This window comes from Myxine glutinosa, chromosome 3 (genome assembly GCF_964187855.1).
Source record: "Myxine glutinosa chromosome 3, kmMyxGlut1.1, whole genome shotgun sequence".
Classification (NCBI taxonomy): domain Eukaryota; kingdom Metazoa; phylum Chordata; class Myxini; order Myxiniformes; family Myxinidae; genus Myxine; species Myxine glutinosa.
This window is the reverse complement of record NC_136263.1, coordinates 118,083,887-118,155,975: the sequence shown is the minus strand read 5'-3', so window position 1 is coordinate 118,155,975 and position 72,089 is coordinate 118,083,887. Positions and strand designations below refer to the sequence as shown.

The 72,089-nt window shown below is 42.5% G+C and overlaps 1 protein-coding gene across 1 annotated transcript; it reads left to right on the top strand.

Moving 5' to 3' along the window:
* Positions 1-22,785: 22,785 nt before the first annotated feature.
* LOC137424176 (sulfotransferase 4A1-like) lies at positions 22,786-70,606 on the top strand. The gene is made up of 7 exons (XM_068111641.2): positions 22,786-22,961; positions 32,844-32,974; positions 34,495-34,575; positions 44,748-44,874; positions 46,226-46,320; positions 57,322-57,460; positions 69,625-70,606. Exons 1-7 carry the CDS (start codon positions 22,805-22,807, stop codon positions 69,738-69,740), a joined length of 846 nt encoding a protein of 281 aa, XP_067967742.1. The 5' UTR covers positions 22,786-22,804; the 3' UTR covers positions 69,741-70,606.
* Positions 70,607-72,089: the final 1,483 nt, after the last annotated feature.

Here is a 72,089-nt window from a genome sequence, read left to right as displayed (position 1 = left end):
TGTGTGACAAGGAAGAATCACTTCTATTTTAATAAAGATCCGGATCCGGCTCCGGAATCGATTAGAATCGTTTAGAATCGATTATAATCGATTAGAATCGATTAGAATTAGATTAGAATCGATTAGAATTAGAATCGATTAGATTTTGGTGAAGATCTGAATATGGATTCGGATATAAAATTATTTAATTTTTTAAGTGATTCTTCACTATTGAGTGATATGGCTAAAACCAACATATAGCAGGATATCTAAAAAACTTATGGATGGATTTGGCCGAAATTTGATGGACAGGTTGTGTGTGTGACAAGGAAGAATCACTTCTATTTTAATAAAGATCCGGATCCAGATCCGGAATCGATTAGAATCGTTTATAATCGATTAGAATCGATTAGAATCGATTAGAATTAGATTAGAATCGATTAGAATTAGAATCGCTTAGATTTTGGTGAAGATCTGAATATGGATTCGGATATAATAATTATTTAATTTTTTAAGTGTTTTAAGTTTAAGTTTCAGAGTCCTTGCAGTGTTCATATGTTTTTTCCCTCTCCCACCTCCCCTCAAGTCCTTCCGATCTCCATGCTCTCAAATGTTGTGTTTGTGTCCTTCCCCCTCTCTCCCCATCTTGTCTGCCGCTCCCCTTGTTTTTTGTGTTTTGTGTGTCGGTTTGACTTTTTGTGTGATTAATGTTAGCTCTTTCACGAGCCTCGATGTTGTATACAAAAAAAAAAAAAAAAAAAGTAAAAAAAAAAAAAGTGATTCTTCACTATTGAGTGATATGGCTAAAACCAACATATAGCAGGATATCTTTAAACATTATGGACGGATTTGGCCGAAATTTGATGGACAGGTTGTGTGTGTGACAAGGAAGAATTACTTCTATTTTAATAAAGATCCGGAATCGATTAGAATCGTTTAGAATCGATTAGAATCGATTAGAATTAGAATCGATTAGATTTTGGTGAAGATCTGAATATGGATTCGGATATAATAATTATTTAATTTTTTAAGTGATTCTTCACTATTGAGTGATATGGCTAAAACCAACATATAGCAGGATATCTAAAAAAGTTATGGACGGATTTGGCCGAAACTTGGTGGACAGGTTGTGTGTGTGACAAGGAAGAATCACTTCTATTTTAATAAAGATCCGGAATCGATTAGAATCGTTTAGAATCGATTAGAATCGATTAGAATTAGAATCGATTAGATTTTGGTGAAGATCTGAATATGGATTCGGATATAATAATTATTTAATTTTTTAAGTGATTCTTCACTATTGAGTGATATGGCTAAAACCAACATATAGCAGGATATCTAAAAAAGTTATGGACGGATTTGGCCGAAACTTGGTGGACAGGTTGTGTGTGTGACAAGGAAGAATCAATTCTATTTTAATAAAGATCCGGATCCGGCTCCGGAATCGATTAGAATCGTTTAGAATCGATTAGAATCGATTAGAATCGATTAGAATTAGATTAGAATCGATTAGAATTAGAATCGATTAGATTTTGGTGAAGATCTGAATATGGATTCGGATATAATAATTATTTAATTTTTTAAGTGATTCTTCACTATTGAGTGATATGGCTAAAACCAACATATAGCAGGATATCTAAAAAAATTATGGACGGATTTGGCCGAAACTTGGTGGACAGGTTGTGTGTGTGACAAGGAAGAATCACTTCTGTTTTAATAAAGATCCGGATCCGGATCCGGAATCGATTAGAATCGTTTAGAATCGATTAGAATCGATTAGAATTAGATTAGAATCGATTAGAATTAGAATCGATTAGATTTTGGTGAAGATCTGAATATGGATTCGGATATAATAATTATTTAATTTTTTAAGTGATTCTTCACTATTGAGTGATATGGCTAAAACCAACATATAGCAGGATATCTAAAAAACTTATGGACGGATTTGGCCGAAACCTGGTGGACAGGTTGTGTGTGTGACAAGGAAGAATCACTTCTGTTTTAATAAAGATCCGGATCCGGATCCGGCTCGTAGAATTTTTAAAAGTGATTCTTCACCATTGGGAGATAGGGGCAAAAACGATACAAAGCGGGATATCTCAAAAAATTGCAGATGGATGATTTTGATTAAATGTGATTCTGTATTGTGATTTTATAATCTACTCTGGGTTACAAAACGTAAACTGTTTACCTGGCGGAGGTATGCTCTCGACTGAGTGCCGTTCTTGTTTTGTTTTGTTTTGCCGGCTGGGAGAGATCAATTAATGAATCAATCAATCAATGTATTTGCAGATTTCACGGTGGCAATGTCGAGTCGGAATGCATCAGTTCAACCCGCTGAACGACAATCAAGAAGTCCAAGTAATGCGACAAGTCGCTTTCCAACAAGTGTTAAATTATGGAAAACAGCTCCACCCTTTCCTTTTGCATCAAGGGGACTTTCTTCAGCTCCAGCAGCACATCGGCAATCAATGAAGTCAAAGTTTAAAATTTTCAATGTTAAACAAAACAATATTAGACCTTTCGTCAATCGTCTGAAGCCTAAAACAACTCTTCCTCGTGGACAAAGTTCTTTGAATTCATTAAATAAACTGACACTTGCAAATGCTCCCAAATCTTCTGTGGGGATGTTACCAGAAATGAACAAAAGATTTCCACTTTCAATGGCTCCAAAAGTTCCTCTAATAACGCAGCCGAAATTCAACGAAAAGCCCTCCATTTCGATCTATAAACCTCTGAAACTGAGGCCCAACCTCAGCCGAAAGCCTTTAATTTCTCCACCTTCCTTTGTGAAAAACTTCAACACCAGGCCACTAATTTTACCTGCTCTGAAAGCTTCCCCTCCCCGACTGAGGCCAAAGTTCAACATGAAACCTCTGATTTCACCTGCTCTGAAAGCTTCCCCTCCCCGACTGAGGCCAAAGTTCAACATGAAACCTCTGATTTCACCTGCTCTGAAAGCTTCCCCTCCCCGACTGAGGCCAAAGTTCAACATGAAACCTCTCATTTCACCTGCTCTAGAATCTTCACTTTCAAAAATGAGGCCAAAGTTCAACATGAAACCCCTGATTTCACCTGCTCTAGAACCTTCACTTTCAAAAATGAGGCCAAAGTTCAACATGAAACCCCTGATTTCACCTGCTCTAGAACCTTCACTTTCAAAAATGAGGCCAAAGTTCAACATGAAACCCCTGATTTCACCTGCTCTAGAACCTTCACTTTCAAAAATGAGGCCAAAGTTCAACATGAAACCCCTGATTTCACCTGCTCTGAAAGTTTCCCCTCCTCAAATGAGGCCAAAGTTCAACATGAAACCCCTGATTTCACCTGCTCTGAAAGTTTCCCCTCCTCAAATGAGGCCAAAGTTCAACATGAAACCCCTGATTTCACCTGCTCTGAAAGTTTCCCCTCCTCAAATGAGGCCAAAGTTCAACATGAAACCTCTGATTTCACCTGCTCTGAAAGTTTCCCCTCCTCAAATGAGGCCAAAGTTCAACATGAAACCGCTGATTTCACCTGCTCTGAAAGTTTCCCCTCCTCAAATGAGGCCAAAGTTCAACATGAAACCCCTGATTTCACCTGCTCTGAAAGTTTCCCCTCCTCAAATGAGGCCAAAGTTCAACATGAAACCGCTGATTTCACCTGCTCTGAAAGTTTCCCCTCCTCAAATGAGGCCAAAGTTCAACATGAAACCGCTGATTTCACCTGCTCTGAAAGTTTCCCCTCCTCAAATGAGGCCAAAGTTCAACATGAAACCTCTGATTTCACCCGGTCTAGAAGTCCCTCTCTTGACTTTGCCAAAAATGAAGACCAGCATCCCAACAAACATATCACAAAGCCAGAAAATAATCCTAGATCATCCTCTAAATCGCAGACCAACCCTAAAGCCAAGCAGACCTGGGGCAAACGTGCAGGATAAACCAGGAAATATTTATGCACCTATTGGCCCCTCATTATCAACAACTGATACTACAAATCTCGTAAATGAGCAGCCACAAATGAATTCTTCAGAAACAGCAGGAGTGTTGCTGACACCAGGAAGTCCAGGGGAGTATACTGGTGAAAATTCCCTGTTGGGACTCTCAAATAATGTACAAGCAGAATCATCAACTAAATATCTCCTGTCCCAGCTGGCTGAGAAAAATATCCCCAAGCAGGAAGGAACTAAAAACAGTCGTAATTTTTCTGTCGGCAACTTACACATCATTGAACAACATGACATCAAGGGCAATGCCCTCATCCAAGTCATCAAAGATCATTGTGGGGCTTACGTCTCCAAGACTTTGCATGAATTTTTGACATGCCTGGAGGACTCTGATGTTAAGGAAGTTCAAATGATGAAAAATTATGGATCTCACCTGCATAGGGCATTGCAGAATATGTTACCTACTGGCCGAACAGTCCCATCTGAAATGGTGCGCCCAGTAAAATTTCAACCACCTTCCAATGGGCAACAAGTACATCGGAATCGGAGATACATATCCACTCAGTATGAAGGTAAGAAATTATTTTATTATACTATCCTCTGTACCAGGAATTGGGGATAGCAGGATAGCTTAAGGATAACCAGGATAGCTCTATACCTGGTAGGATAGCTTAAGGATAACCAGGATAGCTCTATACCTGGCAGGATAGCTTAAGGATAACCAGGATAGCTCTATACCTGGCAGGATAGCTTAAGGATAACCAGGATAGCTCTATACCTGGTAGGATAGCTTAAGGATAACCAGGATAGCTCTATACCTGGCAGGATAGCTTAAGGATAACCAGGATAGCTCTATACCTGGTAGGATAGCTTAAGGATAACCAGGATAGCTCTATACCTGGCAGGATAGCTTAAGGATAACCAGGATAGCTCTATACCTGGTAGGATAGCTTAAGGATAACCAGGATAGCTCTATACCTGGCAGGATAGCTTAAGGATAACCAGGATAGCTCTATACCTGGTAGGATAGCTTAAGGATTACCAGGATAGCTCAAGACCTGGAAGGATAGCTTAAGGATAACCAGGATAGCTCTATACCTGGTAGGATAGCTTAAGGATACCCAGGATAGCTCTATACCTGGTAGGATAGATTAAGGATAACCAGGATAGCTCTATACCTGGTAGGATAGCTTAAGGATAACCAGGATAGCTCTATACCTGGCAGGATAGCTTAAGGATAACCAGGATAGCTCTATACCTGGTAGGATAGCTTAAGGATACCCAGGATAGATCTATACCTGGTAGGATAGATTAAGGATAACCAGGAAAGCTCTATACCTGGCAGGATAGCTTGAGGATAACCAGGATAGCTCCATACCTGGTAGGATAGCTTAAGGATAACCAGGATAGCTCTATACCTGGTAGGATAGCTTAAGGATAACCAGGATAGCTCTATACCTGGCAGGATAGCTTAAGGATAACCAGGATAGCTCTATACCTGGTAGGATAGCTTAAGGATTACCAGGATAGCTCAAGACCTGGAAGTATAGCTTAAGGATAACCAGGATAGCTCTATACCTGGTAGGATAGCTTAAGGATACCCAGGATAGCTCTATACCTGGTAGGATAGATTAAGGATAACCAGGATAGCTCTATACCTGGTAGGATAGCTCAAGGATAACCAGGATAGCTCTATACCTGGCAGGATAGCTTCAGGATAACCAGGATAGCTCTATACCTGGTAGGATAGCTTAAGGATTACCAGGATAGCTCAAGACCTGGAAGGATAGCTTAAGGATAACCAGGATAGCTCTATACCTGGTAGGATAGCTTAAGGATACCCAGGATAGCTCTATACCTGGTAGGATAGCTTAAGGATAACCAGGATAGCTCTATACCTGGTAGGATAGCTTAAGGATAACCAAGATAGCTCTATACCTGATAGGATAGCTTAAGGATTACCAGGATAGCTCAAGACCTGGAAGGATAGCTTAAGGATAACCAGGATAGCTCTATACCTGGTAGGATAGGTTAAGGATACCCAGGATAGCTCTATACCTGGCAGGATAGCTCAAGGATAACCAGGATAGCTCTATACCTGGTAGGATAGCTTAAGGATAACCAGGATAGCTCTATACCTGGTAGGATAGCTTAAGGATAATCAGGATAGCTCTATACTTGGTAGGATAGATTAAGGATAACCAGGATAGCTCTATACCTGGTAGGATAGCTTAAGGATAACCAAGATAGCTCTATACCTGATAGGATAGCTTAGAGATGTGTGCACTCACCTTTGGGCTGACTAGTCTTGGACACTTCTAAATATTATATTAAGGGAACTGGTTGGATCAATGTGTTCAGAAGGTAGTGAGATGTTTTAAGAGATTCAGCATGAATATAAAGAATAAGTGAGACTAAAACTGATATAATGTTCATTTTTTATATTTTTTACCCAGGGATTAGTTAAGATGTGAAATACCTTGCAAGGAAGGACAGTTGGTCAGTTTATAAATATATTGGTAAATACCTTGAGGTCATTAAATTATTGATTGTGTGTGTGTGTGTGTGTGTGTGTGTGTGTGTGTGTGTGTGTGTGTGTGTGTGTGTGTGTGTGTGTGTGTGTGTGTGTGTATATGTGTGTGTCGTTGGTTGTTATCTACATTATTACCTTCGCAAAAGCGGAAGGTTATGTTTTGATCGCTGTGTATTTATTTGTATGTCTGTGTGTGTGTGTGTATGTTATTCGCATAACTCAAAAAGTATTCAACCGAATTGCATGAAATTTGGTGGGATGATTGGTTATTATACGGGACACATTTGATTAGATTTTGGGAGCAATCGGGTCAAAGGTCAAGGTCAAGGTCACGAAAAGGTCAAAATCGTATTTTTGTTGTTCTGTTCCCTACACTCCCATGCCAAGTACAGAACAGTAGCTGCGGCGAAGGTATGCGCTCTACCGAGTGCCCGTTCTAGTTTGGGTTTTAGAAGGTGGAACAGATTCCCCCCAGGACTCGAACCACCCTTGCTTCTGTGAAGGATTGCGATACATGGGCTAAGTTGTGAATTTGTTTTCTTACCTCCGCCACCAAAGATGGATTGAGGTTATGTTTTCGCCCCTGTCTGTCTGTCTGTCTGTTTGTGAACAAGATATCACAAAAAGTTGTGGACGGATTCGGACGAAATCTGGCAGTGATGTATGTGACAAGGACGAAATTATTCGATTTTGGTGAAGATCCGGATTCGGATCGGGCTGGTATAATTTTTAACGTGATTCTTCACCATCGGGAGATGGGGCCAAAAACGATAAATAGCAGGATATCTCAAAAAGTTGTGGACGGATTTGGACGAAACCTGGTGGACTGGTTGTGTGTGTGACAAGGACGATTTGATTAGATTTTGGTGAATATCTGAATACCAATTCGGATAGGATAATTATTTAATTCTTAAGTGATTTTTCACCATTGGAAGAAAGGGATAAAACCGATACATAGCAGGATATCTCAAAAAAATGTTGACGGATTTGGACGAAACTTGTTGGACAGGTTGGGTGTCTGACAAGGACGATTCCAAATGATTTTGGTGAAGATCTGAATATCGATTCGGATATGAGAATTATTTAATTTTCAAGTGATTCTTCACCTTTGGGAGAGAGGGCAAAAACGATACATAGCGGGATATCTCAAAAAGTTATGGATGGATTTGGACGAAACTTGTTGGACAGGTTGTGTGTGTGACGAGGAAGAATCGATTCAATTTTGGTGAAGATCCGGATCCGGATCCAGCTAGTAGAATTTTTTCAGTGATTCTTCACCATTGTGTGATATGGCCAACCAGGCGGAGGTGTGCTCTCCACTGGGTTCCGTTCTAGTTCTGGGTGTGTTTAACATTGGAGCTAGCATGCTGCTCTTCTGTATTGTTGCAATGTCTATGAATCTCAAAAAAGGTATGCTCTTTTCAATTTGAGCTCTTTAGGAGTTACATCGATGATAAAATGATGTTGTTGACTGACCAGATGTGAAGTGAACAGCAAACCATTAGATGCCTATAGAAAGCCTACACCACCTTTCAAAATTTTCACCTTTTGTTGCCTAAAAGCCCGGAATTAAATGGCTTTAAATCCGACTTTTTCCACCTTTGGTTTTTCCACCTTTTTCCACCTTTTTCTACCTTTACCACTTTTCCACCTTTCTCCAATATGTTGAAGTTGTTTACAATGAGCCATGGCTCAATTTTTTCTATTCAGCGCTTTCGGAGATATAGAGGTTCAAAGTTTTTCGTTTTTTTCCACGATGGCGCCCATACCACGTGACATATGACGTCATAATTATCATTTAAAAAATTGTAGCACGACATGAAGATTGATGTCCATCAACACTCCCCACGCAACTTGACTGAACTTGAACAGTTTGTAAATAAGAGTGGGCAAATATTGCCCAATGAAGGTGTGCAAAGTTGGTGGAGATCTATCCCAACAGACTCACAGCTGTAATTGCTGTCAAAGGTGTTTCCACCATATTTTAAATAAATTTTCTGAAATTTGTAGAATTTGTTTTTCACTTGGAAGTTGTGAGTTACGATGTGTAAATAAAAGTGGACAAAGTCTGCTTTAATGCATTTTAATTCCAGGGTATAAGGCAACAAAAGGTGAAAAATTTGAAAGGGGGTGTAGACTTTCTATAGGCACTGTATCTTATGAGTGTACCCTTTGTGGTATACTGTATGTGACTTTGTATCATACGTATGTGGTGCTAATTGCATACCTTATTTCCACAGACTCGTGAAAAGAATGAAAAATGCAAGCAGCAGATCCACACAAGGTTTTCTTGTTTAACAATCTGCCAACCTTGCAGCACACAAGTGTTTTCGTCGAAGTTTCCTTTACACGAAGCACGTACACACAATGTCTTTCCACGAGGCATGGATTGCAGCTTTGGGGCTTGCGGGGCTTGCGGGGCTTGCAGGGCTGTTTTTTTTTGTAAAAGCACTTCAGATTTTTGTAAAACCGATAAGATATGCCCCAATTTTCACGAAATTGCTACATTACTCCACCTCCCCATTACATTTGTGTCATCGCGAGAATCAAAAGTGTGCATGTGGGGGTGGGGAGTGTTTTGGGTTTGGGGGGAGTGGTGGGGATATATAGAAAATTTTATGTTCAGCAAATGCAAATAAAACTTATAACCAGAACATTTTGTGTGAGAGCAGCTTTCTTTCCCAATTGCACATGGTCTTTAATATGCAGCTTAGGTTTCCACATCCTGATAGCCGGCGAAGTCGGTGTTGTGAATGAACGCGTACGTATTATGTTGAAAAGCCAGATTTTGCTGGATCCCTTGAGAATTTCGAAGCTTTGACGCACTAAATCGCTCAATGGAGGCCGCCATCTTGCGGATGCGGAAGTATGCATAACAAATTGAATGAAGTTCAATAGGAGTTTGTTTCACCCGTCTTTGTTTGATTCACAATCTTATGCACCTCTAATTTGTAATTAAAATACTTTAAGACCAACCTCGGCCCGCACGGGCCTGGTTATCTTCAACGAAAATCGTCACCAAACACCGGAACCAATGAGATTCGAGCATTTGAAAAATTATTTCAAAAAAGCTTATTATGCGTTTCGGAGGCTGAAAACGGCGTCAAATATTCTAAAATAGACGAATAATTATTTTTTAGAAATCTCGCGGCCGTAGGGGATAGTTTTTCACGGCCGGAAATATCCGAAATTGAGGCGGAATTCACCGAATTAATCAAGAAGAAAATTTAATACATTTTAATTTCATCCAGAATGCAAATGGTGTCATTTTGAACTCGGTACGGTACCTACTACACCTACCTACTACCAACTACCTAACCTACTGATGCCATAGTGATGGGTAAAATAGTGGCAAGAGGCTTTGGCTTCGCCGGCTCATTGTGGCTTTGCAGTCGGGTACTAGTAGATATAGAAAATACAAGTAAAACTAGAAAGAGCAATCAGAGATTCCAGACCTTCACCAGGACGTGTTTTCAGTGGTTTTTAAGGCTTTTGTGTGAAAACAAATATGGCGACCAAACCACGTAATCGATGACGTCATCATATTTTTTTTCTCCACCAATTTATCCCGAGATGATGCTCAAGAAATTTCATCTTCATCGGATGAAGTTTTGTACTTGTCGAATTATGACGTCATAATTGAGGCACCTATGACATCATCATTACCCTGCGCTCGCGAAGCTAAAGGCAGGGTTAAGCATTCGGGTACGTACGTATTTTAAAAATGATTTTTTAAAATGCAGACACGCACGGACGTACGTACGATAAATAGTCGTACGTACGTACGTCCGTGCGAGTCTGCATTTTAAAAATTCATTTTCTCGGCAACCGTTGGTCCGATTGACATGAAATTTTCACCATATGAAGGACTCCTCCTGTAGAATATTTCTGTGAATATCATGACGTCACGGGTCACGTGGTACGGGCGCAATCTTGGAAAAAAACGAAAAACTTTGCACCTCTATATCTCAAAAGCCGCTGCACATAAATAATTGAGACAGGTCTCATTGCAAAGAACTCTCCATGCCGAATAACATATGTGTATGATGACGTCATAGGTGCCGCCGTTATGACGTCATAATTCGACAAGTAAAAAACTATCCGATCAGGATGAAATTTCTTAAGCATCTTCTCGGTATATATTGATGCAGAAATAAAATTATAATGACGTCGTAGGTCACGTGGTTCGGCCGCCACATTGTTTTGAGTTAAAAGCCTGAAAAACCACTAAAATCCAATTTTCTCCAAAATGACGGAACAGATCGAGGCCAAATTTTGCAGGCAGAGTCGCATACCCATGACGAACAAAAAAGTCAGCGAGCATGACGTCATGCGTCACATGGTTTCAGAGTTATGACGTTTTTAAGCATAAATTTTTAAAATCTAGCTCCTTCCTCATTTTTGATCCTATCGAGGGGAAACTTCACAGATGTGTTCGTTCAGCATATCTGTCTACTAAAATTACCTTTTGGAATTTGCGATAGGTGACGTGGTTTGGCAGATATGAATAATTCAACGAAAATATTTAAAAATTTATAACCCTTCAACCGCTTCATTGATCGACGTGAAACTTTATACTATAGTAGAGGTAATGAAGTGTACCAAGAGTGCAAAAATTCAAGATGATTGGATGTATGGTCTGGAAGCTAGAAGTTGTTATTGTGTGAAGAAGAAGAGTTTTCTAGAATAGTGCATGGAATTAATTATCACACTGCACGTGACGAGCCGGCAAAGTACGGAGCGACCTCACGGGGTCATTTTGACCTCAAATAAAATTCTGATTTCAGATTTGTCAATCGTTGAGGTATGTTAACACACAACCAAACCAGATTTGGCGAAATTACGACGTTTTTGACGAAAATATAACATTTGTAACACAATCACACACACACATGCACACACACACACACACACACACGGACACATGCACACACACACACACACACGGACATATGCACACACACACACACACACACACACAACGCACGCATGCACACACACACACACACACACAGACACACACACGCACACACACAGACAAATGCACACACACACACACACACACAACGCACGCATACACACACACACACACACACACACACACACACACACACACACACACACACAAACGCAGACACACACACACAAACACACACACACACGGTTCTCTTATAGTATAGATCAATACTAAGCGGATTCGTTTATAAACCATTTCATCCAAATGGGTGTTCATTCACGTAATTACGTCATCACCGCGATTATGATTATGTAAACAGTAGTTTATTTCACGAGGGGGGGTGCTACTCCCCATGGCAATGGTACGTCATGGATTCGTCCCGAGGGGCTTGGAGGAAAATACAAAATAAAGCTTCCCCGGTGTTCAATCGTGACAAACAATCTTTATATGAAACAGGAAATTGAAGGAATAATTACGGCCCTGATTAGGTCCGGCCCGGGGGTGGTCACCCCCCCTCCCCTCGCCCGTCCCCTCTCAGCGGCCCCGGACGTTCCACTTTATTCGATTTTACCAAGTGTCGCTCTGAGTGAAATATTGTTTGATTTCCAATTTGTTTTGATATTTCAAATATTTCAAATCAAATGTAAACATTGATTGTCAGATTATTGATGCCATAAGCTTCTCAAAAATGTCCTGGTTTGCAAATCTCCATAAATTTGAATAAAAATACACGATGAACCTGAATAATCTCCCGATTTATGCATCAATCTATTTTAGCGTCTATATCAGCCTTGGTAGTGAATAGTTATTAAAACACTCGGGAATGAGAATAAAAGCTGCTTTGTAAAGGTTTGCGAATGTAATCCAGAGCAGACCATACAAAGTGTAATTTTTGCACATTTACCTCAGAAATGTAGATAGATGCAATAACAAATTTGCCGCCGAAAATGTTCCGCTCTGGGAAGACGCCCCCTCCTTTCCCCCTCCCCTTCGCTACGCCGCTGAGAGGCAGCACATTGTGTTATAAGAGTGCATACAGCACGCAATCCCTCCCCCTCTCACTAGGAGCCCAGGCCGAGGCAGCAAAACGCGTGTCAGAGTCTGCTCAATAACAGCAGGAGAGGAGGAAGAAACGAGTCCAGGATGAGGCAGCAAAACGCGTGTTAGAGTCTGCTCAATAACAGCATGAGAGGAGGAAGAAAGGAACCCAGGATGAGGCAACAAAACGCCTGTCAGAGTCTGCTCAAGCACAGCAGGAGAGGAGGAAGGAACGAACCCAGGTTGAGGCAGCAAAACACCTGTTAGACTCTACTCAAGAACAGCATGAGAGGAGGAAGAATCGAACCCAGGATGAGGCAACAAAACGCCTGTGAGACTCTGCTCAAGCACAGCAGGAGAGGAGGAAGGAACGAACCCAGGTTGAGGCAGCAAAACGCCTGTCAGACTCAGCTCAAGAACAACAGGAGAGGAGGAAGAAACAAACCTAGGCTGAGGCAGCAAAACGCCTGTCAGAGTCTGCTCAAGAACAGCAGGAGAGGATGAAGAAACGAACCCAGGCTGAGGCAGCAAAACGCCTGTCAGAGTCAGCCCAGGAAGAGCAGGAGAGGAGGAAGAAACGAGCCCAGGATGAGGCAGCAAAACGCCTGTCAGAGTCTGCTCAAGCACAGCAGGAGAGGAGGAAGAAACGAGTCCAGGATGAGGCAGCAAAACGCCTGTCAGAGTCTGCTCAAGCACAGCAGGAGAGGAGGAAGAAACGAGTCCAGGATGAGGCAGCAAAACGCGTGTCAGAGTCTGCTCAAGAACAGCATGAGAGGAGGAAGAAAGGAACCCAGGATGAGGCAGCAAAACGCCTGTCAGAGTCTGCTCAAGCACAGCAGGAGAGGAGGAAGAAACGAGTCCAGGATGAGGCAGCAAAACGCCTGTCAGAGTCTGCTCAAGCACAGCAGGAGAGGAGGAAGAAACGAGTCCAGGATGAGGCAGCAAAACGCGTGTCAGAGTCTGCTCAAGAACAGCATGAGAGGAGGAAGAAAGGAACTCAGGATGAGGCAGCAAAACGCCTGTCAGAGTCTGCTCAAGCACAGCAGGAGAGGAGGAAGAAACGAGTCCAGGATGAGGCAGCAAAACGCCTGTCAGAGTCTGCTCAAGCACAGCAGGAGAGGAGGAAGAAACGAGTCCAGGATGAGGCAGCAAAACGCGTGTCAGAGTCTGCTCAAGAACAGCATGAGAGGAGGAAGAAAGGAACTCAGGATGAGGCAGCAAAACGCCTGTCAGAGTCTGCTCAAGCACAGCAGGAGAGGAGGAAGAAACGAGTCCAGGATGAGGCAGCAAAACGCGTGTCAGAGTCTGCTCAAGAACAGCATGAGAGGAGGAAGAAAGGAACCCAGGATGAGGCAGCAAAACGCCTGTCAGAGTCAGCTCAGGAACAGCAGGAGACGAGGAAGAAACGAACCCAGGCTGAGGCAGCAAAACACCTGTTAGACTCTGCTCAAGAACAGCAGGAGAGGAGGAAGAAACGAACCCAGGATGAGGCAGCAAAACGCCTGTTAGACTCTGCTCAAGAACAGCAGGAGACAAGGAAGAAACGAACCCAGGCTGAGGCAGCAAAACGCCTGTCAGAGTCTGCTCAAGAACAGCAGAAGACGAGGAAGAAACGAACCCAGGCTGAGGCAGCAAAACACCTGTTAGACTCTGCTCAAGAACAACATGAGAGGAGGAAGAAACGAACCCAGGCTGAGGCAGCAAAACACCTGTTAGACTCTACTCAAGAACAGCATGAGAGGAGGAAGACACGATCCCAGGATGAGGCAGCAAAAGGCCTGTCAGAGTCTGCTCAAGAACAGCATGAGAGGAGGAAGACACGATCCCAGGATGGGGCAGAAAAAGGCCTGTCAGAGTCCGCTCAAGAACAGCATGAGAGGAGGAAGAAACGAACCCAGGCTGAGGCAGCAAAACGCCTGTCAGACTCTACTCAAGAACAGCATGAGAGGAGGAAGACACGATCCCAGGATGAGGCAGCAAAACGCCTGTCAGAGTCCGCTCAAGAACAGCATGAGAGGAGGAAGAAACGAGCCCAGGATGAGGCAGCAAAACACCTGTCAGAGTCAGCTCAGGAAGAGCAGGAGAGGAGGAAGACGAACCCAGGCTGAGGCAGCAAAACACCTGTCAGAGTCAGCTAAGGAACAGCAGGAGACGAGGAAGAAACCAACCCAGGCTAAGGCAGCAAAACGCCTGTCAGAGCCTGCTCAAACACAGCATGAGAGGAGGAAGAAACGAACCCAGGTTGAGGCAGCAAAATGCCTGTCAGAGTCTGCTCAAGAACAGCATGAGAGGAGGAAGAAAGGAACCCAGGTTGAGGCAGCAAAATGCCTGTCAGAGTCTGCTCAAGAACAGCATGAGAGGATGAGGAAACAAACCCAGGATGAGGCAGCAAAATGCCTTTCAGGGTCTGCTCAAACACAGCAGGAGAGGAGGACGAAACGAACACAGTATGTGGCAGCAAAACGCCTGTTAGAGTCTGCTCAAGAACAGCATGAGAGGAGGAAGAAAGGAACCCAGGATGAGGCAACAAAACGCCTGTCAGAGTCTGCTCAAGCACAGCAGGAGAGGAGGAAGGAACGAACCCAGGTTGAGGCAGCAAAACGCCTGTCAGAGTCAGTTCAAGAACAACAGGAGAGGAGGAAGAAACGAACCTAGGCTGAGGCAGCAAAACGCCTGTCAGAGTCTGCTCAAGAACAGCAGGAGAGGAGGAAGAAACGAGCGCAGGATGAGGCAGAAAAACACCTGTTAGAGTCTGAAAAGAACAGCATGAGAGGAGGAAGAAACGAACCCAGGCTGAGGCAGCAAAACACCTGTCAGAGTCAGCCCAGGAAGAGCAGGAGAGGAGGAAGAAACGAGCCCAGGATGAGGCAGCAAAACGCCTGTCAGTGTCTGCTTAAGAACAGCAGGAGACGAGGAAGAAACTAACCTAGGCTGAGGCAGAAAAACACCTGTTGGAGTCTGCTCAAGAACAGCAGGAGAGGAGGAAGAAACGAACCCAGGCTGAGGCAGCAAAACACCTGTTGGAGTCTGCTCAAGAACAGCAGGAGAGGAGGAAGAAACGAACCCAGGCTGAGGCAGCAAAACGCCTGTCAGAGTCAGCCCAGGAAGAGCAGGAGAGGAGGAAGAAACGAGCCCAGGATGAGGCAGCAAAACGCCTGTCAGTGTCTGCTTAAGAACAGCAGGAGACGAGGAAGAAACTAACCTAGGCTGAGGCAGAAAAACACCTGTTGGAGTCTGCTCAAGAACAGCAGGAGAGGAGGAAGAAACGAACCCAGGCTGAGGCAGCAAAACGCCTGTCAGACTCTACTCAAGAACAGCATGAGAGAAGGAAGACACGATCCCAGGATGAGGCAGCAAAACGCCTGTCAGAGTCAGCTCAAGAACAGCATGAGAGGAGGAAGACACGAGCCCTGGATGAGGTAGCAAAAGGCCTGTCAGAGTCTGCTCAAGAACAGCATGAGAGGAGGAAGACACGAGCCCAGGATGAGGCAGCAAAACGTCTGTCAGAGTCTGCTCAAGAACAGCATGAGAGGAGCAAGACACGAGCCCAGGATGAGGCAGCAAAACGCCTGTCAGAGTCTGCTCAAGAACAGCAGAAGAGGAGGAAGACAGGAGCCCAAGATGAGGCAGCAAAACGCCTGTCAGTGTCAGCCCAGGAAGAGCAGGAGAGGAGGAAGAAATGAACCCAGGCTGAGGCAGGAAACACCTGTCAGAGTCTGCTCAGGCACAGCAGGAAAGGAGGCAGAAGCGAAGGTAGGTCAATTAACTGATTGAATTAACTGTATGACACCCAAGGCCTCAAAGTACTCAACTTACTTATATGTATTGTTATGATTTTGGTAGAGCAACATCTAGAGCTAGGTAGATCTGTATAGGTAGGTATTCGACTGTCGTGACAGGGACTCTACATGTAATAAGTTCTTGATGTTGAGGCGTTTGTCGGGGTAAGATGTATGATTGTGGATCTACCTGGAGATTCGAGTGTTAAGTAGTGAGGGATTAAAGGTAACGCCCCTGTGAGTCTCACCTAGTAGTCAAACCTTTGTCCATTATGGCACTGCAGACCACATAAACATTAGATAGGTCACTAGCGCAACATTAAATAATTCCTTTCCCTGACAATGACTTCGGAACAAACGGACAGGAAACCAGGCTAGGACACTGCCGATGATGGCCGCAGCCAGCTACACCTCCGCTGGGCCTCGAGTGCCACGCGCTATCACAACACTACAGGCCTGTGATTCGGTGGAGGGCACTGATTGGGTGGCGCACCAAGGGACGTGACGTCACCAGCGAGGTTATTTAAGGGAGCGCCGAACGCTCTCTTGGGTCTTGTTCTCTTGCCTCTCTGGCGTCTGGCAGTGCAGCTTTTGGTCTCTTGTGGTTTATGCTCTTAGTAGCGCAGCAGTTGAGAAGAGTTCTGCAGAAGAGTTGGCTGCCAGCACTCCCGCAGAGAGTTCACTTCAGTTGAGCCGGAGGAGTTGAGTTGAGACCAGTCCCGGAGCGAGTTGGAAGGACAAGACATGCAGTCACACCTGCGTTCTCCCCGTTCCTGTCTTTTCGTGCTTCGTGTGGGGATCGATCTTGGGTGGAGACGCTGGCCTGCGTTGGGTGCCTTGGAGATTGGTGCACCGACCTCGTGGGCGGCGAGAGGCTCGGAGCTTGGAGAAGGCCTGGTGGCGGCTGAGCGCGGCCGTGTTACAAGAAGACAACAGAGACAGATAAGCTCGGGCTCCGCGTACACTGTACACGACGTGACGTGTTTCTTTTGTAATTCATAATCTCCCTCGTATCGTGTTTGATATCTGTTGTGTATGGGATCCCAATTTAGGCTTCTGATTAGAGTTATTACCGGCGCGGGCTTTTTCACTGTCTTTACTTTTCATTAATAAATCCTTGTATTATTTTCTGTATATATCTGAACGCAGTTTCCTGGGTGTTTGATTTTAATAGATAAGGCGGCGGGGGGGGGGGGGGGGGGGGGGGAGCTTCGCTGTGTCCGCCATTCCGCGCGTTTAACTTTAAGTGTTTGATTTGGAATCCGCTATTGAGTTCTCGCCTCGGGAGTTAAAGCCTCGCAATTGGCCATCCGCAACTGTGGTATTAATCGCGGTTGCGTGACAGTATTATTGTATACATGTGTTTGAAGGATACCTTCTTCTGTGTTCTCAGGAAGCATGAAATCTCTGGAATTGACCATGTGTCTCAAGTTTTTACTGATGCTACCAAAGAGGGGCCAGACTACATCTGGAATTCTGGGAAATGAAAAGAAGTTCAGTCAAAATGCTACTCTCATTGACGAGGCGATTGGTGATTTGACTGAACACGGACCTCCCCAACATGCATCGGATCTGGTGGCTCCAGGTGCTGCTGAGCAACAAGCCTGAGACCAAGAAGAGGGAGTGGTATAAGAGCGGAGCATTGAGCAAGAGGATTTAGATGCCAATGCACAGATCTTCTAGCAGCAGCAACAGCACAGCACCCCACTGCTACAGAGGTTTAGTGCAGAAACCAACAGAGAGCTAATTCCACCAGATCAATATCGTGCTCTCGTAAGAGGACTGAACTCCAAACAGAAGCAGGTGGTTGCCTTCCACAGGAGGTGGTGCAAGGATGTTGTTATTTCCATGAAGAGTGGTCAGCCCATCAAACCGTATCGAGTTTTTCTCAGTGGTCCTGGTGGAGTTGGAAAGAGTCACATCATTTCACTAATCCACACTGACACCGTGAAACTCCTGCGGCTTTCAGGACAAGTGCAACCAGAAGATGTAACAGTACTACTGACAGCACCTACTGTTGTTGCAGCTTTCAATATACAGGGCATGACAGTGCACTCAGCATGGCTGCTTGGCACCTCAAAGTTTTCTCATCAACCTCTAACACAGGACAAGCTCAACACATTGAGGATGAAGCTATCCAACCTGCAGCTTCTCATCATTGATGAGGTGTCAATGGTGGGATCATACATGCTGTTACAGATCCACAAACGTCTTCAGCAGCTGAAAGGGACAGGAGATGCGGCCACCTTTGGCAATGTGAGCATCCTGGCTGGCTGTGGGAGACCTTTTACAACTACAGCCTGTAGCACAACCATATGTCTTTGGTGAGGTTGGTGATGCTTACGCTTGGCTTCACAGATCTGGTTCTCTTTGGAAGGATGAAATCTCCATGCTAGAGCTGGATGAAATCATGAGGCAACGAGGAGATGGCGAATTTGCCCAGCTTCTTTGTCGTGTGCGGACAGCAACATGCACCAAGCAAGACGTGGATGTTCTGAACTCAAGGATCATTGAAGATAGTGATTGCAACTCCCCACATGACTCTCTCCATGTCTACCGACTTAACAAAGATGTTGATGAGCACAACATTAGAAAGCTCAGAGACCTTGCACCTGAGGACCAGCGTGTTGTGATCCATGCCATTGACCATACAAAAGATAAGCACACTGCTCAGCTCAACATGCCCATGTCCAAGAGCAAAGCAAATACTGGAGGCCTGATGAGTGAGTTACATCTAGCTGTTGGTGCAAACGTCATGTTGATTATCAACGTTGATGTTAGTCATGGCCTAGTGAATGGTGCCAGAGGAACAGTCAAAGCCATTGTCAAGACAGCCACCAATGATGTCAGCTTGATCTTGGTTAAGTTTGATCATCCCAGAGTTGGTGCAAGTGCTATTGCACGAAGTCACGTCAGGGACCAGCATCCAGCTGCTGTACCAATCAGTAGGCACGAGGCCACGTTCAACATTGGAAGAAACAAGACAGCAGAAGTGAGTAGAAGGCAGTTTCCTTTGGTTCCTACTAGCCTGGGCAACAACCATCGACAAAGTTCAGGGATTGACACTCCATCAGATTGTTGTTGACATGAAGGGACACACATTCAACGCTGGTCAAGCTTATGTCGCTTTTAGTCGAGTGAAGTCACTGGAAGGCCTCTTCATCAAGAACTTCAATCCCACCAGCATCAAAGTCAGTGCACCTGTTGTGTCTCAGCCAATACTTTAAATTGTGGCTCTACCCAAGGAGGACTGGATCAAGATAGGTCATGTCAATATACATTCGTACATTCCGAAGCAGGAAGATGTCAAGTGTGATATATCCATGAGCCATGTGGACATCATGTGTTTCACTGCAACATTCCTCAAACCTCACCAACATGTCGGCGGTAACCTCTTCCTCAACAAGGAGTGTTTTCAGGTGTTCAGGTTGGACCGTGTCACTACCAGCAGTCAAGACCTATCCAATGGTGGAATCATGATAGCATGTGCCACATCATTACTTCCTGAAAGCACTAACGTCTCACACCTTACTCTACTGGAAGTGAAGAGCGTCACGATACCCAGACGCTCCAATCTCAGGATGTGTGTTGTAGCTGTCTACCGACGTCCACACCTTTCAATGACAACATTCTTGTCGCTCCTGGACAATTACCTTTCCAACATTCCCCATCAAGCAATGCCAACTGTTGTCCTGGGAGACTTTAACGATGATCTACTATCGGCAGCCAGCTCATCGAGACTGCTCGTGTTTATGTCCTCCAAAGGCTTCTCACAACTTGTGAAAGTGTCCACCACAGACTCAGGTTCACTACTGGATCACATCTACAACAATAGCACCACAACTGGCACTTTTTTGGATTTAGTAGATACATACTACTCAGATCATGTTGCAACCTATGTTTCCCTTCCTATATAGTCTGCATCACAGTCAAAACAAACAACTGAAGGATTAATTTCCTGTCACAGCGGAAATAAAGGTTGATAAAAATGACATCATATGTCACGTGGTCTGGCAGCATTATTACCCTGCGCTCGCGAAGCGAAAATCGGGGTTAAGCATTCAGGTACGTACGTACGTACGTGTCTGCATTTCAGTAAAGTAAAGTGTGTGCCGTGTCAGCATTTTAAAAATTCATTTTCTTGGCAACCGTTGGTCCGATTGACATGAAATTTTCACAATAGGAGGGCCTCCTCCTGTAGAATATTTTAGTGAATATTATGACGTCATAGGACACGTGGTACAGGCGCCATCTTGGTACAGGCACCAACCACTTTTTTTCGAATTTATATAATCCTCAATTTTCATCCGATTGACTTGAAATTTGAATAGGATATTCAAATCACCAAACTGAATTTAACCACCAACTATTTTTGAGATCAGTATAGGTCACAAGGTCAACATAGGCCAAAGGTCAACAACCATTTCAAATTTCTAAAATCCTCAATTTTCATCCGATTGACTTGAAATTTGAAAACGATTTGCATATATGGTCACTGAATTAAACCCCAACTATTTTTGAGGGCATCGTAGGCCAAAAGGTCAACATGGCCAAATGTCAAAAACCTTTCCAAATTTCAAAAATCCTCAATTTTCATCGGCTTTATTGAAATTTTAAAATATTTTCATATCGTTCCATCGTGCGCCTCTGTCCATGTGCGCTGTCCCGCCCCATTTTCAAAGTTTCAAAGTTTCCACGTTTTCTCAAATGTTGTGTTTGTGTCCTTCCTCCTCTCCTCTCTCCCCTCACTCCTCTCTCCCTCTCCCCCCATCTTGTCTGCCGCTCCCCTTATTTTTTGTGTTTTGCGTGTCGGTTTGACTTTTTGTGTGATTAATGTTAGCTCTTTCACGAGCCTCGATCTTATATCCAAAAAAAAAAAAAAAAAAACTAACTGAATTCAACCAACAGCTAATTATGATGTCACCGTAGGCCAAAAGATCAACATGGCCAATGTCAACAACCTTTTCTAATTTCTAAAATCCTCAATTTTCATCTGATTGACTTGAAATTTGAAGAGGATTTGCTTATCAGGTCACTGAATTCAACACATCAATTAACTTTGAAGTTAAATGGTCAACAGTGCCCTAGTTTCTAAAATTTGAGAGATCGGGCCAAAAACTATACATATTATAGCTCAAAAAGTGGAACATGATTTATGACCAAACAAGGTGGATTTGAATTGGTTAGGTGACAAGAGTAAGCATATTCGATTTTGCTTCAGATTCTGCCTGTCAGAAAATACAAAACGTAAACTGTTCAGCCTGGGGGAGGCACGTTCTCTACTGACTAACGTTCTAGTTACCCTCGCCAGAGGAGAGAGTATTGCATTTGAGTCCGTTTGTTTGTCTTTTTGTCTGTTTGTCTGTCTGTCTGTCTGTCTGTTTGTTTGTCCGCACAGAATAAATATGATTTTCTCTGCAACCGTTGGTCCGATTGACAGGAAATTTTCTCCATAGGTGCAACTCCACCTGTATAATTTTTAATGATAATTATGACGTCATAGGTTACGTGGTTCGGCCGCCATCTTGGAGAAATCGAAAAACTTTACACCTATATATCTCGGAAAGTGCTTAATAGAAAAAATTGACGCATTGCTCATTGTAAAGAACACTCAATGGGGAATAAAATATGTTATTGATGATGTCATAGGTGCCTCCATTATGGCGTCATAATTCGACAAGTACAAAACTTCATCCAATCAAGATGAAATTTCTTGAGCACCATGTCGGCATAAACTGGTGGAGAAAAAAATAATAATGATGACGTCATCGGTCACGGGGTTCGGCCGCCATCTTGGAAAAACCGAAAATCTTTGCACCTCTATATCTCCGAAAGCACTGAATAGAAAAAATTTAGACATGGCTCATTGTAAAGAACTCTCCATGGGGAATAAAATATGTTAATGATGATGTCATAGGTGCCTCCATTATGACAACGTCATCCGATCAAGATGAAATTTCTTGAGCATAATCTAGGAATAAATCAATTTAGAAAAAAATAATGATGACGTCATCGGTCACGCGGTTCGGCCGCCATAATTGTTTTAACACAAAAGCCGAAAAAACCACTGAAAATATATCCTGGTGTGGGTTTGCAATCTCTGATTGCTCTTTTTCTTGTTTGTAATTGCATTTCTGCGCTGCCAAGATGGCCTAAAGGTACACCCACTCACCTGTACGCTGTCTAGCTTGTTTTCAAACGACAACTGATCTGTAAACTGTCACCCTGGTGTTTCACATGATATCGGATAGTTTTTAATGGGGTCGTGCCGTTTCAACCTCACAATCGCAGAGCATCTGTGAGTTGCGGGTCTACAATCTTAGTTGTGTCGGACGTTATCCGGAGAGAGGGAGAGAATAGTGAGGGGAAAGGTGGAGAGAGATGTTGAGGAGGGATCCATAGAGTTGGGGTGGGGGTTTGATGGAGAAAGACACAGGGAATATCTTTTTCCATTCTGCGCAAAAAAACAAAGATTCCATTGCATATTCCATCGTGGGGAGCGATGGATTTGGCGAAGGAGGACGTTCATCTCACATGTAAAGTGAAGCAAAACCGCTGGGGGCATTGCGAGTCGAGTTCTGCAACGGATCGTCATGGCTGGAGGATGTGCGGGAGGATGGCTAGATGGGAAACGTTATTATGATTACCGTGGGGTGCGTTTGCCACCATTTTGCCGAGATCGCATGGACGACATTGCAGCGTTCCCCGTCCGTGAGGATGACCTCTGGATCGTTACATACCCGAAATCTGGTACTTACGCTCTGCAGTTACTATGCATTATCCATGCTGCTTCCTGTATTTCCTTGATTCTCTCAACTCAAAATGTTTTGTTCTCCCCCTTCCCTCGGCTTGCTCATCTGTGATATTCGCCCATGGGGATCTTTCTCTCTGACTCCGTTCCTTCGCTTGTCCTTTCATTTACTTTCCTCTCTGAAAGGGAGAATCAAGGTTCAGCACTTTGGACAGCGGCACGTTTCCCGATTTCACTCCTGATCCGCTCTTGGAAGGGTCTTGACTCTTGCTCTGAGTTGCAGCCTATCACTACGTTCAATGGTTTCGATTTTTATTATACTGTACTTAACGTTGTCTCGGAACGAAATGATAGTGTACATGAATCACGGTTACCCTTGACCTGTGTAGTCTATGTTCGATTCCCAACCGCACTGTGAACCATCCGATTGGTGCATCACATTAGGCAGGGTGTTGCATCTCAAAGTGTGTGCAATCCTTTGGATGGATGTTAAGCCGATCTGCTAGGGCTGCTGGATGTTAACAAAAATCACACGGAGTTTTGCACGAAAAGTAGGCGAGTTATCGCCGACACCCTGAATAAATTACAATCTCCTAAAATGACTACCGCTGGAAAGCAATGGCAAATTACTTCAGGGTCTTTGGGTCTTTTGGGTCTTCACCGTATTTAAGGGTCTTTTGGGTCATCGAGGTCTTTTGGGTATTCATGTTTTTTGGGGTCCTCTCGGTCTTTTTGATCTTCTGGATCTTTTGGATCTTCTGGGTCTTCTGGGTCTTTTTGGGTATTCGGGATATTTTGGGTATTTAGGGTATTTTTGGGGTATTTTGGGTCCTCTTTGGGATATTTTGGGTCTTTGAGATATTTTGGATATTCAGGGTATTTTGGTGGTTTTAGGGGTCTTGGGGGACTTGAAGGGTCTTTAAAAGCTCTAAGGGGTCTCAGCAGTCTAAAGGCTAGAAAGGTATATTCCAACATTACGTAATTAATAGACGTACGTAATTAATAAACAGAATTCAACCGACATTCAAACAGTTCTTAATTGATAGATATATCATCACATGACTTCACCACCTCACAAACCGTGTTTTTCGGTTTTATATATTTTTGAAGAAGAAGAAGAAGACGTTTTGGCCACAAATATACATAGATAACCATATACGTTTGCTCCATTATAATAAGAGAAAGACAAATAATGCTCTTGAAAATACACTTGAAAATAAGTAATCCAATTACTTTTGGATAGTAACTTTTGCTTAAAACTCAACATTTATTTTAATTATTGTCTCATCATAAAAATTCAATTGAATGAAAAACAGACATTTGAGGTGGAAACAGACATAAATAAGCTGATTGATAAAAAAAAAACCATATAAGGTCATTCATAATGGGGAAAATGATACACAACCGGAACTCCTCGGACAAAGGCTTTTATATTGATGTGAGTTTTATCATCTCCAGTCCAGTAGTTTAAGAGAACATCGTTATTAAAAAAGAAAGACAGACAGACAAATAAACACACAGAATAAGGTTATTATTTGCATAGATAGAATATATTCCAAATTGAAAAATATGAAACATTGGCATTTCTTGTACGATTGTATCTCATTCGAGAACATTCGGACACTGAGGTCCCAAAAATAATCACGTGTTTAGCAATATGATATCGAGTACAACACATACTTGCCCCAAATAGGACTCGTGGTCGAATTGGTTTTGGTTGTTTACCTTTCAAAAAGGGCTTGCAGTTGTGAGAACTGCTCCATGAGAACTATTGCAGCTTCATCCCATGTTGAAGGTATGACTGTCTCTGTTATGGAGGTTCTCATAACAGTTACTTCATACTTATGATGTTAAACAGCTTATCCGGCCTACATGCATGAAAGCAGCAATTGCATTGGAATGCATCGAACATGAAGTCCATTTCACAGTTGCAAACACAGTGGATATGTTCATTCCATAGCTCCAGCTCGACACACTTTACAGGGTAAGTACCTGATCACCAAATGATTTGGCGCCATTGAAATATAACACATGGGTGGGAAGAACAGCTCGTTGCCTGCACACCCATTTTGAACTGTCTACATCGTCTAAGTTCAATTCCTGACCCGAGTATGCATTGATGTCCCGTTGCTTAAAAGGCAGGGCGATAAACATCCCATACATACAGTGCCTTCAGAAAGTATTCACATGTCTTGAATTTTTTCACATTTTGTTTTGTTGCAGCCTTAATTTCAAGTGGATTAAATAAAGATTTTTTTGTCACTGATGTACAGATAATACCCCATAATATCAAAGTGGAATTTCTTTTTTAGACATTTTTGCAAAATAATTTAAAATGTAATACAGATATATCTAATTTACGTAAGTATTCAACCCCCTGAGTCAATACCTCATAGCCTTTGGAAGCCTTTGGAAGCGATTACGGCTTCCACTCTTCTTGGGTATGTCTGTATCAACATTGCACATCTGGATTTGGGGAGTTTCTCCCATTTTTCCTTGCAGATTTGCTCAAGCTGTGTCAACTTGGATGGGGAGCATCAGTGAACAGCAATCTTCAAATCTTTCCACAGATTCTCAATGGGATTCAAGTCTGGGATTTGGCTGGGCCACTCAAAGACTTTCACATTCTTTTTCTGAAGCCATTCCAGTGTTGCTTTGGCTGTATGCTTGGGGCATTGTCCTGTTGGAACGTAAATCTTCTCCACAGTCTAAGGTTTTTTGCACTCTGAAGTAGGTGCTCCCCCAGGATTTGCCTTGTTGCCTCCATCCTTATAAGTCTCCCAAGCATCCCCATAGCGTTTCAGCCTGTTGCTGAAAAGTATCCCCATAGCGTGATGCTGCCACCATCGTGATTCATGGTAGGGATGTTGTTAGATGGGTGATGAGCTGTGCTCAGTTTCCACCAGACGTAACACTTTGCATTCAGGCCAGAGTTCAATTCTCGTCTTATCCGACCACAGAATCTTTGACCTCATGTTCTGAGTATCTTTCAGGTGTCTTTTTGTGAACTCCAGTCATGCTGTCATGTGCCTTTTTCTCAGGAGTGGCTTCCACCTGGCCACTCTCCCTTCCATCAGCCTAGATTTGTAAAGTGCTGCATGGACTGTTTGTTGTCCTTCCGACAGGTTCTCCCACCTCAGCTAAGGAACGCTAGTTCTGTCTGAGTGGTCATTGGGTTCTTGGTCAACTCCTTATCCATGGTTCTTCATGCCCGGTTGCTCAGTTTGGTCGAACGGCCAGCTGTAGGAAGATTCTAGGTAGTTACATATTATTTCCATTTCCTAACGATGGAACTCACTGTGCTCTTGGGATCTTTGAACATTCTAGAAATTGTTTTATATTCTTCCCCAGATCTATGACTCCTCATAATTCTATATTGTAGTTATACTTTGAGTTGTTTGGACTTAATGGTAGAGTTTCTGCTCTGACATGCACTGTCAACTGTGGAACCTCATATGATTTATTTTCTCATATGGCTTCATATGGTTTCCTCATATGGTCATAAGGTGTGTTTCTTTCTAAATCACGTCCAATCAATTGCATTTGCCACAGGTGGACTCCAATCAAGTTGCAGTGACATCTCAGGGATGATCAAAGGAAATTTGATGCACCTGAGCTCATATTGAGTGTCTTCGAAAAGGGGTTGAATACCTATTGACTCAAGACATTTCAGTTTTCATTTCTAATTGATTTGTAAAAAAATCCCCCCAAAAATTCCACTTTGACATTATGGGGTATTATGTGTAGATCAGTGACAAAAAATCTTAATTTAATCCATTTTAAATTCAGGCTGTAACACAACAAAATGTGAAAAAAGTCAAGAGGTGTTAATACTTTCTGAAGGCACTGTACATTGTGGAAACATCCCATGTTACATGTTGGAAACATCCCTGCATATATACATTATGAAAAGGATGGGTCATTGTGTGCCTGTACCCTACCCAATTTTATATTCTTTCCATGATGGAGAGCTGCTTCAATATGAGCAACTTCGCAATGGAGATTGATTGGCACCTTGTCCAGAGTAAATTATCAGCTATAGAAACTTTCGCGACTGGTCATGATGCGGCCATGATGTCCGCAGAGCGGCATGGGAGGAACACAAACAAATTACTGATACAAACTCAAGCACGGACCAGATTTTAGCCAACCCTTTCCCTTATAGCGTTATATCCTTCACTAAAATGTTCTACAGCAATGCTATATATTTCTTCCATCATTCTTTACATTCTCTAAGACATCTTGTCAGTTTCCTGTAGTGTAGGACATTTTCAAAAGCAATAGAGCAGCTTGGTGGTGAAGTGGCTGAAGGAAGCCATGCTGTATTTCCCTCATGGGTGTAGCCTCTCTTCGCAGCTTTTGGTAGAGTGGTGAAAGCCGTATTGCATTTCCCTCACGCGTGTGGGTTCAATCCCCACGGCTGCTCAACGGAACATTCTACACCGAGTGATGCAGTTGCAACATGTCCTGGATTGATTCCCAGCCACAGAAATTATCACAGCTTCCATTAGCACCCCTATCACACCCTCAAGAGTGTGGACCACCTCCACTACCCACCTCCGTACGTACAATACATCCATTCACCCTTTACATCCACCCCATTCTACTCCACCCCTCTCCAACTCCTCTTTTCTCACCTCTATGATGTACCTCCATCTCAACCTTTCCCTTACCCACTGCATTTGTAGCCTATACATCAGAGGTTCTCAAACTGTGGTCCATGGACCACCACTCGTCCGCAAGCTCCATTCAGGTGACAGATAGCGCTCGGTGTTTTGACTTTGGTCAGGAAGGTTGTGGTTCAATCGAGAACATCTGTACTTGGTCCTGTAGTTGTTTTGTTTTTTGGCCTTGCAAAATTAACTGGTTCTTCACAATTTTTTTTTTATGACATCGAAGAACATCTTGTTGCTCTCAAGAAATGATATGAAGATTACTTTTCAGTGTAAACCGAACCAAACAACTGGATATGCAATCCTTTGGGGATGTAAATCAGTGAGCAGCCCTCCGGTTTCTTCAATAAGACATGTGAGTGCTTGTTGGAACTTTCTGAGACGAACATTAACGTCAGAATTTAAAAGACATGCCCTATTTGAGTTTTGGATTAAAAAAACTGGAGGGTACCCAGAAATTGCAGTCAAAGCAGTGCATTTTCTGATACTATTTGCTACTACGTACATGTGTGAGGCAGGATTTACATCACTTACAGCCCTCAAGGCCAAATATAGAAGCAGGATGAATGCTGAACCTGACCCAAGGCGAAAGCTGACAAACATTACACCTGACTTCCCAGAACTTTTCTCAAAAAATCACAAAAAAAACAAGCACACCCATCATATTAGAAAGGTAAGACTACAATATTATTAGTCCCATACCGGTGTACACCGGAGGGGACTATAGGTTTGCACGCCGTCCCTCCGTCTGTCAGTCCGTCAGTCCGTCAGTCCGTCAGTCCTTCACGCAAAGAACAGTTTTCCGGACTTTTTTTCTATACGCTTAATGCTAATGATTTCAAACTTGGTACATGGTTTCCTTATGATAAGATACAGATCAAGTTCGAAATGCACGACGTTTCGATCATTTTAGACAAAGTTATGGCACTTTGAACTTTGGTAATTCTGATAATTCTGATGATCCTTAACTCAGTGGCATTTTAAGTTTTAATTTCCTTTAAAAACCAATTTCTCTGCAATAATTGGACCGATTGAGATAAAATTTTCACCATATGATGCACTCGGTCTGTAGAATATTTAATGGTAATTATTACGTCACAGGTCACGTGGATCGGTCGCCATATTGTTTTTCGTGAAAACACGAAAACCCCTTTTTCTCTGCAACGGCTGAACAGATCGAGGCCAATCTTTGCAGGCTAATCGCATACCCATGACAAACAAAAAAGTCAGGGAGCATGACGTCATGCGTCACATGGTTTCAGAGTTATGACGTTTTTAAGTATGAACCTTTAAAACCGATCTCCTCCCTCATTTTTGATCCAATCGAGGGGAAACTTCACAGATCTGTTCAGCACTAAAATGTCCTTTTGGAATTTGCGATAGGGCACGTGGTTTGGCAGATATCGTTAATTAAACGAAAATATTTTTTTTAAATGGATATCTCTTGAATCGCTAGTACCTCAGACCATGAGTTGGTAATAAATTATATAATTCACACAGTGCAATATGTGCAGGCCGCTCCACGGAGCGACCTTGCAGGCTTATCAACGAGGCGAGGCGTGACACACGTGTCTCAGCATACCTCAGATCAAGTTTGAAAACCAGCATCAACTGTGCATAAATTTGCATATTCGATCATTTTTGACAAAGTTATAGCACTTTGAACTTTGGTAGGGGACATGTATTGCAGCGAATACTCAGAATGCTTGTTAAAATATGAGTTTAGTAAGGGAAACATATGAAAATCTGTTAACTAAATTGTTACCAAAAATTTCTTCACCAATATGTTTGTAAAGGTGTGTAATAACATGTGTTAAAATGTTGAAGGTCAACTCCCGTGGGAAACCCAGAAAAAAAGCTGTTGAATTCGGGTACCGAAAAATTATTTTCGAGAATTTTTATTTTTTTTAATCGGCCCTTAAGTAACTTATGAGGGGTCAAATAAGGGTTTTTCATGATTCTGAGTTGATTGTTAACATTTATATTTCACCACAGACACTCCTTTGTGGAAAAATAATTTCTAAATATATCTCATTTTCTACTTTGCAGGACATGGAGTCTAGCAATATGGATGAAGACGTTACTCCACCTGTGCTCAATTGCTTCATCTGTGCACGCTCGGATACACCAGCTGAAAGGCTCATACAGGCAACTCCAAAGGGATACTCAACTTTATTGAAACAAGCAGAAACTGTCGAAAATGTTACTGTTGTGGAACGTATGAAGGAGGCTCAAAAGGAAGGAAAACTGAGGTACCACCAGAAGTGTAAAAATGATCTGTACAACAACTTTGTTGCAACCACCAAGAAGTCAGCTCAAGCATCAAAGGCAGAGAAAGAGTCATCAAAGTTGAAGAGAAGACGCACTTCTTGTGAGGTCAGTTCATCAACTGGCTGCAGTTCTAGAAGATCACAGTCAGTTGACCTCCTGTATAAGGATGTATGCATTCTTTGCAACCAACCAGCCCAGCTCTACAAAAATAATCCAGCACAAGCTAGAAAGAAATACAGAGTGCCAGATAATTTGACTGCAGATACACTGAAGGCAAGCTTGCTGAAGACAGCACGGAGTCGCGGGGATGACTGGGGCACTGAAGTCACTGGACGCCTGGAAGGGATCAACGACTTGGTAGCAGAAGAAACACTGTACCATTTGCGATGCAAACTTATGTTTGCGAGAGGTGACAGTTTGTCCAAGACTGATGAGGAAGGAAAAAGGAAGAGAGGACAGAGGAGTATTGATGAGGAGCGAGAGGCAGTTTTTATTGAATTCTGCGAATGGTTAGACTCAGAATTAGAGCATGGGGTAATGAACATGGACCAAGTCCATGAAAAGCTGCAGGAGTTTGATCAGTCACCAGAGAAGAGCCTTTCTTATTCAAAGCATTGGCTAAAGATAAAACTTCTAGAGAAATACGAAGACACCTTGTATTTCACAACACAGGAAAGAAGGGCAGATGTACTCTGTCTCAAAGATGGCACCGACAATATTCTGCGAGGGCATCATGCTAATCTTGACCATGGAGATGAGAAGACTCAGATCATAAAGACGGCACTCAAGTTCATATCCAATGATATTGCCTTGATTGATTTAGGTCCAAAGTCATACCCCACCACACACAGTATGACTGACATCGATAGTCAGCTGACACTTGTTCCTGCAAGCCTTCAGATGTTCTTGAGACCGATTGTCAAGACAGACGAAAGAGTTGCCGTTTGGGGGCAGAATTTTATTAAGGCCTGTCGACCTCGGTCTGGAGTATTGCCACACCAAATGGGGCTTGCCATACAACTTGATCATAGATTTGGGTCAAAATGGATGCTCAACAAGTTCCACCGGCTGGGATACACTGAGTCTTACACGGACACACAAAACTACAAATACTGCTTCCTTAATAGTAGGAGTGGAGATGATGTTCCAGATACTTCTGGCACTCTTGACACCATTGTGGAGGAAACCGATGAACAGATCAATGATGAGGTTGCGGTTGATGCTGCGCTTGAGGATCAATCAGTGATGACAGCCAAAGTGCCAGCCAGTGAAAGTGAATTGTCAAGTAATGATCAGGTGGTCTTTATGGAGGTTGGGGAAACAAACAATGCAGTCACTCAGTTTGTTGGAGACAATATAGATTTAAACATTGTCTCTATTCACTGAAACACTCCCTTTCACTCAATGGGTTGGATCGAAGTCACCTCTCCGGCACCACCTTTGCCAGATCCACAGACAACAGCAGCTTTCCCCCGGGTGAAGTTGAAGGCACTCGACAAAGCTAAGATCCTGAGAGGAACTGAAGTAAAGATTATTCCATTTACGAACAGGAAACAGATAGGAACGAACGCGATCATGTTTCTCCCCCTCGCTGAGCTTTCCTCCTCCCTGGCTCATGATCAGCCACTCCTCACTCCAGGTGACACACTCTGGGCAGCGGGGTGGGTGATCAAAGCCAACGATCCTGAGTTCCCACACTCCAACTGGAATGGCTGGATGAAGAGAATCCATGCTAATGATGCAAAGCAGAGCACACAGATCGAGTTCCTCCCAGTTATTGAAGGAGACCCTAATGACCTCAACACCATCTTCACCACTCTGAAAGAGTGCATACGGCGCGCTGGGGTCGCTATAGTGACCATTGATCTTCCGATTTGGCTGAAGGCTGTGAATATAATAAAGCAGGCAAATCTACCCGTCATTCCAAGGTTGGGTGGTTTTCACCTGCTGAAGTCTTATCTTGGAGATTGCAGCAACCGGCGATGCAGCTGCAAGAAGAATGGGGTCACGTGCATCTCGGCCTGTGGAGTCTGTAATGGCATTACATGCAGAAACTGCAGTCATGATGTTGTTGAGTCTGAAGAAGACATAGACAATGACTGTTGAAACTTCTGACATTGTGAATGAGAAATAACTCTTGAGTATTATATATGTATGTGAAATAAAAGCTACTTTGTGTGTAAATGTAAAAGTGAAAATATAAATGTTAACAATCAACTCAGAATCATGAAAAACCCTTATTTGACCCCTCATAAGTTACTTAAGGGCCGATTAAAAAAAAAAAAAATTCTCGAAAATAATTTTTTGGTACCCGAATTCAACAGCTTTTTTTCTGGGTTTCCCACGGGAGTTGAACTTCAACATTTTAACACATATTATTACACACCTTTACAAACATATTGGTGAAGAAATTTTTTGGTAACAATTTAGTTAACAGATTTGTGAAATATCTCATAAAATGCCCTTACTAGTTGTGTGCCTGGATTTGTAGAACAAAAAAGTTTATTAAGTTGTCTGCCGAGACCCTCAGAAATTTTCAAGTGGTCTGAAAAAAAAAAAGTTTGAGAACCACTGTGTATACACAATATGTAGTTGGCTGTGTTTCCTTTTTACAACTTTGTGCAGTAACATATTGTTACATACAGGAAGTTGGATTTTGATCCTGGAGCTATTGTACAAGTGTATTTAAAAAAGGGCTTTCTCCAGTCATAAAGGAGTGGGTCTGTACTCTTTGGTCTATACACCAATGATACTCTGCACAAATGTTCTTCCTTTTCCATGTTAGTTTCCAGCCAGTGTGACAACTTTCCTTCACATTGGTGTTTCCTGTCAATGTGAATAGAATTGAAGTTGCTATTTTTGACTCCGAAATCTTGGACTGTTGTGCCATGCCATTACTTAGCTCGCTGTGGACCTTGTCGTTTTTCATGCAATTAGGTTCGAGATTACTGCAAGAACTCGTCTTTTTGCTGAGCCAGGGACCCGACCCTGATGACTTGGGCCTCATGAACATTGCTGAGCAAATCCCAATTCTTGAATACCCACAGCCAGGCCTTGATATTCTCAAGGTAAGTTGGTCAACCTTTTACTACAAAAGAAAGTTTGAAACGGTTATGTTGGATTGATATGGTGTATTAATTGAACTACCAAATAACCCGTCCTTAATTTCCTCACTTTTATGATGTCTTTGGCATATTTTATTATGACTTGTAATACCGGCTTCCACCAGCTGGCGCTATACGATACACATTGACATAAAGAGAATTGAGGTCCTTCCCCGACCATGAACCTCCAGGATTTTTAATTTTTCCTACCCTCCAAAACCTTCCCATTCACTCACAGAGTACAACCACCAGTTTTCAACTCATCCCATCCAGTGGTTTAGGAATGCATAGGAGTCAATCAATCAATATAGTGCTGGAATACCAGCAGAGGTACCAGGCGTTGTCCGGTGCTTTTCTAACTGTGTTGGCATTTTGAAGAAATCAAAGTTTGATATTTTTTCTAATTTTTATGGTTGCATAATCACTTTCCTACACACACTAAGGAATGGGACAAGCCTATATGGCTTTTGGTGTGAGGAAGGAGCAGGAGAGAGGGGTTCATAAATAATTAAGAAAGGTCTGTAGAAAGGGTAGAACGTTGACTGTGGCAGTTTTAATTTGCTTTGGATAGATTGGGTCTAGGAATGGGAAAAGAGAAGAGCCAAAGATTTTATCGATCTCATTCAGGATTGCTTTTTAAGTTATTTTGTGGAAAAGCACACGAGGGGGAATGTAGTGTTCAATCATTTTTTTAAACTGTGACATGTTGCAGGTCTACAAGAACTCCACATGGTTCTTATTGTTGTTGTGGTCGATTTTTGAAATGTGCACCCATTGGTCAGATAGTTGCCAGACCCCACCCACATTTGTCGCTTGACTCCACCCACCGTAGCACCCAGACAAAATATTATGGCCGCCATCTTGATTTTCTGGTAGGTTGAATACATGAGGTCTTCAGGGCTTTGCTGATTATACACTGGCCACGTTTGTTGCGTCAGATTTTCATTGGCTTTGTTTGGGTTAAGTGTTACTGGCGATGAGGAACCCCGAAAAATCGAATCATATGTCGAATAAAAATGTTTAGTAGGGTTCAATAACGCCCGTCAGCGCACACCGTATGCACCTCCCTAAAAATAGCGTTATGTAATTTTTGAACAGCCCCGAATTGAGGTAAAACAATGTGTGAGCATGTGATAAATCAGGCCATTTTAATATAACCATGGTGGAGGTTGTCATGGATAAGAGGTGTCAAGTTAATAATTTAATAGCACATTAAATGTGTGTTTCCCAATCGTGCTGTCCATATTTTAAGAGTGCTTTAAATGTGTGTTTTCCCAATCAGCCGTTTCCGGATTTTTTTGCGGGTTGTGACCACAGTGTGGGCATTCTTGTTAATTACGGTACTAAGAACTTTTTGAACGCTCCCTGTATGGTGAGTTAAGAGATGTAGATGTAAAATACAATGTTGATGCAGAACAGGCATGTTGGACCGAATGTCCCTTTTCTGTCTTTAAGCTTCGTGTATTTCATTTACACCTCAACAGGAGCTCAAAACTGCCAGGATTATTAAGAGCCATCTTCCTTACCAGTTTCTCCCCACTGGTCTGCAGAGCAGCCCTGCCAAGGTGAGCAATGATTATATAAACATTGACGCCTGTGTACATTCATTGATGATTACTCTGCAGCATACTGTAACTCACCAATATTAAATAACCTGCGCTCGCGAAGCGAGGCTAAGCGATCGGGTGCGTACATGCATATGTACGTACTTGTCTGCATTTTAAAAGTCCTGTTTTTCGGCATCTGTTGGTCTGATTGGCACAAATTTTCACAATAATATGCGTCTGTTCATGTAGAATTTTTCAGTGATAATTATGACATCATAGACGCCATCTTGGGAAATCGTCATGGTAGGGCACCATCTTGGAAAACCGAAAAACTTTGGACCACCATATCTCCGCAATTGCTCCATGGGAAAAAATTAAATGTGGCTCACAATAAAGAACTTCGCATGGGGAATGTGATTTTAATGATGACATCATTGGCGCCCTTCATTATGACGTCATCATTTGACAAGTACAATGCTTAGTCTGATCAGCTTGAAATTTATTGAGCGTGAACAATGCAACAATTATATTAGATAATGTGAACATATGACGTCGTAAGTCACGTGGTCTGGCGGCCACTTTGAAAAAATAAAAAAAAACTTAAAAACAGAAGGGTTGGCTTGCACCATGTTGACTTTGCTGGGTAATTGTCCCCCGTCGCACAGCGGAGCGAAAGGGGGACTATGGTTTTCCCCTCCGTCCGTGTGTGCGTCCATGCGTGCAGACGTGCGTACGTGCGTGCATGCGTGCGTAAGTGAAGGACCGAACTCTAGTTTGGTGTGTGGGTGCAACCCACGTCAAAATCCAAGATGGCCGCCACCATATATATGTCTGAACCTTGTGAGCGAAATATCTTGAAAATTAAACGAACTACTAACTTCTAATCTGGTGTGTGGCTGTATCTACGCTTAAGGGAGAACGCTATTGAAAATTGGGTCGCCACGTCAAAATCCAAGATGGCCACCGCCATGTATGTCTGAACCTTGCGAGCGGAATATCTTGAAAAGCAAGCATTCTGAGTATTGCGCTGCAATACATGTCCCCTACTTTCCCGGCAGTCTGTCGTCCAGAAAACTGTTGGGGAAATTAAAAAGGGTTATTCACCCACAGGTTCTGAATCATTCCCAATCGCTAATTACCTCAGGACGGGCTCACCTGTGATTCGCACTCGGGACTTCGATTTAATACACCTTGCAGACAGGTCAGCAGAAGCACGAGAAAATAAGTTGTTGATAAAGAACCTTTCGAGTCGCTAAATATCAGTAATTTATTATATTTTCCAGTTCACAATGATCGATGTGTATATATATGTTGCTCGGCTTGGCTCCGCCCCTCCGGAAGCACGCGCTGTGTCACGCTGTTGACGTTCGCGAGACGATGCTGAGGGCGCGCTCAGCCTCGCCCAACGCACACACGCACGCACAGACGGACTCTAGAATAAACAAGAGATATCCATTTTTTAATATTTTCGTTTAATTAACAATATCTGCCAAACCACGTGCCCTATCGCAAATTCCAAAAGGACATTTTAGTAGACTGACATGCTGAACAGATCTGTGAAGTTTCCCCTCGATTGGATCAAAAATGACGGAGGAGCTCGGTTTTAAAGGTTCATGGTTAAAAACGTCATAACTCTGAAACCATGTGACGCATGACGTCATGCTCGCTGACTTTTTTTGTTCGTCATGGGTATGCGATTCTGCCTGCAAAGTCTGGCCTCGATCTGTTCAGCCGTTGCAGAGAAAAATGGGTTTTCGGCGTAAAAGGGATAACAAAGTCGAGTCCTTACGGTATTATTATATAGATTACCCATATCATAAAAAAAATTTTTTTTGCTTGTTTCACAATTCCAAAGTGTTGTGGTGGAGCTGCGGATGCCCTCCCCGCACCCCCCCCCCCCCGCCCACACACACACACACACACACACACACACACACACATCTCACACATGTGGACATTCAGGGTAATACATGAGAGTATACAGAATGGATACAGACTAATACACCTCTCTTAGATGAGACAATCTGCCATTGAGTTTGGGGGAAGTGACGTCACTTCCCGGGGCACTCTGGGTGCCAGTGACTTTTTTTCTTCTTTTTTTTTCCTTTTTTTTTCTTTTTTTTGTTGTTGTTGTTGTTGTTGTTGTTGTATACAAGATCGAGGCTCGTGAAAGAGCGAACATTAATCACACAGAAAGACAAACAGACACATAAAACAAATAACATCGGGAGCGGTAGACAAGATGGGGAGAGAGGGGGAAGGACACAAACACAACATTTGAGAGCAGGGACCGAGAGACATGGAGACATCGAGAGATCTGTGGGAGGGAGAAGGCTTTGGGGGGGAGGCATGTGAAAGGGGGGGGGGTGGGAGAGGTATAAACATATGGACAACTGCCAGGATTTCCAGGAAAGAAGTTGGAATTTCAAACAAGGTGGATCTGGGGTGAATTAGTGGGGGTAGAAAAGATCAAGGTTTTGGATGGGGGAAGATAAGAGATGGTGGTGAACAGCTGTTTTAAAGACCTGGAGGGAGGAGAGGGATTGAAGGGAGTGTGGGAGTTTGTTCCAGAGGCGGGAGAAAAGAGGAATGAAAGAGTGAAGGTGAGCAGAGAGCCGAGATTTCGGCAGATTTCGGCAGATTTCGGCATGCGAGATTTCGGCAGACTTCATCTTTATGACATCCGTTTTCTCTCCGCACTAAGTGTGAGCAATCAAGGAGGAAGTTCTTTTTTCCCATGGATACTAACCTATGCTCTTTTTCATCCACTATCCTTCAAATGCTGAACTTCAATCAAAAAAGCAGCACGTACCATTTTTAACGTCTTTGGTAAGACTCGGCCGGTGTTTGAACCGCCAAACTCCCAGACTCAGAGTGTACGCTCTAACAATTTCTAGCTCATGAAATTTCTCCACCAATAAATTCCATAATTTCTGGAGATCTTTTTATTTGCAAGTTTAGGGCTCAACATATGTAAGGGAGGTAGAAGGAGTAAGAGGGACAATTAGGGACATCCACAGGATATGAGGAGGTTCCCTGAAGAAGGACAATTAAGGACATTTAAGGAAACAACAGGTTGTTGGGCACCTGCTCCTGCTCCCTCTGGAACCTGATTCTCGGTATTATTCACATTCCCTATACAAATTAACAAACTGTAATATATATATACAGTCACGTGAAAAAGTAAGTACACCCCATGCAAAGTTTTGACTTTTTCAACATATTTCAACATACAGCTATTTGATCTTCATTTCAACAATATTGATAGATAATGGTGATATAATATAACAAATATCATGAAACATTTACATTTTGTAGTCCATTGTATAATTTAAATAAACATAAATGAAAATGTCGCAGGTGGAAAAAGTAAGTACACCCTTAGCTCTAATAGGTGGTATTGCCCCCTTTGGCAGAAACAACCTCAAGTGGGCGTTTCTTATAACTGTCTACCAGTCTCTGACATCGACTGGGAGAAATTTTTGCCCACTCCTCCATGCAGAATTCTTTCAGCTGTGCGATGTTTGAGGGGTTTCTTGCATGCACAGCTCGTTTCAAATCCCCCCACAACATTTCAATGGGATTTAGATCTGGGCTTTGACTTGGCCATTCCAGTACCCTCCATTTCTTTCTTTTCAGCCATTCCTTGGTGGATTTACTGGTATGTTTAGGGTCTTTGTCATGTTGCAAGGTCCACCTTCGGTTGAGCTTCAACTTTCCGACAGATGGCCTCACATTATCCTCAAGCACCCTCTGGTACAATGAAGAATTCATTGTGGATTCTATGATGGTGAGCTGCCCAGGCCCTGATGCAGCAAAGCTGCCCCAAACCATAATATTTCCACCACCATGCTTTACAGTTGGTATCAGGTTCTTGTGGTCAAATGCTGTCTTTGGTTTTCGCCAAACATGTCTTCTGGTACTGTGGCCAAATATCTCTACCTTTGACTCATCTGTCCAGAGCACATTGTTCCAGAAGTGCTGGTCTTTGCCTCGGTGTTCATTGGCAAACTTTAGTCTTGCCTTGATGTTCTTTCTGGACAGCAAAGGTTTCCTCCTGGCACACCCCCATGTAGATCAAATTTGTGCAGCCTCTTTCTAATGGCAGACTCGTGCACTTTGACATCAACAGTGGCAAGAGCTACCTGTAGGTCCCGTGATGACATTCTGGGGTTCTTCGAGACTTCTTTCAGCATCTTGCGGAGTGCTCTCGGGCTGAACTTGCTGGGGCGGCCTGGCCTGAACAAGTTGGCAGTTGTTTGGAATCTTCTCCACTTGTAAATTATCTTCCGGACAGTCGAATGATTGATTTCAAATTGTTTGGAGATCTTTTTAAATCCCTTCCCAGACTCGTCGGCATCTATAAGGTTCTTTCTGAAGGCCTCAGAGAGCTCTTTTGATCTAGGATTGGTGACGCCGCACACTTCAACAACAAAGAGCAAACCAAACTAAATGTCTGAGGTTTAAATAAGACAGGTTCCTCCAAGATCCTCTCTAACGATGTTCCAATCATTTGCACCTGAGCTGGTGCACCTGATTCTAATTTTAGGTATTTGAAGTAGTGATAAATGTAGGGGTGTACTTACTTTTTCCACATGCGATATTTGCATATATGTTTATTTAAATTATACAATGGACTACAAAATGTAAATGTTTCATGATATTTGTTATATTATATCACCTTTATCTATCAATATGAATGAAATGAAGATCAAATAGCTGTATGTTGAAATATGTTGAAAAAGTCAAAACTTTACATGGGGTGTACTTACCTTTTCACGTGACTGTATATATATATATATATATATATATATATATATATATATATATATATATATATATATATATATATATATATAAAAACATGAGTGTCTGTCTGTCTGTCTGTCTGTCTGTCTGTCCATCCCCAAACTGTTTTGGAGCTAGCCCCGCCAAACCTCCTTTGGAATGTTTTTGGTCCCAGCGGATGTTGTAAGGTAGGTAGGAGGTTTTAAAAATTCCTCAATAAAATTATGATTTTGAAGTTAATGCAACATGAACTTTCCGCAAATCCGGGAGTGGACAGGTGACGGCAATGAGCTGGTTTGATAATATCCCAATATAACTGTCATTTAAAACAGTATTTTTTTTCAGTATCAATTGATGATTGGAATTGAGTAAATAGAATTACGATTTTGAATTCCTAATAATATTGTATTCACCCAACTATACGGAACTACTTCACATCCGGATTTAAATTTATTTTTTTTTGTCACGAATGTTGGTAAAGTTTATTTTATATATTAATGCTATTTCATTTGTGATTGGAATTATGCTGTTTGGAATGAAAATAGAGATATTGAGTTCAAGTGAATAACAAAATGCCGTGAGGGTTTCTACTTTCTAAGCATGATATTCGCGGATCTCCATATGCAGATTCGCCATTGACTGGGAAAAGAACCATTCAAACAGGTACGTTTTTCATGGAAGCTCTTCACGAACCTGCTGTCCATGCTTAATGGTTAACTCCAGGTAGCACAGGAATGTGGAATTTATTAGCTCATAGGTTCCCATTCGTCGTTTTTTTTTACCTCAGTCTTTCGTGAACCTGCTGTCCATGTCTGACTTGCGACTGAAGGTGCCACAGGAATGTGGAAGTTATTGGTTTTATGCTTCAGCATTCACCGTTTCTGTATTGTCTGTTTGCTTATGGCCTCCCGCCCGTGCGTAGCATGGGTACCTTGCTAGTATATATATATATATACATACAGTCACATGAAAAAGTAAGTACACCCCATGTAAAGTTTTGACTTTTTCAACATATGTCAACATACAGCTATTTGATCTTCATTTCAACAATATTGATAGATAAAGGTGATATAATATAACAAATATCATGAAACATTTACATTTTGTAGTCCATTGTATATTTTAAATAAACATAAATGCAAATTTCGCATGTGGAAAAAGTAAGTACACCCCTACATTTATCACTACTTCAAATACCTAAAATTAGAATCAGGTGCACCAGCTCAAGTGCAAATTATTAGAACATCGTTAGAGAGGTTCTTAGAGGAACCTGTCTTATTTAAACCTCAGACATTTAGTTTGGTTTGCTCTTTGTTGTTGAAGTGTGCGGCGTCACTGTGCCGAGATCAAAAGAGCTCTCTGAGGCCTTCAGAAAGAAGGTTATAGTTGCCTACGAGTCTGGGGAGGGATTTAAAAAGATCTCCAAACAATTTGAAATCAATCATTCGACTGACCGGAAGATCATCTACAAGTGGAGAAGATTCCAAACATCTGCCAACTTGTTCAGGCCAGCCCGCCCCAGCAAGTTCAGCCCGAGAGCAGACCGCAATATGCTGAAAGAAGTCTCTAAGAACCCCAGAATGTCATCACGGACCTACAGGTAGCTCTTGCCACTGTTGATGTCAAAGTGCACGAGTCTACCATTCGAAAGAGGCTGCACAAATTTGATTGACATGGGAGGTGTGCCAGGTGGAAACCTTTGCTGTCCAGAAAGAATATAAGGGCAAGACTAAAGTTTGCCAATGAACACCTAATCAAAGAACAGCACTTCTGGAACAATGTGCTCTGGACAGATGAGCCAAAGGTAGACCTATTTGGCCACAGTACCAGAAGACATGTTTGGCGAAAACCAAAGACAGCATTTGACCACAAGAACCTGATACCAATTGTAAAGCATGGTGGTGGAAATATTATGGTTTGGGGCAGCTTTGCTGCATCAGGGCCTGGGAAGCTCACCATCATAGAATCCACTATGAATTCTTCATTGTACCAGAGGGTTCTTGAGGATAATGTGAGGCCATCTGTCGGAGTGTTGAAGCTCAACCGAAGGTGCACCTTGCAACATGACAATGACCCTAAATATACCAGTAAATCCACCAAGGAATGGCTGAAAAGAAAGAAATGGAGGGTTCTGGAATGGCCAAGTCAAAGCCCGAATCTAAATTCCATCGAGATGTTGTGGGGGGGTTTGAAACGGGCTGTGCATGCAAGAAACCCCTCAAACATCACACAACTGAAAGAATTCTGCATGGAGGAGTGGGCAAAAATTCTCCCAGTCGATGTCAGAGACTGGTAGACAGTTATAAGAAATGCCTACGTGAGGTTGTTTCTGCCAAAGGGGGCAATACCACCTATTAGAGCCAAGGGTGTACTTACTTTTTCCACATGCGCAATTTGCATTTATGTTTATTTAAATTATACAATGGACTACAAAATGTAAATGTTTCATGATATTTGTTATATTATGTCACCTTTATCTATCAATATTGTTGAAATGAAGATCAAATAGCTGTATGTTGAAATATTTTGAAAAAGACAAAACTTTACATGGGGTGTACTTACTTTTTCACGTGACTATATATATATATATATATATATATATATATATATATATATATATATATATATATATATATATATATATATGTATATATATATGTATATATATATATATATATATATATACATATACACACACATACAGACTTGGCATTTAATATGGAATATATATTTTTCTTGACTTGGGTTTACTTTCTTAACTCAGTATATCAATCTGGTGAGTTTATTTTACACTTTGGTGATTTATTTGTTAAAAGAACCATGTCACTGTCTGTCGCAGCAAGAAGTCAACAACAGGATTATATCACAGGTGGCGTGGCAAAATGTACAGACAGGTGCATTTGATGATTGGCTTCTAAGTCGGGTATACAAGGGTTGTTGCGTTCTGTATTAGTGGTAAACAACTGCTGCATGTCTCCAAAAGTTATTGCCGCTTCCTCTGGAGATGGTCCGTCAACTCGACAATGCTGTTTGTCATGGAGTGGTGGCTTTACGAAATTACGGCATGAAACAGCGTGCTATTGCTCGGCAGGATGGCATCACTCAAGGTCAGGTGTCAAAGATCCTGAAACGAAATGCTCAGAGGGGTGTCCCTACTCCAATACCGAGGCCAGGATGTCTCCGCAGAACCACAAGGAGGGATGATTGCCAGCTGCACCGGTTAGTCCGCAATGGCCGTACCAAGTCAGCTAATCGGCTTAGGGCTGAGTGGCAGCAACTGACAAATGTGCCTGTATCCAGAAGGCTAGTCAACCAACGAATGGTTCAAGCAGGCTATCGTGCCAGGCGTCCCCTGAGAAAGCCACGCCTGACCAGACAACACCGCCAGCGCCGATTGCAGTGGGCCAGAGAGCACCGTCAATGGCAGCCAGGACACTGGAATCACGTGATCTTCAGTGACGAGTCTAGAATTCTGGTCTATCGTCAAGATGGCCGCGTCCCAGTGCGCAGACAAGTGCATGAAGCCTACAACAAAGATTGTAGAGTGCCAAGAGTCCAAGCTGGAGGTGGTGGGGTGACTGTTTAGGCTGCTTTTCATGCAGGGGGCAAAACTGACCTGGTTGTTCTGAATGGAAACCTGAACCAGTTCAAGTACAGGGCCATTCTGGAAGAAACATTGCTTCCATTTTCTCGTGCAGCCTTTCGAGGAAACTTTGTCTTCCAAGATGACAATGCACGGCCTCATCGTGCTCACATGATCCAACCCTTTCTTGCTGACCGTGGTGTAGAGCATATGGAGTGGCCTGCCATGTCCCCGGATATGAATCCGATAGAGAACTTGTGGGCAGAATTAATGCGTCAAATCGACCACTTGGACCAGCAGCCGACCTCTGTGCATGAATTGCAGCAGGCTATTGTCACTTCATGGCAAGCGATTCCTGTCCAAACCTTGGCAAATCTCGTGAACAGCATGCCTCAACGTGTACGTGCTCTCCTGAATGCTCGTGGGGGTTACACGAAGTACTTAACTGTAATTTTACTGTCCGTAATCCCAGTCGTAATTTAACTTTTGTTTTTGTTAAATAATTTTTTGGCTAATGTGCAAAATAAAGAGATACTTCTGGAAAACGTACAGAAGTTTAACACAGTACTGTCCATGAATTGAGTTCGATATCAGTTTACATCACTTTCAAGGATCAATTTATTTGTTTCGAAATGTCAAATGTGGTTTTTGTTTCTTTTAAAGGTCACATTAACAAAATCTAGAATAATTTCAACATAATTCCAATGAACTTTTGGTTCTAAGACATCTTGAAAAGTAAGTTCACCCCCACAAAAAAAATATTCCATATTAAATGCCAAGTCTGTATATATATATATATATATATATATATATATATATATATATATATATATATATAAATATATATATATATATATATATATATATATATATATATATATATATATATAAGTTCAAAACACACCTGGTCACAAGTGTGCTGCACTAACCGGGTCCTCAGTCGAGGTCCTCAGCATCATCCCGTTTCAGCCCTTCAACCTCGATACGGTCAGCTAAGGTGGGCCAGCAGCGGCACATACACATCCACAAGCAGCAACTGCACCTGGATGCGTACATACCCCCACCCCCGGCCAGTGCGAACAACAACAACAACACCTCCACATCCAGAATCCACAGCACCAAACAAACATGGTGGAACACTCAAACACCCACCTTTATACCCTTCACCACTCACCAACAAAACACACCAGATCATTCATACACACACATACACACACATACACACCCATACACACACATACACACACATACACACACAACACCAACCAACCAACCAACCACCTACCCTTACCTCATACACCACTCAACACACAAAAACACACACTCATGCTAAAATTAATTCATGCAAAAACACACACCCTCACCCACTCACTCATATACACAAAATAAGAAATAATAATGGTAACAAAAAAAAACAAACAAACAAAAAAAAACAACCAACCTACACCGTTCTACGTGCCTCCATAAACTTCGTCCATATCCAAAATGAGCCTATATATATATATATATATATATATATATATATATATATATATATAATTTTATATTTATATATATATATTGGAATATTTAATATATATATATATAATTTTATATTTATATATATATATATATAATTTCCCTGCGCATCAGAAGAGGTGACTAATCGTTGGCATCAGGAAGGGCATCTGGCCATAAAACATTGCCTCAAACAAGGAACCATGATTGTGATGGGGCCCGCAAGGCTAACCCCCGCTCTCGCATGGAAAAATGACCTCAAAACGATCATTCATTCATTTCATATATATATTGGAATAATTGTTTTCGACCCTTTCAACAGGTGGTGTACTTGGCCCGCAACCCAAAGGATCTTGTGGTGTCCTATTACCACTTCCACCGTTCGCTGCGCAGCATGAGATATCGGGGCACCTTCCCAGATTTCTGCCACAGGTTCCTTACCGACAAATGTGAGTCTGGTCCATCTTGCCTCCGGCCTGTCGGTGTTGTCCACTTATTCCTCGTTGAGCACAGTCCAAATTGAGTCTCAAGAATGAAGATTCAAGTCTGCTTTGTGACTGTTGAGTTGAGCAAACTTGCAATAACTACAAACATGATTATTGCTGTCGATAGCAGTCTTTGGGTTTGGGCCAATACACGCAATAGTAATTGTGATGCGTTCAAATGGGTCGGTATAGTGTTGACCGTCATTCTTCATCGTGGTCCTTTTCTAGTCGATAATCACAGTGGTTGTGCCTTCCATTCTTATAGCGAATGCAAATTCGAGCATGTTTTCATTACTTGTTCGGTTTGCATCAGTCTTGGAGGTTCAGGTGATTGTGCTGGTTCAGCCCCCACCCGTCCCCTGCACCCCACACCCAATAGATCAGTGCATAGTTTTTTAAAGATATGGTCACATTGCAAACACACAATTGTCAAACTCATTTTGAAAGATACTTTGGGATCTTTAACATCCAATATCAAATGCTCGTAGATGAGACAATTGGCATAACCTTTGGACACCCAGTGGGGTACATGTTTACCCCAAAACAGGTTTAAACTTCAATAGTTTTTTCCTGAATGCTCATCTTAATATTGAGATCCTCTCCCAAGGATGGCAGGCTCATGATGCATTGGATTTTATCAACTAAAAAAATAAAAGTGGGCAATAGTCCATTTGCCACCATAACGAAGTGCAAGTGATGAGCGTTTGCCCTTCATCAAAGCAAAACAATGAAATGTGCGTTGAGAAGGATTACAAAGTTGTGACTGCATGTCAAAGATCAAAGGCACTGGATGAAAAGTCTGGGGTCACAGATGAAAAACACCCTACTGGGATGTAATAAACCGTCTTACCATGATGCCAGCGTGGAATTTTACAGTGTGGCATACATTTACTGCAGGATGTTGTACATCTAGAGTTACGTCTGTCTGGAAGAGACGCTCGGCTGCAGCTTCTTCACTGGCTCTGACAGAGTCCTGAGCAGAAAGTCATGAAATGTCTGGGCACATGGATCGGGAGCTGTGGCAGAGCCGGTCTCTGCCAAGTAATATGTAAGAGCTACCACAAGATAAACCCCACATTTGGCAAAATCGGAATCAGGTGATCACACAATATATCATTGATTCGATGTATTCACGGGTTCAAGGACCTGTGATGCCAAAGGACATGCTACCAGGTACTAACATACTATGTAGTTCATTTTCCTGTTTCTATCACATACTGTATTTTTATCGTTGGTTTAACAAATATATTGCAAAATTTTGTGCAGGTTGTGCCTTAAAATATTTTCCTGTTTCCCTGTGTTGTCACTATTGCAGTGGGATATGGTTCTTGGTTCAAACATGTGTCAGAGTTTTGGAAGCACAAACAAGACAGCAACATCTTGTTTCTCAAGCATGAAGATTTTCACAAGGTACCTATGTAGATCAATGGTGAATTTCCCCCCCAAAAAACGTTCCCAAGATCATTGTAAAGCTTGTCGAAAATGTTTGTTGAGACAATGCAACATTTTGAATTAACAAGCATTCTGAGTATTGCGCTGTAATACATGTCCCCTACCGGCATTGGGTAGCACTGTCATAGAAGACAGTATTATGACTTACTGCACTCCAAATTATAGTCCAGAAAACTGTTGGGGAAATTCCCAAAGTTCAAAGTGCCATAACTTTGTCAAAAATGATCGAAACGTCGTGAAGTTCGAATTTGATCTGTAACTTATCATGAGGAAACCATGTACCAAGTTTGAAATCATTAGCATTAAGAGTTTAGAAAAAAAGTCCAGAAAGCTGTACTTTGCGTGACGTGACGGACTGACAGACTGACAGACTGACAGACGGAGGGACGGAGTGCAAACCTATAGTCCCCTACGGTGTACACTGGCAGGGGACTAATAAGCCCGCAAGGTCGCTCCATGGATCAGCCTTCACGTATTGCACTATGTGTGAATTATATTATAACCAACTCATGTTCTGAGGTAACTCGGCTAAAAATTATCCAATTTGCACCAAATAAAGTTCATGAATGGTTGCACAGACCCCTACTTCTCACTAAAAGTGGAAACATAATGTAAATTGGAGTTAAAATAAGGACTATTAACAGCTTTGACTTATTTTGGCCGAACTTATTTTGACCGCACTCCAAATTATAGTCCGGAAAACTGTTGGGGAAATTACCAAAGTTCAAAGTGCCATAACTTTGTAAAAAAAATGATCGAAACGTCGTGAAGTTCGAACTTAATCTGTAACTTATCATGAGGAAACCATGTACCAGGTTTGAAATCATTAGCATGAAGAGTTTAGAAAAAAAGTCCGGAAAACTGTTCTTTGCGTGACGGACTGACAGACTGACAGACTGACAGACTGACAGACTGACAGACTGACAGACTGACAGACTGACAGACTGACGGACGGAGTGCAAACCTATAGTCCCCTCCGGTGTGCACCGGTAGGGGACTAATAAGCCCGCAAGGTCGCTCCATGGAGCAGCCTGCACGTATTGCACTATGTGTGAATTATATAATTACCAACTCATGGTCTGAGGTAACTCGGCTAAAAATTATCCAAATTGCACCAAATAAAGTTCATGAATGGTTGCACAGACCCCTACTTCTCACTAAAAGTGGAAACATAATGTAAATTTGAGTTAAAATAAGGAATATTAACAGCTTTGACTTACCGCACTCCAAATTATAGTCCGGAAAACTGTTGGGGAAATTACCAAAGTTCAAAGTGCCATAACTTTGTAAAAAAATGATCGAAACGTCGTGAAGTTCGAACTTAATCTGTAACTTATCATGAGGAAACCATGTACCAGGTTTGAAATCATTAGCATGAAGAGTTTAGAAAAAAAGTCTGGAAAACTGTTCTTTGCGTGACGGACTGACAGACGGACGGACAGACAGACGGACAGACGGAGGGACGGAGTGCAAACCTATAGTCCCCTCCGGTGTACACCGGTAGAGGACTTATAACAGGAGCAGCAACCATATGCTGGTTTCCTAGCGCATGTGACTAATTCTCATAAAAACATTCAAACGCTCAGCATGACATTCTTGATTGGTAGAGGTATAAGTAAATAGCCGACCAATGGGATAGTCTCGAGGTATGGACACTCACTTCTGAGCCAATTAGCCTGGGTTCAAATCTCTGCCTGTCTGTAAACTGTCTTCCTCGTTTTTCACATGCTGGGCAAGACCGTCCGTCCCTATGATGGAAGTTAACCCAGAGGTCTTATGACCTACAGTCCTGTAGGTGATGGTGGACGAATAAATATCCCACGGTGTTTTTCTTGAAGAGTAGATGATCTCTGGCATCCTGGTCAAATTCTAAATACTTGCCCAAACTATATTGACAATCCACACTTGATAAGCGTGGAAAGTATCCCAATATCCCCCACTTGAGCTGAGGGAATCATTCATGTTGCTGTGAATTGAAAACAAGCTGATGACCATGATGTGAATAGCAAGAGCTGCTGTTTTCTGCACATGTAAGGCTGAGACCAAGTAAAATCCCACAACAGGCTGTGGAGTTAATTTAATATTGCACTCAGACCCTCGCTATTCCATCTCCAGGCAATGCATGACGTCATCGGCAGGCGCCGAGAGTACTCAGTTTTCACTCCGTTTCTTTGTTTTCTTTCTTTCTTCCTTGTTTGTCCGAGCGATATCTGTCACCCTTTGAGCTAGGAAGCTGAAATTTCGGCACAATAGTGAGCAAGTACTTCAGCAAAAATGATATTTTTTATTTTGTGATTAATGTATTGATTGATTTATTACTTAATTATTATCGATTTATTAATTCCTTATTTATTTTCTTTCTCATCTGGGCAATATCTCAGGCACCTTTTGAGCTCGGAAGCTGATATTTGGACATGACAATGACCAAGCGATTTTGCTGTAAAGGGTATTTTAGCTCAATCGATTAATCAATTAATCCGTTATTTATTTAATTATTCGATTAATTACTTAATTAATTAATTTTCAAACATTTACAGATTTGGATGAATTATCTTCCTACCCCTGCTCTTAACTTCCGTTTTCTTCATCTTCACCACAAACACCACAGACTTGTGCTGGGTGGACCCATGCTCTCCCGCCACTGCCATGCAATCCTTACCCCTCCATACCTGTCGCTTTATTACTAACACCAAATCCAGCTGTTCTATTCTGTCCACTCCTGTCGGTGATCTTGTGGCTTTCCCACATTTGAAAGAATGAACCAGGTATAGCCATCCCATTCTGTGCTACCAGCTCCACCAGCTCTTGACGCTCTCTATTCCTCTTTCTCCAATCAAATTTACCAACACATTCCTCTTCACCTGGCTCCGCTACTCCCACATGCACGTTAACGTCCCCCACAATGCACAGCATCACCTACATTGCATTCCTGAATTCCTTCTTCTCCACGCCAGTCCTTCCTGTTTTTGGCCCATGACATAACATAGCGTAACATAACACACACAATTTTCCACACACTTTCATTCATGCCATAACTATCCATCCCTCCCATCTTTCTCCTCTGACCACCTGCTTGCTGATCTCTTCCGATACTAATATTCCCACGCCATTACTCCTTCCATCTCTATCCACGTGCAGCAGCTTGTATTCTCTTAACAACCTCCTTGCCCTATCCCCTTTCCATCTGGTCTCCTGCACACACAACACCTCCAACCTCCTTCTCTGCATTTTCTTCACCACCTCGACCCCTCTTTTTCTCACCACCTCCCATTGATCCCACATTCAAACTACCTCGTCAAACTTCGCTTCTCAACCACTGCTCGCCTCTCAGAGCTCGTACCATTTTTATTAATTTGGGGCGCTCGTGTCATGAATCAGCAGTGGTGCCTGGACTGACCTGCTGGACCTGCTACCCCAGCCTGTTATAATAATCCTGTGTGCACACACACACACACACCACTCTTTCTCCACTCAATCATCTCTCCCCCTGCCTGACCATGCCCTTCACACTCGACTCTTCTCCCCCACCCACAAGGCACTCATCCCTAAGTCCACTCCACTCACTCCCTCTTCTTTTCCTCCCCCTCCTCTTCCTTATGTCCCACTCTCCTTAATACATTAAATTAGTGCTTATTCACCTTACAACAATAAATGCTTTTCACAAAAATCACTCAGTTCTTTCACAAAAATCACAGTTCAAAAGTTGATTGAAAGCATAGTTCAATTCGACCCTATTAGAACCTGTATTCCTAATTATTAATCAGGTGTGGGAATAAACCCTGTTTCTACAAGGAATTTCATTACTTGCAAAATCGAAGATTTTTCAAGTATATTGGTCGGTTGCGTTTGTGGTTCTGTCTGTCTGTTTGTCTGTTTGTTTGTCACAGGCCTACAGGTCATAATTCGAAACCGATCGTCACGAAACTTCACCAAGTTGTATAGGTCGTCCCAATTGAGAAGCCTATTGTTTTTGGGGCCAAAAGGTCAAAAAGTCAACATAGGCCAAAGGTCACCAACTTTGCCAAATTTCTAAAATCCTCAATTTTCATCTGATTGACTTGAAATTTGAAGAGGACTTGCATATCTGGTCACTGAATTCAACCACCAAGTATATTTGAGGTCAACATAGTTCAAAAGGTCAACATAGGCCAAATTTCTAAAATCCTTAATTTTCATCTGATTCACTTGAAATTTGAAGACGACTTGCATATCTGGTCACTGAATTCAACCACCAAGTATATTTGAGGTCAACATTGGCCAAAAGGTAAACATAGGCCAAATTTCTAAAATCCTCAATTTTCATCCGATTGACTTGAAATTTGAAGAGAACTTGTATATCTGGTCACTGAATTCAACCACCAAGTATTTTTGAGGTCAACATAGGCCAAAAGGTCAACAGAGGCCAAATTTCTAAAATCCTCAATTTTCATCCAATTGACTTGAAATTTGAAGAGGACTTGCATATCTGGTCAATGAATTCAACCACCAAGTATATTTGAGGTGAACATAGGCCAAAAGGTCAATATAGGTCGAATTTCTAAAATCACCAATTTTCATTTGATTGACTTGAAATTCTAAGAGGATTTACATATATGGTCACTGAATAAAACCACCAACTATTTTTGAGGTCAACATAGGCCAAAAGGTCAACATAGGCCAAGTTTTTAAAATCTTCAATTTTCATCTGAAAAATCGTCACTTTTCTTCCTGTTGACCCGAGCTTTGATTAAGATTGTCAATTTTAATCTTGATGAAATTGACAATTTGCTGTATCAATGGAATTTTTTTTCTTGGGGGTGGGGGGCGGATTTTGCAAGTATCGTGTTCCGCATGACATCTTCTTGTTTTTATGTTTGGAGTAGCATACCTCATTCAGGAGTGAGTGTCAGTTTTAATTGTTGAGGGGTGACTAACTGTTGTATGCACTTGGAGGCAGGCACTTAGGCAATTGAAAAATTTTGTGTCATCATTTGAATGGGTGTAAAATTGCTCACATAAAATAACGGATTCGCGAGTGTGAGTGTTGATTCAGGCAAACAGATTTCAGAGGCTACTAAGTAAAGGAAATATATGATGAGCAGTTGAACAAAGTGGATGAATGGGTGATAAAATTAGAGAGTAGTGTTATGGAACAGATGGAGAGGGTGCAAAGGAAGGGTTGGAGGGTTTTGTCAAGATGGTGAAAAATAAAACAATGGAGCAGATGTTGAATAGGAATCAGTGGAGTATGGAAAAGAGATTGTAGGATAAGATAGATGTGGAGATGGAAGATCACCGCAACCATAGATGGAGGAAAGCTGGTGCATATAATTTTGGGCCTTGTGATTGATGTCTCGGCTAAGCCTCGTCTCTGCCCCACGGAGGCTTTGCAGTCAGCCATCATTGAAGAAGTGGAACGGATGTTTCGGAGATGTTATTTGAGCCCAGTGTTAGTTCCCTGGTGTTTTAGTATCCAGCTGTTAGTGAATCAATGACAGTGATGTTGCAAAGTGGTTTGAGGATTCGGAACGTCAACTTTGGTACTTATATGATGGAAAGGATAATTTGGAATTGTGATTAAGCACAATTTAATTGAATCTCAAAGTTGGGTGCAAGTGGTGAAAAAGCGATGTCTGCTCATCTGGTGGCTTTACTTAGAGGATCGTCCTGGAAATTGAGGGTGGACAATCGGGCGTTTGCTGCAGATATTCCAGAATTAAAGGTTGTTCAAAAAGTAGTTTGTTACTATGCATCCTACTATATTAAATGTGACAATTATCTGTCTGTGTGTATGTCTGAAAATCATTGAAACAAGCGTTACGCCTAGGTCCCCCGTCGGTGAAGTGAGGTGAGTTGACAAAGTGGCAGATGCAAGGCGGCCATCTTGGATTTTGACGTGGCGACCCAATTTGCAATAGCCTTCTTCATTGTGCATAGATACACCCACACACCAGATTAGAAGTTGGTACTTCGCTTATTTTTCAAGGTATTCCACTCACAATGTTCAGACATACATGGCGGCGGCCATCTTGGATTTCGACGTGGCGACCCAATGTTAAAAAGCATTCTTCCTTATGACTAGATACACCGACACACCAGATTAGAAGTTGGTACATCGCTTATTTTTCAAGATATTTCGCTCAAGGTTCAGACATATATATGGTGGCGGCCAACTTGGATTTTGACGTGGCGACCCAATTTTCAATAGCTTTCTTCCTTATGCCCCGATACACCCACACACCAGATTAGAAGTTGGTACTTCTCTTATTTTTCAAGATATTCCTCTCACAAGTTTCAGACATACATGGCGGCGGCCATCTTGGATTTTGAAATGGCGACCCAATTTTCAATAGCTTTCTTCCCTATGCCCCGATACACCCACACACTAGATTAGAAGTTGGTACTTCGCTTATTTTTCAAGATATTCCGCTCACAATGTTCACAGACATACATGGCGGCGGCCATCTTGGATTTTGACGTGGCCACCCAATTTTAAATAGCGTTCTTCCTTGTGCCTAGATACACCGACACACCAGATTAGAAGTTGGTACTTCGCTTATTTTTCAAGATATTCCGCTCACAAGGTTCAGACATACATGGCGTCAGACATACATGGCATCAGACATACATGGCGTCAGACATACGTGGCGGCGGCCATCTTGGATTTTAACGTGGGTTGCACCCACACACCAAATTCGAATGCGGTCCTTCGCTTACGCACGCATGCACGCACGCACGCACGCACGCGCGGACAGACGGACGGACACAGGGACGTAAGGGAAAACCATAGTCCTCCTTTCGCTCCGCTGTGTGACGGGGGACAAAAACAGGGCTGGGCTGGTCTCCACCAGAGTTTGCATATACAGTCACGTGAAAAAGTAAGTACACCCCATGTAAAGTTTTGACTTTTTCAACATATTTCAACATACAGCTATTTGATCTTCATGTCACCAATATTGATGGATAAAGGTGATATAATATAACAAATATCATGAAACATTTACATTTTGTAGTCCAGTGTATAATTTAAATAAACATAAATGCAAATTTCGCATGTGGAAAAAGTAAATACACCCCTACAAAAGGCCTACATTTATCACTACTTCAAATACCTAAAATTAAAATCAGGTGCACCATCTCAGGTGCAAATGATGAGAACATCGTCAGAGAGGATCTCGGAGGAACCTGTCTTATTTAAACCTCAGACATTTAGTTTGGTTTGCTTTTTGTTGTTGAAGTGTGTGGCGTCACCATGCCTAGATCAAAAGAGCTATCTGAGGTCTTCAGAAAGAAGGTTATAGATGCCTACGAGTCTGGGAAGGGATTTAAAAAGATCTCCAAACAATTTGAAATCAATCATTAGACTGTCCGGAAGATCATCTACAAGTGGAGAAGATTCCAAACAACTGCCAACTTGTTCAGGCCAGGCCGCCCCAGCAAGTTCAGCACGAGAGCAGAACGCAAGATGCTGAAAGAAGTCTCTAAAAACCCCAAAATGTCATCACGGGACCGACAGATAGCGCTTGCCACTGTTGATGTCAAAGTGCACGAGTGTACCATTAGAAAGAAGTTGCACAAATTTGATCAAATGGGAGGTGTGCCAGGAGGAAACCTTTGCTGTCCAGAAAGAACATCAGGGCAAGACTCAAGTTTGCCCATGAACACCTCGGCAAAGGCCATCACTTCTTGAACAATGTGCTCTGGACAGATGAGTCCAAGGTAGAGCTATTTGTCCACAGTACCAGAAGACATGTTTGGCGAAAACCAAAGACAGCATTTTACCACAAGAACCTGATACCAACTGTAAAGCATGGTGGTGGAAATATTATGGTTTGGGGCAGCTTTGCTGGATCAGAGCCTGGGCAGCTCACCATATAGAATCCACTATGAATTCTTCATTGTACCAGAGGATGCTTGAGGATAATGTGAGGCCATCTGTCGGCGAGTTGAAGCTCAACCGAGGGTGGACCTTGCAACATGACAATAGTCCTAAACATACCAGTAAATCCACCAAGGAATGGCTGAAAAGAAAGAAATGGAGGGTTCTGGAATGGCCAAGTCAAAGCCCGGATCTAAATCCCATCGAGATTTTGTGGGGGGATTTGAAACGAGCTGTGCATGCAAGAAACCCCTCAAACATCGCACAGCTGAAATAATTCTGCATGGAGGAGTGGGCAAAAAATTCTCAGTCGATGTCAGAGACTGGTAGACAGTTATAAGAAACGCCTACTTGAGGTTGTTTCTGCCAAAGGCGGCAATACCACCTATTGGAGCCAGGGGTGTACTTGCTTTTTCCACATGCGAAATTTGCATTTATGTTTATTTAAATTATACAATGGACTACAAAATGTAAATGTTTCATGATATTTGTTATATTATATCACCTTTATCTATCAATATTGTTGAAATGAATATCAAATAGCTGTATGTTGAAATATGTTGAAAAAGTCAAAACTTTACATGGGGTGTACTTACTTTTTCACGTGACTGTGTATATAGTGCATTCAGAAAGTATTCAGACCCTTTCACTTTTTTCACATTTTGTTATGTTGCAGCCTTATGCTGAAATCGTTTAAATTCATTTTTTCCCTCATCAATCTACACTCAATACCCCATAATGACAAAGAGTAAACAGGATTTTAGAAAATTTTGCAAATTTATTAAAAAGAAAAAACTGAAATATCACATTGACATAAGTATTCAGACCCTAAGACAATTGAAATTTACCTCAGGTGCCTCCCATTTCTCTTGATCATCTTTGAGATGTTTTCTACACCTTGATTGGAGTCCACCTGTGGTAAATTCAATTGATTGGACATGATTTGGAAAGGCACACACCTGTCTATATAAGGTCTCCCACCTGACAATGCATATCAGAGCAAAAACCAAGCTATGAGGTCGAAGGAAATGCCTGTAAAGCTCAGAGACAGGATTGTGTCGAGGCACAGATCTGGGGAAGCCGACAAAAAATTTCTGCTGCATTGAAGGTTCCGAAGAGCACAGTGGCCTCCATAATTCTTAAATGGAAGAAGTTTGGAACAACCAGGGCTCTTCCTAGAGCTGGCCGCCCGGCCAAACTGAGCAATCGGGGGAGAAGGGCCTTTGTAGGAGAGATGACCAAGAACCCGATGGTCACTCTGGCTGAGCTCCAGAGATCCTGTGTGGAGATGGGAGAAACTTCCAGAAGGACAACCATCACTGCATCACTGCAACACTCCACCGATCTGGGCTTTATGGCAGAGTGGCCAGACGGAAGCCTCTCCTCAGTGAAAGACACATGAAAGCCCGCTTGGAGTTTGCAAAAAAAGCACCAAAAGGACTCTCAGACTGTGAGAAACAAGATTCTGTGGGAAACAAGGTCTAAGGGGGGTATACCGAGGGTCAAAGTGGATCCAGGTTTGAACCCCCAAAATTGGAATTTGCTTTTTCCACTGGAACTACACACACTATTTCGATGAAACTTGACCACAACCTTCATCACCCGTGATGTACCAAAGTTTGTTCACGGCATTAAAAAAAATCTGCCCCTTTGGGGGTTTACAGGGGTTCAAAGTGGATCCAGGTTTGACCCCCAAAATAGATATTTGCTTTCTTCTCTGAAACTACACACACGATTTCGAAGATACTTCACCACAACCTTCACCACCCGTGATATATCAAAGTTTGCTCACAGCATAAAAAAAAAAAGCCCTTTGAGGGTATACGGGGGGGGGGGGGGGGGGGAGGGGGGGTTGCCCCCCAAAAATCGGTGTTTGCTTTCTTCTCAGAAACTATACACATGCAATTCTGATTAAACTTGACCACAACCTTTATCACCCGTGTTGTACCAAAGTTTGTTCCTGGCATTTAAAAAAAATCTGGGTCTAAGGTGGTCTGTGGGGCTTGCCCCCCAAAATAGGTATTTGCTTTTTTTTCTCAGAACCTACATGCACAACTTTGATGAAACTTCACCACAACCTTCATCACCTGTGATGTACCAATGTTTGTTCAAGGCATTGTAAAAATTGGGGTCTGAGGAGGTACACGGGGTGGGAAGGGTGGTGGTTGCCCCCCAAAATAGGTATTTTTTTGCTTGTTTGTTTAAAGTCTTATCATTATGTTAGTATGATTCTACATGCTGCCCTGTCTTCTAGCAACCATTGAAATTGGTTTAAAATACCCTTCGTCATTTTAGTATACTGTTTATTCTACCAGGTGAGCTTTCCCTAACCCTAACCCTAACAACCCTGTTTTTCTGTGGCTTGGAATCTGGAGACAATTGACTTGAAGACACCAGTCAACTCACATGACATCCAAACCTATTTTGCATCTATTGGTGAAAGGAGAAGCATAAGTTCATGTGTGTGTATGGGTGCTTGTAACCATGGCCACCTAGCTGTAAGCGTTGCAATTTCAGGATGGTTAACCATAATTGTTCTGTTCTTCAATGAAAATCAGGATCATGAGAGATCAGACTGTGAATGAGAAGAGACGGGTTCATACCATTTCCTTAAAATAAAAAAAATTTGAATCACAGATTTAGCGCTTGTAACAGCAGGTTAAAAGTGCCCGGCGAACAGACAATTGTTATATATGTATGTACTATGTATGCATGTATGTATGTATGTATGTGTGTGTGTGTGTGTATATATTAAAGTGAGACTTTTATTAATGCTGTGAACAAACTTTAGTCACAACACAACAATTATCATTTGTGACAAATTTGGTCGCAATCCAATCAGCGGTTTCGGAGAAGAAGTTTTAAGTGTTGACTGATGGACTGAAGGACTTACGGACTGACATACGGAAGGACGGACGGACGACGCGCCATCGCATAAGCTCCCCTGAACATCGTGCCAGGTGAGCTAAAAAAAAAAAAAAAGGTTTGCAACCAGGAAGTGCCTGCGCTGGGTCTAAACAAGGATAGTAGCCCAAAAAAAAAGCAGCATTCGGTCAGTCTGCAGGGTCGATCTTGACTGTCGAGTTACCATTTGTTTGCAGAATCTTGACGGAGTGATTTCAGCATTGTCGACCTTTCTGAGTGTGAGCTATACACAGGAGCAGATGGATGCCATACTGAACTACTGCCAGGAACTGGCAAACCTCTGCTGCAGTTCAGAGGCACTTCCAATGAACCAAGGTATACTTTGCATTTACACCAAGCTCCACCCAACATGTTGTTTTACGTCATTTGACATCATTTCATCATTAACTTTCTTTATTCATGGCAAGATGATATTGCATTATGTGCACATTAAATTATTATTATTATTATTTTTTTAATATTCATTTATTTATTTATTTATTATTTGACCTTCAAGCATGTACTGAAATACTTTAAAATGCAACCTTGTTTCACAATCGTAGATTATTAAGAAAAGGTTAAATTCATCAATTGAAATTGAGAAATCAGAAAACATCATCAATGATCAGTCCTCAATATACAAGTTCTGCAGTGGCACACACGGAAATCGGGATACAGGAAAGCAGAGTAAAGTAACCTCACAAATATCATTTTCTTATTGGCAGAGCCGTGGCATTTCTTTAATCTTTGAGGATTCTTTTTTGAATGTCAAAGATTCCATGACACCTTTCGAAAAGAGTCCGCCATTGTGTATGTGTATCATAGGCAAATTACAAGTTCCTGCTCGAATCTGCAAGAATACTATGCAAGTGCAAATACCTTTCCCCAGAAAGAACGCTACCTGTCCGAATGCATAGTGCCAACTGTAAAGTTTGGTGGAGGAGGAATAATGGTCTGGGGCTGTTTTTCATGGTTCGGGCTCGGGCCCTTAGTTCCTTTGAAGGGAAATCTTAATGCCACAGCATATAATGACATAGACGATTGTGTGCTTCCAACTTTGTGGCAACAATTTGGGGAAGGCCCTTTCCTGTTTCAGCATGACAATGCCCCCATGCACAAAGAGACATCTATACAGAAATGGTTTGTCGAGATCAGTGTGGAATAACTTGACTGGCCTGCACAGAGCCCTGACCTCAACCCCATCAAACACCTTTGGGATGAATTGGAACGCTGTCTGTGAGCCAGGCCTAATCACCGAACATCAGTGCCTGACCTCCCAAGTGCTCTTGTGGCTGAATGGTTGCAAATCCTCACAGTAATGTTCCAACATCTAGTGGAAAGCCTTCCCAGAAGAGTGGAGGCTGTTATAGCAGCAAAGGGGGACCAACTCCATATTAATGCCCATAATCTTCTAATGAGATGTGTGATGTTTGGGTGTCCACATTCTTTTCGTCATGTAGTGTGTATATATATATATATATATATATATATATATATATATATATATATATATATATATATATATATATATATAATATATATATACATATATATACCAATGTACCATACTCTGTGGTACAGAGTGTTCATTCTGCTGAAGCAGTTACTTGGCCTGGGGTCATGCTGGGTGTGATTTTCCATCCCTCTCCCAGCAGTAGTTGGTGCTAGAATTTGGAATTTGGCCAGGGTGCCGGCATTTGCGAAAACGAAGTGATCTTTGACATCCACCAACGAATGCATGCAGACTGGACACCAGTTTAATATCCATCCGAGGGAAGGCATTGAACATTAATTAAACACCTGGCCTGCCTGTGACGTCATGTGTACTGTATATGTAAACAAACGTTTGTGTGGCATTTGTAAACAATGTCTTAGTGTGGGAAATACTTGTTGCTAACAGGTCGTGCAGCAATTATCGTCTTGAGACTCGATCTGTGCCTTGCTTGCTGCCTCACTAAGTCAGGGGTTTAATTTTTTTTACAAATACAGGATTGCCTAAAAGTCCATTTACCCCTCCCCAGTAAAGCATTCATTCTTAAACTCTTGTAATATCCATGTTTTATTGTGCAGTACATTAATGAGTCATTAATCAGTGCAATAATTAATCAGTCATTGTATGTGGATGATGGAGCAAGTGTTGGCTAATCACAGATAGTTTGCTCAACACAGTTCTAACTCAAGTAGTCACACCCTAAATGTATTATGTTTTGTCTTTCAATAATCACACGATTCACAAAATTTCTGCATTTGTAAAGCTTTTCATTGTAGGATTCTGTTAGCAGATTTGTTTGTAATTTGGCAAAAATATTTTTTTGTGACGAGTATTGTATGTTGATCACTCCAGTTTGTGGGTTTGTGTGTTTGTCTGTCCGCTCACTTACAGTCACCTGAAAAAGTAAGTACACCCCATGTAAAGTTTTGACCTTTTCAACATACAGCTATTTGATCTTCATTTCAACAATATTGATAGATAAAGGTGATATAATATAACAAATATAATGAAACATTTACATTTTGTAGTCCATTGTATAATTTAAATAAACATAAATGAAAATTTCGCATGTGGAAAAAGTAAGTAAACCCCTACATTTATCACGACTTCAAATACCTAAAATTAGAATCAGATGCACCAGCTCAGGTGCAAATGATTAGAACATCGTTAGAGAGGATCTTGGAGGAACCTGTCTTATTTACACCTCAGATATTTAGTTTGGTTTGCTCTTTGTTGTTGAAGTGTGCGGCGTCACCATGCCTAGATCAAAAGAGCTCTCTGAGGCCTTCAGAAAGAAGGTTATATATGCCTACAAGTCTGGGAAGGGATTTAAAAAGATCTCCAAACAATTTGAAATCAATCATTCGACTGTCCGGAAGATTATCTACAAGTGGAGAAGATTCAAACAAATGCCAACTTGTTCAGGCCAGGCCGCCCCAGCAAGTTCAGCCCAAGAGCAGACCGCAAGATGCTGAAAGAAGTCTCGAAGAACCCCAGAATGTCATCACGGGACCTACAGGTAGCTCTTGCCACTGTTGTCAAAGTGCACGAGTCTACCATTAGAAAGAGGCTGCACAAATTTGATCTACATGCGAGGTGTGACAGGAGGAAACCTTTGCTGTCCAGAAAGAACATCAGGGCAAGACTAAAGTTTGCCAATGAACAACTAGGCAAAGACAAGCACTTCTGGAACAATGTGCTCTGGACAGATGAGTCAAAGGTAGAGCTATTTGGCCACAGTACCAGAAGACATGTTTGGCAAAAACCAAAGACAGCATTTGACCACAAGAACCTGATACCAATTGTAAAGCATGGTGGTGGAAATATTATGGTTTGGGGCAGCTTTGCTGCATCAGGGCCTGGGCAGCTCACCATCATGGAATCCACTATGAATTATTCATTGTACCAGAGGGTGCTTGAGGATAATGTGAGGCCATCTGTCGGAAAGTTGAAGCTCAACCGAAGGTGGACCTTGCAACATGACAATGACCCTAAACATACCAGTAAATCCACCAAGGAATGGATGAAAAGAAAGAAATGGAGGGTTCTGGAATGGCCAAGCCAAAGCCCGGATCCAAATCCCATCGAGATGTTGTGGGGGGATTTGAAACGAGATGTGCATGCAAGAATCCCCTCAAACATCGCACAGCTGAAAGAATTCTGCATGGAGGAGTGGGCAAAAATTTCTCCCAGTCGATGTCAGAGACTGGTAGACAGTTATAAGAAACGCCTACTTGAGGTTGTTTCTGCCAAAGGGGGCAACACCTCCTATTAGAGCCAAGGGTGTACTTACTTTTTCCACATGCGAAATTTGCATTTATGTTTATTTAAATTATACAATGGACTACAAAATGTAAATGTTTCATGATATTTGTTATATTATATCACCTTTATCTATCAATATTGTTGAAATGAAGATCAAATAGCTGTATGTTGAAATATGTTGAAAAAGTCAAAACTTTACATGGGGTGTATTTACTTTTTCACGTGACTGTATACTTGCCTACAGGTCACAATTTTAAACTGATCTTCACGAAACTTCACGTAAAGGTAGAGTTGGTGGTTTGACAGAATCCTACATGGGGTGTACTTACTTTTTCACGTGACTGTATACTTGCCTACAGGTGACAATTTTAAACTGATCTTCACGAAACTTCACGTGAAGGTAGAGTTGGTGGTTTGACAGAATCCTATTTATTTTTGAGGTGAAAAGGTCAAAAGACCACATTTTCACTTTTTCAACTTTTTGAAAGGTCAACCACTTTTTCCAAATTTCTAAAATCCTCAATTTTCATCTGATTGACTTGAAATTTGAATAGGAGTTTCATATCAGCGAACTTAATTCAACCACCAACTATTTTTGAGATCAACATCGGCCAATAGGTCCGCATAGACCAAATTTCTAAAATTGTCAATTTTCATCTGATTAACCTAAAATTTGAAGAAGATTTGCATATTGGGTCACTGAATTTGAAACACCAATTATTTTTGAGGTCAAAAGGATACTCTACTGAGTGCCATTCTACTTTGCTCTCTTTTACAAATTATCGCTCTACGAGTGATTTTTCATTATTCTTTTGTTGTAATTCCCTTTTAAGTGACGTTCAGCCTCAACAATTCTCATATTGTTTTGTATCAGGAGATACGTTTGGATTCCACCCAGGAAATATTTTGAACAAAAGATTAAGAATAAGCAAGTTGGAGTAATCAACATATGATATACAATTAAGAAGGATAAAATAGAGAAGCAAGGGTAGCGGAGTATGGGTAGTATGGGAAGAGAAAATAATGAATGTTGGGAGGAAATGGGATGAAGAGGAGAGCTTGAAACATGTGGTTGGTTATGTCAGTGGTCAGTGGTTAAGGGTTGTATGGGGCACATGGCAAAAATTGGTCAATTTTTTAAAAATATCTAATTTGTAGATGACCTAAAAAGGAGCCATTAATTTTTTTTGTAAGATTAAACAAAATTAAATAGCATCATAAATCGTGTTAATATTTATTGGATAGTCCTTTCAATTTATACCTATGCCTCACAGCATTCACAGACAATGTGCATAGCCAGAAGAAAGCTTTGCAAAACACAGACTTATCTTTTAACAAAAACAAGATGCCATCATACAATGTGTACAAATCAATGTCGTGTATCGATAGCGCAATGTGGTATTTGATAAGCCCTACTGACGTTCTAGAGCATTCTAAAGACAGCACCATGACAGGTAGCTGAGGTTACTCACCTTTGAGTATTGTAGGTATTATTCAATCATCGTGATGCTTTGTAGGAAAAGCATCAAAGAGTAATCTATCCTTCAGAGGGGGTCTTTACTTAAGATGGCTGCCCGTGTGCTGGTTTGTGGACTTTATAGATCCCATGGTACTTTTCAAAAAGGGTAGTCACATAGTGCACTGCCAATTTGGTAAAATTCAAAATTGTTTCTCCAATCTGCAGGATCTAGTGTATCAACTCCATAGCCAGACCTCAATAATGGTGCAATGTGCAAATTCAACCAGTAAGGACATGCATTCTTCATATATGTGTATATACATATTACATATACTCGTGTGTGTATATATATATATGCGAAATGTCCGTCTGTTTGTGAACCACTTCTCTGAGCTCCCAAAGTAAATCGGCACGAAACTTCATAGGATAACATCTTGTACCACCCTGCACCTAAATAGAGGTTTTAAAACAGTTATTTTCTCACAATTCATAACTTAAAACCCGACCTAGGTCTCAGTCAATGGAGTATCTTCTCTTCTCGACTTGGTTATGACTAACTTCCCTGCAAATGTCTGCTGCTCTTCCTCTGCTCCAATCGGTTCTTCTGATCATTTGCTTGTTAAAGTGGACATCTCTCTGGGCATTCTCAGAGAGCCTCCTCAGCGCCGACGAGTCTGGCATTTCACTCAGGCCAACTGGCACGGTCTTCAAGCAGCCATCAATCGTCTGGACTGGTCTCCCATCTCTACTGCCTCTGTCATCAACTCTTCCTGGGAATTCTTCCAACAAAAACTGCTCTCTCTCGTGCACAGATTTATCCCATCTCGTCGTCAGTTGTCATACCCTTCCTCCCGTCCATGATACACTGAAGCTTGTGGTGAGGCAGTTGCCATGAAGCAACTTGCCTTCGTCTCCTGGAAGGCTAATCCAACTGAAGGTAATCTCAGTTCCCTTCACAAAGCTCGGAACAAGTGTGTGTCTACCATCAGGAGAGCCAGGAAACAATATCTCTCTGCTCTCAAGACTGAACTCTCACACCTGTCTCCCTCCTCCAAATCCTGGTGGCATCTGGTCAAATCCGTTTCTGGTGTTTGTTCCCCCTCCATCCCCTCCCTTACCTCAAACGGCTACACAGCTGACACCACACGTGAAAAAGCCGAATGCCTCAACTCTGTTTTTGCCTCAAAATCTTGTGTCCCGAACCCATCTCTCTCTGTTCCCACCTTACCCAGTCGAACCCAGCTGCTCCTGGACTCTGCATAACCCAGCTGCTCCTGGACTCTGCATCCGTCTCTCCTGACAAGGTGGATAAGTTTTTGTCAAACCTCGACTCTGATTCTGCAACTGGATCAGACGGCATCAGCCCACGGGTCTTAAATTCCTGCTCTTCCGCTCTATCTCACCCTCTCTCCATTCTCTTCACCTCCTTCTTTTGCTCAAGGTCAACTGCCATCTGCTTGGAAATCAGCCAACATCACCGCTTTACACAAAAAGGTGCAAAAACAGATCCTTGCAACTACAGACCAATCAGCCTGCTCCCAATAATCAGCGAGGTCATGGGATCAAACTTCGCTTCTGACATCAAATCCTTCCTCTTCTCCAATGGCTTGATCTCGGATCATCAATTTGCATTCAGACCAGGTCATTCTACTCTGGACATGCTGCTTCTGCTGTCTCAACAATGGATGGAGGTCCTTAATGCCAAACAGGAAATCAGAGCTGTCTTCCTCGACATATCACGTGCCTTCGATATGGTTTGGCACACTGCTCTGCTCACCAAACTCTCCTCCTATGGTATCCATGGAAATCTCCACGCATGGCTTGCGGACTTCCTCTCTGGTGGTAGTCAAGGTGTGGCCCTGAATGGTTTTCTCTCATCTCCCCTTCCTGTTCAGGCTGGAGATCCCCAAGGCAGTGTTCTGGGCCCTGTGCTTTTTCTGGTCTTCATCAATGATCTATCCTGGTGTTGCCTGGTGTTGGCTTAGCGGTTAGGGTGCCGGCTAGGGATCCCCGGATCCTGGGTTCGAATCCCGGTCAATTGCTAAATTAACACCAGGGGGGTTGACTCAGCCTGTCATCCTTCCGAGTTCGGGAAATTGAGTAAAAGCTTGCTGGGATGAATGATCCCGGTGTGTACCCCAGTTTAGAATAGGTACACCGTATCCCTACGCATCGTAGCAGGCGACCAAGGGTTGGCGCCAGGAAGGGCATCCGGCCATAAAAACATTGCCTCAAACAGGGAACCATGATTGTCATGGGGCCCGCAAGGCTAACCCCTGCTCTAGCGGGGAAAATGGCCTTAAAACGATCATTCATTCATTCATTTATTCATCAATGATCTATCCGACTCTCTGGAAAATCCTCTCTCTATCTCTTTGCTGATGACTCCACTCTCTGCCGCTACATACCTCATCCCTCAGTTTGGCAGTCTGCAGCCTCCTCGCTCTCTGCAGACCTGCACAAAATCAGACAAGTGGAACACGTCTTTTCAATCCTGACAAATCTCACACTCTTACTTTGTCTCTCCGAAAAGACCGACTGGACAACCCTCCCACCTACTTTCTCAACAATGCTCTCCAAGAAGTTCTGTCACTCAAGCTTTTGGGTCTCACTATCTGCCATGATCTTTCCTTGGAAACACACATTTTCCAGTCGCCAAAGCTAGTCGGCTGGGCATCCTTCCTTGGCACACCTGAGCTCCTCACCACATACAAGGCTTTAATCTGCAGCTTAATGTAATACTGCTCTCCCCTCTGGTCTGGTGTTCCTACCTCACACCTAGCTCGTCTTCACGCTGTTGAAACCAAAGCTTTCAGAATCATTGGAATCTCCCACGATGAAGCTATCTCCGAGGGCCTTTCACTCACTCACCGCAGGCAGGTTGGTGGACTTTCTGTCTTCCACCGACTCCTTTCCGGCCTTGCTCCCCTTGCTCTGTCTGTGCTCTGTCCCCCAAATATTCCTACAGGTCGCACAAGATCTGCCAGCATCCCTCTTATGGTTAAACTGCCAAAATCAAGACTATCTATTCACCTTCACTCTTTCATTCCATTTTCAGACAACAGATTTTCCCCCCTCCTCCCTTTTTCCCATGCCTTCTCCCCCCCCCCCTTTTCCCATGCCTTCTCCCCCCCCCTTTTCCCATGCCTTCTCCCCCCCCCGTTTTCCCATGCCTTCCCCCCCCCTTTTCTCATGCCTTCTCCCCCCCCCTTTTCTCATGCCTTCTCCCCCCCCCTTTTCCCATGCCTTCTCCCCCCTTTTCCCATGCCTTCTCCCCCCCCCTTTTCCCATGCCTTCTCCCCCCCCCCTTTTCCCATGCCTTCTCCCCCCCCCCTTTTCCCATGCCTTCTCCCCCCCCCCTTTTCCCATGCCTTCTCCCCCCCCCCCTTTTCCCATGCCTCCTCCCAACCTTTTTCCCATGCCTTCTCCCCCCCAAGCCCTCTCCCTCCCACAGATCTCCCGATGTCCCTGCTGTCCATCTTGTCACCCGCTCCCTTTATCATATGTTTTATGTGTCAGTTTGTCTTTTTGTGATCAATGTTAGCTCTTACACGAGCCTCAACCTTGTATACAACCCCCCCCCCCCCCAAAAAAAAAACCAACAACATCGGAGCCGCCACCTGTCGCCATGATCTCCCAGGGTCGATCCACATATATAAATCTTCATAAAAAGCCCAATTTTTATTGGATTTCAACACGGATATCGATATAATTAGTTTGATGTTGAGCTCTGATCATCACATATGTTATCATATGTGAGAAACAACTATTAATTAAGACGTTGCCATGATCTGTAAGTTCGGCAAAGGAGTCATGTGACCTCTCAAATGCGCTAATTATTCAAAAACCGAAAATAATAGAAACACAACCTATACATCGTTTTAAAAGGGAATTTTACTGCTTGTCTAGCAACATCTGCCTTAAGAGTGAAAAATAGTTTGTAGAAAAAAGGCCCCACGTGACGCCAACTACAAACCACCACTTGACAACAGGTGAACCTCCAATGATTACCTTATCGGCTTATCCTCACAACAAGGTGAGTTGTTGTTTTGCTGTGTTTGGGATCAAACTGCTTTGAGCTCCCAAGGTTAATCACAATGAAACGTTCTACCTTCAGATTTTTAACCACGATATACCTGAATAAGGGTTTAACTCGCCTGGTGTTGGCTTAGCGGTTGGGGTGCCGGCTTGGGATCCCAGGATTCTGGGTTTGAATCCCGGTCAATTGCTAAATTAACACCAGGGGGGTTGACTCAGCCTGTCATCCTTCCGAGTTCGGCAAATTGAGTACCAGCTTGCTGGGATGAATGATCCCGGTGTGTACCCCGGCTTAGAATAGGTACACCGTATCCCTGTGCATCGTAAGAGGCGACCAAGGGTTGGCGTCAGGAAGGGCATCCGGCCATAAAAACATTGCCTCAAACAGGGAACCATGATTGTCATGGGGCCCGCAAGGCTAACCCCCACTCTAGCGGGGAACATGGCCTTACAACGATCATTCATTCATTCATTATATACCTGAATAAGGGTTTAATACCATGACGGTGATGAGGAGGTCATTTGGCCCGTTATTGTCGTGTTGCACTCCCAAGTTAATTTATTTATGACTCTGAGGTAATTTCTTTACGACACCTTCACTCCTTTACACACTATTATGCCCTTTCCACTCCTTGGACTCCTCTAGACCCTTTACACCCCCTTAGACCACTCTAGACCCTTTACACCCCCTTTGACCCTTTACACCCCTTAGACCACTCTAGACCCTTTACACCCCCTTAGACGCTTTCCACCCCTTAGACCCCTTTATACCCTTTCCACTCCCTAGACTCCTCTAGACCCTTTACACCCCCTTAGACCACTCCAGACCCTTTACACCCCCTAAGAAACCTATGACCCTTTACATCCCTTTAGACCCTTTACATCCCATAAACCCATTCGACCATTCACACCCCCTTAGACCCCTAACACTCCTTAGATCCTTTACACCCCTTAGATCCCTTTGACCATTTACTCCCCTGCGACCTACCCCTTCGACCTTTTACACCCCTTAGACCTTTACACCCTTTAGACCCTTTCATACCCATTTCGACCTTTTTGAGATATATACACCTTTTGACACTTTTCAGACCTATTGACTTTTTAACACACTTTTGCCAATTTAAGACCATTTGGACACTTTTGACCCCTTTTGCTCTTTCGTCCTTAGACACCTTTAGGCCCCATTTGGCCCTTTTAAGATCCTTGATTCTTTAAACACTTTAGACCCCTTTATGACCCTAAAAAACTTAAGACCCCTTAGATAATTGGAAAACATTTCCTCCCAAAATCAGTTTTGACAACCTTTTCTGTGCACTATTCGCATCGCATCAAACGTTGTGATGATGAATCTAAACTGATATCTCAATGTGAAACTGATGTTGAAACGTGAAACTGAAACTACTGATCTATGGATCATCGAATGAGAAACCAGAATGAAATGCTGTTGGAAATTGCTGAAAGCAAAGCTATGGGGAATATAGAGAGGGGGAAGGTCGGAGCTGAAGAAACAATGTGGAGAGGGATAGGTGCCTCGAGGTGGTCGGTTGGTATGGAAAGGTGATCTTCCATTCGGCTGTACTCAATCTTTCATCAGGCAGCTGCACCCATTGTGACATTTACTCACTCAATATTTACACTGAATTCCCATTTCTATCAATACACACTCCAAAGGAAATTGCTCATTTCAGGTGAGACATTTATGCCCTTCATTTATGCCCCCCCCCCCCCCCGTCATTGAGAAGTTCCTTTTGCTAGTATATATATATATATATATATATAATATATAATATATAATATATATATATATATATATACTGTATATATATATATATATATATATATATATATATATATATATATATACATACATACATACACACACTACATGACCAAAAGTATGTGGACACCTGAATACCGAACATCTCATTCCAAAATCATGAGCATTAATATGGAGTTGGTCCCCACTTTGCTGCTGTAACAGCCTCCACTCTTCTGGGAAGGCATTCCATAGATGTTGGAACATTGCTTTGGGGATTTGCTTCCATTCAGCCACAAGAGCACGAGGGAGGCCGGGCACTGATGTGGGCGATTAGGCCTAGCTCATAGTCAGCGTTCCAATTCACCCCAAGGGTGTTTGATGGGGATGAGGTCAGGGCTCTGTGCAGGCCAGTCAAGTTATTCCACAGCGATCTTGATAAACCATTTCTGTATGGACCTCGCTTTGTGCACGGGGGCATTGTCATGCTGAAACAGGAAAGGGCCTTCCCCAAACTGTTGCCACAAAGTTGGAAGCACACAATCGTCTAGAATGTCATTATATGCTGTAGCGTTAAGATTTCCCTTCACTGCAACTAAGGGGCCGAGCCCAAACCATGAAAAATAGCCCTAGAATAGTATGCCTTCTCCACCAAACTTCACAGTTTGCACTATGTATTCGGGCAGGTAGCGTTCTTCTTTCATCCGCCAAAACCCAGATTCATCCGTCGGACTGCCACATGGTGAAGCGTGATTCATCATTCCAGAGAACGCATTTCCACTGCTCCAGAGTCCAATGGTGGCGAGCTTTACACCACTTTAGCCGACACTTGGCATTGCACATGGTGATCTTAGGCTTGTGTGCGGCTGCTCGGCCATTGCAACCCATTTCATGAAACTCCCGACGAATACTTGTTGTGCTGACGTTGCTTCCAAAGGCAGTTTTGAACTTGGTAGTGAGTGTTGTAACCGAGGACAGACGATTTTTACGCTCTACGTGCTTCCGCACTCGGCGTTCCCCTTCTGCAAGCTTGTGTGGCCTACCACTTTGCAGCTGAGCTATTGTTGCTCCTAGACGTTTCCACTTCACAATAACAGCACTTACAGTTGATCGGGGCAGCTCTAGCAGAGCAGAAATTTGACGAACTGACTTGTTGGAAAGGTGGCATCCTATGGTGGTGCCATGTTGAAAGTCACGGAGCTCTTCAGTATGGCCCATTCTACTGCCAATGTTTGTCTATGGAGATTGCATGGCTGTGTGCTTGATTATATATACCTGTCAGCAATGGGTGTGGCTGAAACAGACAAATCCACTAATTAGAAGGGGTGTCCGCATACTTTTGGTCATGTAGTGTATATATATATATATGGCAGAACAAACAGCAATTGATGAGCTCTTGGCTTGACTTGCAAGTATAATTGTAAAATTGAACCAACCCTGTGGATAAACACTCTAATCATCATTCTAAGAAACAAACTCTCTTTATGCAGGTTGTGTTGGACGTTGGAAGGATCTTTTCACTGTGTCCCTCAATGAGAAATTTGACGACGTGTACCGGCAACAGATTCCCAAGGAAGGCCTCGCTTTTGACTTCCAGTTGAGCTGAAGATCTAAAATTTCCGTTTGCTCTTTACTTCGGGGGATGACTGATCACTGCAACTACGAAATAATGTAGCTATCCAAGAAATGACAATGAAGCACTTGAATTATGTGAGTAAGGAGAATCGTGATAAGATTTCTCCATTGTTAGACCACATTAAACAGGCTGGAATTACTGCAACAATGGTTGCTCCTCAAATAGAATGCCCAGTGTTTCAATCCTTTACTCAGCTGTTTTCGAGAGAGGTTTCAATTGTTTCAAGAGGTGAAATATGGCTGGCCATGTCTAAAGTTCCTGGACGCACCTTTTCAATTGAAAGGATGTTCAGTGTATGGTATATGGAATGAACCTTGCTTGACAAACATAAGTGGATTTTCTTGCTCAAGTAATATGTAATTAATATTGTTGGACCAGATAATGGAGGAACGAGCCAATTATATTTATTGCTGTAAAAAAAAAGAACGTATGTACAATGCATTACATATCTGGCAGGATGGCCTAGAGGTTCGCAGTCTCGCATCTCAGCTCTCTAGCCTGAGTTTGAATCCAGACCCAGCTATAAACTGTCATCCTGATCCTGGTGTTTCACAGGCAGGGACGATTCATCAATGTGTTCCGTCTCTCGGATGGACCTTAAACTGGCGTCCCGTGTGACAACATAATTTGTTAAATGTTAAAGATCCCCATGGTGACCTTCAAAAAGAGTAGGTGACTTAGCACCGGCACCGTGGCCAACTTAAACAACTACTCAGCTTAACCCTTGCGAAGAAACTGCTTTGGCAGCACCAACACTCTGTAAATTGTATGATATATATCATCTTATAATACATTGTATATTATTGCAAAGTGTATTAAAATCTATTCCATCTCTTCTTTAGTGGTTTTATTAATGACATGCTTTTTGAAAACAAGACCGATAGTCTAACTATGGTGTAGCCAGGCTTGGATCTGCTGAGTGGAGGATCTGCTGGCTTCTGTCATGTGACCAGATCCTCAGCTCTAATTGGTGGACAGACAAAAAACACACACCGGACAGACAGACAAACCCTGTTCCAGACGCCATTGACCTCCGGACTACGCAGTAAATATATGACTGCCGAACCACGTCACCAATGACATCATCCTTTTTTTTCTCTACCAATTTATCCCTCGATCACGCTCAAGAAATTTCATACTGATCGGATCAAGCGTTCTACTTGTCGATTTATGATGTCATAAGGAAGGCATCTATGACATGATCATTAACATATGTTATTCCATATGATCCTAATGAGCCACCACCTTTTACAATGAACCACCTTTCAATTTTTTCCATGGAGCAGTTTCGGAGATATAGAGATGGCAAAGTCGACTTTTCCAAGATGGTGCCAGTACCACGTGACCTATGACGTCATAATTATCATAAGACATCTACAGGAGGAGGCGCTCCTATGGTAAAAAATTTTGTGTCAATCAGACCAATGATTGCAGAACAAACCAATTTTAAAGGGAATAAACACAATATGCCGGAGGAAGGGACATACAGTCGTGGCCAAAAATATTGTCACCCTTGCACTTTTTTCAAATAATGCACCATTTCTTCCCGAAAATTGAGGAAATTAAAAAAATCTTTTGATATCCACATAAAAATTTCTTTGGTTTGGAGTGGAACAAAACCAAAAAAACTGAAAAAATTACTAAACATTAGCTTATTCCTCACAGAAATCCTAAAATTGCCTGGATAATATTATGTCAGTAGGGCAAAGCAATATCTAGAGTCAGGTAGATCTGAATAGGTAACATGCTTCGTCTGTCACGATAGGGAATCTGCCCTGTAATAAGTTCTGTGGGTGTAGTCCGGTTTGTCGGGTAAGAGTATACCTGTGAACATATCAGGATGTTCGGGTGTTAGATAGTGTAGGGAATAAGATAAACCCCTGTGTGTCAAACCTGGTAGCCAAACCTTTGTCCCTTATGGCAATGCATACTCATATAAACACTTAGACAGGCCCTGTAGTGCACATAGTAATTAAATTCCCTTCCCTGACAAGGACTTCGGAAGAAAACGGGCAGGGGGGCCAGTTCGGGGCACCGCCGCATGGGCCGCAGCCAGCTACACCACCGGCAGGCCTAGGAACATAGAGTGACACGAGCTATCACCACGCTACAGGGAACGAGTGATTGGTTGGTGAGGAAGGCGCGAACCTCCAGCCAATCAGGGCGAGCAATACCAGGTAGGAGGGACTCGGCCAATGAGAGGGCACCAGCAAGAGGGAACATCGGAGGAGAGTGGACGCAAGGTGATAAAAGGGGCTGCACGACAGCTTCAGTAGCTCTATTTTTTGGGTTCTTCGCTGCGTCTTGTGCTGCACGTCC

What these genes read in the sequence shown, in the direction of transcription:
- LOC137424176 (XM_068111641.2), top strand. Translation starts at nt 22,805, where the DNA reads ATGGCTGGAGGATGTGCGGGAGGATGGCTAGATGGGAAACGTTATTAT. An exon ending in CAGGCCTTGATATTCTCAAG is followed by an intron (nt 32,975 to 34,494) that starts GTAAGTTGGTCA and finishes ACACCTCAACAG; the next exon opens with GAGCTCAAAACTGCCAGGAT. An exon ending in GGCACTTCCAATGAACCAAG is followed by an intron (nt 57,461 to 69,624) that starts GTATACTTTGCA and finishes CTCTTTATGCAG; the next exon opens with GTTGTGTTGGACGTTGGAAG.